We start from the raw sequence: 62,103 nt of genomic DNA on the forward strand, positions 1-62,103 counted from the left end.
ATGGGGCAAGTTTTTAGCTCTGCGCCATAGGGCGGGGCAGGGATGGATTTAGACTTTTTAGACTCACCTTGCCCCATCCCTCCCCATCCCCACCCCGCCCCACGTTGCTAAGGGTATAATTGTAAATTTTTCATACCCTAAACCCCTACTATTTTAACAAACATATCAATATTAGTTTATTTTATTCTATCCAATGTGGTTCTCTGCCTTTATTTTGTTATGTGTTATACTATGAGATTTATTATTTATTATTTATTATTTTTTTTATGATTGTCTTGTTAAACACTTGGATATATTATTCAATTTTTTTTCTAAAAATTGATTTGATTTGATGGGATGAATTTAGTTATAATTTCAAGTATATTTTTATTAATGAAATAGGTTTGATTAAAAAAATTGTACTAGTTGTAGGGCAAGTTAACAAAAAGTAGAGTTTTACAGATTGTGGTGGGGCTTTGTGGGGTCCCAAGGGACGGGGATGGTGTGAGAAAGTTTTTCCCATCAGGCAAGACGGGACGGGAATGAGATAAGACAAAACCATGCGGGACGGGGAAGAAGGCCCATCCTTTGGCCCTGCCCCACCCCATTGCCATCCCTAAGGGTATACGGTTGATTTAGATGATTTGGTATTGCTGCCATGTTTGGGGGATGAGTTGTCTCCGGTTGTATTTTATTTATATATTTTTATTTTATTGAATAAACAATTGTGTTGGAGATTGATGAAAAACAAAATCCCAAATATATTGGCCAAAAATACTAAAATAGTTGACGGTCCCAAAACCCACAAAACACTGGAAAACTGTTTTTGAGAATGTTTTCTCAAAACACAACAAAGTAAGTTTTGAAGCACATACCACAAGCCCAAAATCTATTCTTTTCACTTTCCCATGTTCAGTAGCTTTGGGGCAAGCTCCAGGCCCATTTATATATCTTCAGGAGAGGGTATAAAATAGGCTACGAAATCTCCAACCCAATAAAGAAAGGAGCGCTAGTTCGGTTGGGAATGGGAGGTGAGCACTCCCTCAGGTTTGACACGTGGTGGGATTGTCTTTTGCCGACAATAGAAAAAACAGATTTTCTTCAAAAGTATAAATAAATAAAAATAAAAATAAACTTTGCCCCCTTTGTTTCTTAAAATAAATAAAATAAAATAAAAAATTTCCTTTGCTGCCTTTTGCAAACAACAGAAAAAATAGTTTCCTTTTTAATATTGATTCATTGATTGCCAACTTTTTTTTTTCCTTAATTGTTGTATTTATATTTATTCTAGCAATATTTTGTTTCTTCTTATTTTGGTTTGTATACTGTTAACATGAATTTATTATTTAAATTACTAGAAATTAGTTTACTGTTTACTAGCTTTGTAATTTTATAACTATTATTTTACTCTAATTTTGTAATATTTAACAAACAAACCTCGAATTGAGACGATAGAAGAATGCCAATATTGATTAAGGAACAATGTAAGCAGTTCACACTTCTCAAATTTCATATATGGCTATGTAAATAAATTATGAACTTTAATCTTGAGTTTTCAATGAATAAAGTAAATTCTGCTTCTTTCCTTAATAAGTAAGCTTTCGATTTTGAACTATCAAAAGGGTGTTTTTTTCCCTCTTAAGGTAAACAGTATGTTTTATTTTAAAATAAATTTTAACAAGTACATTTAAATCAATTTGTTGTTGAATGAAGGAAGAAACTACTAAATCTGCCACATACTGAGCATGTCTAACTAGTTTATAAACTACAACACGTTTGCTTCTCTTCGAACAATAATGTCAATAAAAACCTCATGATACTCAAAAGTTTAAGATTTTACTTTAGGGAAATTAATATTGCTTACTTATAACGTAATTTATGTTTTGTTAGCATAGGCAAAGTCAAGAGGGGCAAACCTCCCTATATACTAATAGTGTTATATATATATATATATAATACTAATATATAACACTATTAGTATATATAATTATTATGTTAGTTTTGCCCCCATTGACAAATTGAAAAGTTTACCATTGAAAGTTTATGTTAAGACAATCAAGTTTTTTTTTTTTTTTTTTTTAATTAATTAATTAATTTTATTTTGCCGTCCAACAAAAATCTTAAATCCACCACCTACTCTAATCTATTAAGCTATACCAAATTTAGCTAAAAAAAACCAAAGAATAAGAATAAAATCCACATAATTTTTTTTTCTTGCATTTGGGGACACATCATTTTCTTTATTTCTTGTTAATTGTTCTCTCACTTTCTCCCTCTCGACTTTTTTATTATTATTTTATTTAAAAAGGGACAAGTTTATAAATATTGACTCAAATATTAGTATTATTATTACTTCCTAAATACTGTTGTTGTTCACAATTATATAATTATCGTGAAAATAATTTAAAACAATAAAAGAATATTAGCTTTTATTATTAATTCATTTATTTTTTACAAAGATGGCTATATACTTCCTTCATCCCATTTTTAGTCATGGTTAGAAAATCCAACTTTGTAAGGAAACTTAAAAGACTATGTTTTGACCTAACACGATTTCTCCTACTTGTACTATGTCCCTTTGTTGCTAAGAAAGTGAGCTTCCTCTCTTCTCTTAGGGAGTAGAAGTGTTTTGTCCCTTCCAACGAAGGAGAGTTTGTATCTCCAAGGTAACAAGTTTACCATTAGAGCTAGTGGGGTTTTGTTTTTCTTTGGGGTTTAGGGAAATTCGATCAGTGCATACTACCTATCATGGGTATGGAGGATTTAGCTAAAAAATGGAGTCATTTTTCTCTATTAGAGAGGGAGAACACAGGTTTTGTAGTTCAAAGAGACCAACAAATGGTAGAGTTCATTCTAGCAACACAGTTTCTGACGCCACGCTTCCTTAATATGGAAGCCATGGCAAGAACCTTCAAACAATTATGGAGGTCCACGAATGGTTTTAGGATACGCAATCAAAAGGAGCATTGAGTGCTATTTGTCTTTGATAATTTGGGTGATGTGGATCGGATACTGAAGAATCAACCCTGGAGTTTCGACAAACACCTAGTAATGCTACAAAGATACAATTCGGATATTCTAGTAAGAGATCTAGTTTTCAAGACAACACTGTTTTGGGTTCAAGTCCATGATATCCCGGTGTGTTTCATGATGAGGAAGGTAGCTGAAGAAATATGTGACACAATTGGTGAGGTACAGAAGTCCACGGGTGCAGTTGACGAGGTAGGTTGATCACAATGGAGAATGGAGGGAAAATCTAGATTAGTTTCAAATACGAACGACTATCGAAATTTTGTTTCTAGTGTGGACGTTTGAATCATAGTGACAAAAATTACGATTTGTGGATTGATCGTAAAGGAACTCTTACTCCAGATCAACAACAGTTTAACTCCACTCTAAGGGTAGCCCCTTATACATCAGCAAGGAAAGATGTTATTTTCTTTCCAGGCTATTATGAGCGTATGAAGCCCAAAGCTCATGCTGCGTTTCAAGGTGTTCAATCACAACTAAGCTCATCAGCATGGGGAGATGAAGTTTCCAGATCCAATTCCACATAGAATTATTAAAAGGGACATTAGCTTGTTGGCATAAAAACTTTACCGAATAAACACCATTATTTTGAGCCCAAATAAAGGAATTAGATAACTTAGTCAGCTGGGCCACAAGAATACCTTTAATAAGTTGTTTAAATTGCATCGATATGGGAATTTGAAGACCCTCTAACCTCCATATATGATTATCCCATAAGAAACTCACCAATCTCTGCTCCTTATTTGGCATAAGGAGATCTATAATACGACTTCTCAGAGAATTGCCAGGGATCCAATGATCCTCCCAAACCCAAATGGTTTGACCATCTCCTATTATCCATTTCATTCCTTTCTTAAGTCATTGCATGCCTAAATGTATAGCTTTCTAGATATGAGATGCTTTGGGACTAATGTTAGGACATATGTGATTCACTTGTTAGGAACATATGTCACTATTTTATGTAATTGACTAATCCTTTGACAAAATGCACTTTATTTGTATTTGGGTAGATCTAGGATGTGTTTAATACTTCAAGAAACCTTGTTTCAAGTTCAAGTGATAAAGTCATGCAAGTTTGTCCAAGAATCAAGTGAGAAAGTGCTGAGTTTTTAAAGCTCGATAGCTGCTCGACACCTCTCGATAGCTAGGCTATCTATTGAGCCTCTTAAGGTGTTTCTTATCGCAATCTCGGCACCTTCTCGATAGTTGGTTGATCGATCGAGAAAGTTCTTGTCCCCTCAATAGCTTCTCGACACCTGGTGGATTGATCGAGCCTCATTTCTTGTGTCTGATGTTTTAATTCTCGACACCTGGCTCGACACCTACTCGACACCTTATCTGTCAAGCTTTACGAATTTCAGATTTTCAGATCTGATTTCCAACCCATGATGACATGTATGTATAGGGTTTCTTTTCTCACAACCCTAAACCTATATAAGGCTTATTTTAGAGGCCGTCACATAAGAGAATACAAGGAGAATATATGCAAAAGGTGACCGATGTCTTAATCTCTCTGAAAGAAGCTACTGCGTTTTTACGCCTTAGGGTTTTGTAACCAAGTGCTTTTTGATCTTCATTGTTGATGAAGTGAAGAACTTTGCACCTAACAATCTTCTTCTAGTTGGTGATTGAAGTCACATACTGGGATCCACGCAATTGGTTAGTCTCGTACTGGGATTCATGTATCAAAAGAGTGGCGTTTATATATTGAAGAGTTCAAAAGTTCTGAAGCGGTAGAAGGTTTCTGCTATAAGTTCATCTACGAGGATTGTAGAGTCTAGGGACAAAGGTTTTGTACTAGATTTGAAACTTCTCTTTACTATAGTGAATTGCTTTTCGGGAAGGTTTCCCCCCAGGTTTTTTATTGTGAAACTAGTTTGTTTCATTGGTTTTCCTGGGTCATCATATCTTGTCTTATTTATTTTTCCGCTACATGATTTTGACATGATATTGATGTTTGTTTGTTTTAACAAGTTTTATTCATAATAAGTCTAATTAACAACTTGGATTTAAAACTTGTTAATTCTATCAACTGGGGTCTAAATTTCCCAACAAGTTGTATCAGAGTGGGTTCACTCTGATTGGATTAATTTCCTGAGTGCGATTTTTGAACCCTGTTGTCATGGATTGTGGAAAATCTCTTTTGATTCCTCCTTTATTTGATGGAACTAATTATGCGTACTGGAAAGTTCATATGAAAGTTTTTTTGCAGGCTCTAGGTGAACAGGTATGGCAAGCTGTTAAAGTTGGTTGAATTAAGCTAAAGGAAGCGCCGGTGGATTGGGATAATGCAACAATCATAGCGACAAATTTCAACAGTAGGACCTTAAATGCTATGTTTTATGGGGTGACCAATGAGGAATTCAAGAAAATATCATCCACGAAAGTTGCCAAGGATGCATGGACCATTCTTGAGACCACCTATGAAGGTACCAAGGCAGTAAAGACTGTGAAGCTTCAAAGACTCACTAGTAGTTTTGAAAAAATATGGATGGAAGAGGATGAGACCTTTGATGAGTTTTATGCTAAACTCAAGGATATTGTGAATTCTGCTTTCAATCTTGGAGAATCTATTGCGGAATCCAAAATTATTAGGAAAATCCTTAGGTCTTTACCTGAAAGATTCCATGCCAAGATCACTGTCATTGAAGAAGTGAAGAACATTGATCAACTTCTTTTGATTGAGCTTGTAGGGAACCTTCAAACCTATGAGATGGGATTAGGCTTAATTGGAAAAGGTGGAAAGAATAAAAACTTGGCTCTTAAAGGTATAGAGGAAGAGATTGAGGACTCTAAAGATGAAGATGAAAGTGAAGATGAAGATGAAGATGAAGATGAGGATGAGGATCTAACTTTCATAACTGATGAGATCATCAAGCTTCTTCAATTTAGGAAGAAGAATAAGGGTAAACCTCCTAGGAAATCTAAATCCTCAAGGAAGGGAAAGAATGAGAAACACCTCATCCAATGCCATGAGTGCAAAGGTTTTGGCCACATGAGGATAGAGTGCCCAAACTACCTCATGAAGGAAAAGACCAAGGAGTCAAAATATAAAGGGTTGGTTGCTACCTGGAGTGATACTGAGAATGACTCTTCTAATGAGTATGTGGGTGAATGTAGTCATGTTATGGCCTTTGCTACTTCAACCGATAAGGTGATTGTGGAGAATGCTAGTGACAGTGAGGATTCTTCTGATGATGAAGTACTCAAGAAGCTGACCCTTCAGGAAGCCTATGATAAGCTATGCACTGAATTCATAAAATCTGAAAAGACTTCTCATCTTTGTAGAAAATAGCTTAATGAGGTAAAAACTGAAAAGACTGATCTGTTAGTCAAACTAGAAGAGACTACAAGGTTAGTTGAGACTCTTGTTGTGGAGAACACCTCATTAGAAGAGAAGGTCAAGAATCTTGAAGTTGAGCTTAGTCAAGCTAGAACTCAAATAGAGAGGATGTCTAGTGCAAAGCTTGATGAGGTATGGAGTGCTCAAAAGCCTAGTTCTAATAAGACTGGCTTAGGATATGCTGTTTCCTCCGGCCCCTCCTCTTCCACGGCTTCTGGATCAAGGACTATCTTTGTGCCACAATCTGAGAAAGGTAATAAAGGTATGAAATCTATAACTGATTTGACTAATTCTAAATCCTTTGTTAGATCTCATGTTTGTCACAATTGTGGTGTTTCTGGACACATTTGTCCTAATTGCTTTAAGTTGTATCCTCATAAGCAATTGTCCAAACGGTCACAGGTTTCCTCTTAAGGATCTACACATTTGTTTGGAGAGTTATTAAAAGCTTTGAGCTTTTTAACTCAATTTCAGGAGAATCTTAATTTTTCTATGTCCTTTAGTAGGCATGCTAGGATACGTGCCTTTTCTTCTTCACTGCCAAAGACTCGTAATGTGTGGGTGAGAAAGGAGCCTAAGACTTAATTGTCTTTTTTGTTTGTCCTCTACTTTAATTCTTTCTATCTAAAGTAGGACTCTTTTTGCTTGATTTCTTATCTGTTTTTGGAATCATGCCTTCATGTATATGCATATTTCATTCATGCTTTCATGTTGTTTGTCTGTTTTTTGTCTGGTTGTTTAGTCTTTATTTTTTTTGTTTTTCAAAATAAAAAGAGAAAAATCATAAAAATACAAAAACAGTGTGTGTTTGTGTACATTGGTACTTGTGTACCTTGGATGGCCATTGAAACAAAATTTCTAAACTTTGTATCTTGTGTAGCTTAGATGAGCATCTCTATGCACAACTAAACAAGTGAGTTTTATGGCTCTTGTTAGTGATAAGTAAGATTAAGTTGTCTCTTGTGTTTAACACTCATATCACTCTTTTTGACAGAAATGACTAAAAAATCCTAAGAGAAAGGCATTAATAACTATCTCACCACTGTTGCCTGCCAATCATAATATGACACTTGTATGCTTCGGTATAGCAAAAGTGCAGTGTCAATAACATTTGTGTGCTTAGGCATAGCAAAATTGGAATGTCAAATATCATTGGGTATTTCTTTTCTCTCTCTAATATGCCCATGCATGATATGCTTAAAAAAAATATATGCAAAGAAAAATAAAAAGGAAAAAATCAAAATGCTTTATATATGATTGCTAGTGTGTATTCTAGGAGATGTGGGAGTTATAGGATGTACCTCGAAGGTGATAGTCCCCATCGAACAGTTATGATTGTGTGTGAGTTAAATTGATTTTCTCATATCTCAAATTATCATAACATGTATACACTTATGCAATCTTGCGATGTTTTTCACACACAACACGCAATATCCTTTGCTACTCTTGATACATGTGTAGGTACAATATGATTTTACCATCACAAGGTTTACATGTGTTAATGTATGCCTACTAAACTGTCTTGACTTGTTTTTGAACTATAAAATTGGTTAGACTTGTTTAGTGTGTGTGTGTGTTTTGGGATTTATGTGCATAACATTTTTCTTGTTGAGAGATTTGTTTTTCACATGTTTTGCATCCTTCTATTATCTTGCCATCCATATCATCTTATTTCATTACATTCATCCATTTTTATGGATTCTTTGTGCCCCCTTGATCATCCTTGATCATCTTTATGTTTCTCGAGTGAAACTTTATAGCTCCCTGTACACTTTGTCAATCATGACAAAAAGGGGGAGAAATTGTGAAAATATGTAATATGTGGTTTCTTTTTAAAGTTTCTACATGTTAGGGGGAGAAATACATGCCTTTGTAAAGGGGAGACGTGTTTCATCTTGTTAGGGGGAGTGCTTACCTCCTTCTTCTTGTACCTTGGGTCTTGTGACCATTGTTTACATACATTGTACTTATCTTTGATGATGCATGTTTCTTTCACCTACCTCTACATGTGTTGTTTCTTTTCTATCTTTATACAGATGTTTCTTATTACTTGTATGCAATCTATTATTTTTGTTTTACACAAAGATGTCTTGATGAGTTTTGTTTAAAGTGTTTCAGAAATACAAGTTGTCAAAATCTACTAGCCATAAACTCTCTTCTTGCAAAGTTTTTCAAGAGTTTATGTTAGGATAGATTTTATTGTATTCAACAAGTGAATATGAGTTGAGTGATTTATGACTTCTCTCATATGTTCATTTGTTTGTTGTGGTTTTGTCACGGATTGCTAAAGAGGGAGATTGTTAGGACATATGTGATTTACTTGTTAGGAACATATGTCACTATTTTATGTAATTGGCTAATCTTTTAACAAAACGCACTTTATTTGTATTTGGGTAGATCTAAGATGTGTTTAATACTTCAAGAAACCTTGTTTCAAGTTCAAGTGTTAAAACCATGCAAGTCTGTCTAAGAATCAAGTGAGAAAGTGCTGAGTTTTTAAAGCTCGATAGCTTCTCGATACCTCTCGACAGTTAGGCTATCTATCGAGCCTCTTAAGGTGTTTCTTATCGCAATCTTGACACCTTCTCGATAGCTGGTCGATCGATCGAGAAAGTTCATGTCCCCTTGATAGCTTCTCGACACCTAGTGGATCGATCGAGCCTCATCTCTTGTGTCTGATGTTTTAATCCTCGACACCTTATCTGTCGAGCTTTACGAATTTCAGATTTTCAGATCTGATTTTCAAAGCATGATGACATGTATGTATAGGGTTTCTTTTCTCACAACCCTAGACCTATATAAGGCTTATTTTAGAGGCCGTCACATAAGAGAATACAAGGAGAACAAATGCAAAAGGTGACTGATGCCTTATTCTCTCTAAAAGAAGCTACTGCGTCTTTGCGCCTTAGGATTTTGTAACCAAGTGCTTCTTGATTTTCATTGTTGATGAAGTAAAGAACTTTGCAGCCAACGACCTTTTTTTAGTTGGTGATTGAAGTTGCGTACTGGGATCCGCGCAATTGGTTAGTCACGTATTGGGATTTGTGTATCAAAAGGGTGGCGTTCATATATTGAAGAATTCAGAGGTTTTGAAGTGGTAGAAGGTTTCTACTGTAAGTTCATCTACGGGGATTGTAGAGTCTAGGGACAAAGGTTTTGTACTAGATCTGAAACTTCTCTTTACTATAGTGAATTACTTTTCGGGAAGGTTCCCCCCCAGGTTTTTTACTGTGAAACTAGTTTATTTCATTGGTTTTCCTAGGTTATCATATCTTGTCTTATTTATTTTTCCGCTGCATGATTTTGACATGATATTGATGTTTGTTTGTTTTAACAAGTTTTATTTATAATAAGTCTAATTAATAACTTGGATTTAAAACTTGTTAATTCTATCAACCGGGGTCTAAATTTCCCAACAACTAACAAGACTCTCAAAAAGGTTCGTGTGGGGAAAGTATTTGGTTTTCAAAGCTTGAGCCCATAGTGTGGTTGGCCGTTGCTGAAGCCTCCAGACTTGATTCATGAGCAAAGCCATATTCATATGAAGAGAAGATTTAATGCCCAAACCACCAGCATCTTTTGGAGTAGTTATGACTTCCCAAATAATCATGTGACAATGTCTGTGATGGGCAGTGTTTCCCCATAAAAACCGAAAATTTAGTGTATCCAAGTGTCGACTAATGTTTTTGCGATAGAAGGGTCGTTTGCATGGCATGGGTCCTCGTTTTTTTACTGGTTTTGGCCATGTTATCGAACTGGTTTAGGATCTAGTTCCCAATTGAACTGGCAGTCCGATCTGATTTTAAATCGCGGGACTTATGTCTCCAAGAACAAGGTAACTTCAATTTTCCATTATCATTTGAGCTTCAAAAACAATAATGCATATCTTCCCCTCTATATATACACACACACACAAAAGGACAGTACGATATTCAGAATACCTTATAGATTTACAAACCAGGAAAAGAAAAATCAAAGGGGATGAGAAAATGTAAGATGATATACTGAACACAACGAAATGGTTGAAGCACCTCACATGGAGAGAGTAACTACGAGAATAGGAGCTACAAGCAGGTGCCAGATGGGCAAAACCACACAATAGCCCTCAACAAGTTTTCTGGGCTGCAGAATCCAGAGCTTTGAGGCCATTAACAAAATCATCAGGAGCTTTATGATGCACTGAAGGATCTAGATACTGAATCAAAGAGTATAGGGGATATCAAAGAGAATAGCAGGCACATCAAATTGAAGGTTAAATATGTATCCTGACTTCACTTTGACCAACATAGAATTCACTCAATTAGTCCTGGGAGTATTTGAACAGAGAAAGCATGTACTTACGAATAAAGATATATTTTTTTTAATGAACTACTTATCAGCAAGGAAAAGAAAAATGAACAGTTCTAGTATCACACCACAGGTATCAATGCATTCTTCAGTCCTCATCATCCTCAGAACTTGCATATGCTACGCCTAGTAAACTTTTAACAGGGTTTTCCGTATTAGTATCTCCCTCTGCTTTATTCAATCTTGACAGAGGCCACTCTTTCTCCTCCCGGTCAGTCTCAGGCTGCTCTTTCTCCTGGTGAGACTCAGACTTAAGGCTTTTTAAAGCAGAATCATTTGAAGCAGGAGTTGACTGATTCCCATCAGATGGACTAGAAGTTCTCTTCCGTTTGGGTTTGATTTCCACGACCTTTTTCAATAAATATTGCTGTCTGCAATCCAGATAAAATACATATTTCAGAAACCCCCCCCAAAAAAAAACTAGACACTTTTTTTTTTTTTTAACTACAAAGTGCAAAGATCGTTCAAAATGCACACATTTTGTGTGTGCCTGTGTTGAGAGAGAGAGAGAGCCCTGATTCCACTCTTGGGCTTGGGCTCAACTCGAAGTGGCAAGGGGACTGATGCAGGTGAAGAATCTGCTAAACTTGCAGCTTTGTGTCCATTGGTTAAGGAAGAGAAAGAAAAACTAGAAACAACACTAGCATCAACATAGAACAAAATTTCAGCAGACCCCAAACAGTTCTCTCCATAGATGTTTTCAAAATTCAACTTAACAGCATTTCACAAGTTTGACAAGTAAAATATAGCGAGCACTAGAGAGTTCATTCAACACAAAGAGGCATAAACATACCATAATTTTCAATTTAAATAGAATTAGTAAGTTCACATAATGACCCGGCTTCTCATAAAGCATACAGTGGTCACAATGGTCAGAAGAATCTAACAATCAAGCATACATGTAAGGAAGCAATTAAGCCTGTGGTGACTATTTTTCCAAGCCATTTAAAACAACTCCCCTAGCTGCCATAAAAATTAAACTACACTATGAAGTTCGACATTTTTTAATGATCGCACTACACAGAAATAAGCAAGTCTTCTTCCTCTTTAACAGAATCATGGAACAACAGCCAAGTCAAGGGATAGCCTATAGCAAGATTAAGTATAATGTTGGTTACCAGTAAATCAAGGGAAAACCATGCATATGAGAACATTACAAAAGTTTCATTACGGACCAACAGTACTCTCCCTCTTTCAATAACATAAAAGGATATCTTAAATGCAGCAAATGCCCATTTCTCAGTTCAACGTAGGAGGCGTTCTGCATCCTCCTCAGCTTCCATTTGCTCCTTGAGATAGAGTAGATCATCACTGTCCAAGGCTGCATACTCAAATAAAATGAAGTTGAAGAAACAAAAGGTAAAAACAAAAAGAAAGGATAACACAGACAGAGACAAGGAAGGAAGATTGTTACCGCCTCGCCCATGAAGGTAGCCTCCATGCTCTCCTGCAACATCTTGCATCTGCTTGCATCAACCGCCCGGTAGAGGAAGCCAAGATCGCTGCCGGGGCGTGTTATCAGAAAACTCCCCTCAAGGTTTTGCACAAAAGAGCAAAAGAACCTAAACTATATCACACCGGTATAGTATGTTATTATTACTATTATTATTATCATAACGGCACGCAATGGGTCTCATAATATCCATCCCGTTACTAAGAGAGGAAGTACGATTTGAGGCATAGCTCATTGACTGTGACAGCATAATATCATGTTTAGGACTAAATTTGGGAGTTCAAAACATAACAGAATGGAATGAATCAAGAGAGACATTCCTTTTTGTAATGTGTTTGGGAGTTTACAAAAGAAAGAAAAGGAAATAAAATGTATACATATTTCGAAATTTTTAAGCCCATTTTATACATTTTTATTATGGAGCAGGATCATATAGTTTAGTTTTGGGAGAAATGTATATATGGAAATAATAAAGATGAAAGAGATCATGTAGTATCAACTATGATGAAGTCTAGAATAATGAGAGTGTAAAGGGAAGCAAATTGTTCACAGAGAAAGAGAAAGAGAAAGTGAGGCAATGCGCTAACCTTGGCATCCATGCGCTGGAAAGTGGTGTCTTCATCATCTATCTTCTCTTTCCTTTCCCCCATTTCTTATCTGTTCAATCAAATCCTTTTTTTTTTTTTTTTTTTCTTTTTCACTATACTAAATATTACAAAATGACTTTCAATGAAGATAGAAAGAAAGAAAGAAAGAAAGAAATCTTTAGGGTCGGTAAGATTGGTGTATTCACGGACCTCTCTTCCTGCCATCTTTCTTTTTTTAATACCCTTTGCTCTTCAATTACTTTCTATATCCCCTTTAGGCTGTGGATTAGGAGAAATTATAGAGTCCTCTAGTGGACCACGTTATTTGTCCACTATTCCACTAAAAGACTCCCACTTGTTTAAAATTGCTGAATCAGTAATCAATTTCTGTTTAAAAAAATTTTCTAACTCAGCAATTTTAAACAGGTGAAAGTTTTTTAGTGGAATAGTGGACCATATCACCTATCCACCATGAAGATCTTATAATTTCTCGTGGAGTAGCTAGTTATACGAAAAAATCAAATAAGTTTGAAAATTCGGATTGTGTTTTCTTTGGTTTCTCAATTTTATGAGTTTGTGTTTGTGTTTGAGGATTCTTCCACAAATCAGAATTTAGGGATTTTTTTTTTTTTTTTACAATTACTTCGCTATCCTTCTTCTCTTCTGTTCTACCCTAATTTTATTTTATGCTTTTTGTATTTATACTAGTTTGGGTGGCACGTGCTGCCCTTGCACGTGCTGCCCCCTCAGTAAGATTTTTTTTTTTTTTTTGGAGAAAAAAGTAAGAAATTTAATATAGAACTTCTATTTAAAAAATTGTGAAACCATGTACCATAAAATGTATATCATACAGTGCTAATCTCATTTATAAATGAATTTTGATTATACAAAAACTTAGAGAAGCTATTTAATATAAGAATATTTATTTTACTATAATAGTTTCTTAGAATCTATTTGCTAAAAGCAACATTCACTCACTAAAAAATTCTAAAAATGATAACAAATACCATCATCTTCCAACAATAAATAACTAAGTTTTGTTAAGACATTATCACAATAGTTAGATTTTCAAAATGAATGACTCCATGTGCAGCAATTGAAGCTCTTCATCAAACACACTGGCTTATAAGCTCTCATGAATCACCTCGCATTATTAGCACAAGACCAAAGGTTAATGTTAGTCCCCAACTTTCTAGAAAACCACATGAAAATAAGCTTTAACTAACCCCTTAAAAAGCTCTTAGTAAATAGAAGAAGATAAACTATATAATTTTCCCTAGTTATTGCAAGCAAAAAACCAAAAAAAAAAAAAAAAAAAAAATCTACAGCAATTTACTATATCTGAAACAATCATATCATTGGTTTTTTCTTTTCTTTTATTCTCTTTTCATTTTAACCCACTTAGACTAGCTTGACAACCAAAAGTAAAATATGTACATAAGGTATTCTCAAATTTGCAAAGTCAATTACAGTTTATGGAAGCAGATGTCTATCACCATAAGCAAAACTTGAAAAGGTAGACAAGAATGAGATCACACATGGATAGGAGACAAGATTATAGCAAAAACAAAATTGAAAAAGGTATAATCCTCCAAGAACTTGCCTAGATGTTGTAAGTATAGAATTAAGCTATATTTGTTTACAAAAGCTCTCAGTAATTTTCCCATTACTGGCAAAGCATATTAGTTTATGAAGACAATCTAATATTTATAAGAGCCAAAAAATGATTATGTAAAAATGAAATGAATGTTTATTACATTCACATGGGGTAGAAATGCACTATTTGGTATTTTCTATCATCTCTTTCCCTTTTATCAATCACGTGTGTTGCCATCCTCCTCTTGCCCCCTCTCTGTCTCTCTCACCATCTTTTTGCACAACCAGAGTTTTTCACCAAAATGGTGAGTCTCTGCCCAACACAATAAAACCTTGTTAAATGGTATTGTATTTTGTTAAGTTAATTGGTGCGTTTTCGCTCACCAAAATATGGGCAATCAAGCATCTTCTCATATACAATTTTAAACATAAAAAGAAACAAATAAAATTACACAACAAAGAACTATTCATGTCAAGCTAATTATTGCAGCAATCACCAAAGGTGATGCTCCAATCTTCAGCAACATCGGAGGAGGCAGAATTCAAGACCAGAGCTGCTCTAGCCCCTGCCTGCTGCTAAGTGTGAACGGGAACAACCTCTTCATTCCTTCCAACCAAGAAATTATAGATCGAGGCCAACTAGTACATCCTAAGCACCACACTTTGAGAAATTAGCGACAAGTAGCCCCTCTGTATTCTAATACCTTACTTCTTAGTTCTCATCCAATCATCAACAATAATAATGTAAACTCGACCTCAAGGTAAACAAAGAGACATAAATAACAAACTGAAACAATCTTTCGTTTTTCTCCTTTTTCTTTAAAGTATCTTCAAAGTTCTTAACCTAGAAAACTATAATAACACTCTTCACATTCACTACTATATGTGAAATCTGATGTCTTGTTGAAAGAGTTGCCTCTACATTCGGTCTAGTGGCGCGTGATAAGACCAAAATATATTTATATATATATATATATATATATATATATAATGTTAAAAATATACTGATATTACAATCAAAGATTGACTCATTAGAAGCATTAAAAAAAAAAAAAAAAAAAAAAACCTTGGAATAAGAATATACTCTCAAGCATGTGTTTGGATGAAGAAATGGTTAAATACAAAAATCAGTTAGTTAAAGAGTTTCCTTATCACATACCATTTTAAGCTTACATTCAAATAGCATATAGAACCAATAAAAGCAGCACATGTTATTTCATAAGTAATCAAGTAAGAGCTGCAACAGTAAAGAACAAAAAATAATGGAATTCCATTGAGTCGAACATGTAGCGTGTCTCATTAAAGTATAAAGGATGAAATAATATTAGAAGAGTTAATGAAGCAAAAATTATCACGTTGCATTCTTATATGAGCAAATGCCACTATATTTATTTATTTAATTTTATAGGTAAAAATAAATGATATGAGACTAGTGCATGAAAATAGACACAAAGAATTACAAATGGAAAAATGTGGATCGACTAAATACAAAAATGCAGTCATAAAGAGAAGAGAACTAATGAAAGATGCTTGGTTGGTTGCAACTAAGTGTTGGAAGTGCACAAATTTCTTTCCCTCCATATATATATATGTGTGTGTGTGTTTGTGTGTGTGCGCGCGTGTGTGTATACATAGTCCTTAACCATAAACATAAAGGACCTTGCTCAGCCACCCACATAATAATCATCTTAAGGCTGAATGTATCTAACTCCACAACTCAAATGCCACACAACATGACATGTGAGGTGAGTGATTTTCTTCTGTGACTAAATCACATAAATCACATATTATGCATCTCATGGACTATATGATAATGTCCAAATATTCATATTACCATTATTTTAGATAATAATAAAACAACTTTATTAATCACAACATTAAATCATACATAATGTCATACATAGCATCATACAATAGGAATTAAGGGCACTAATCCTAACAAAATCATCGGCAAAAAATACATGAGAAAAGCTCGGCCCACTTCTAGAAGCCCTAACCTTATCCCACCTTCTATCCTCACACATGCTAATGATTTGTGCTCCTAAAAATTCCATACACAACAGGAATAAATAGGGTGAAATAGGGTCACCCTATCTAATTCCTCTCGAGGGTTGAAAAGAGTCCAATTTACTTCCATTGAACAATAAACCTGTGGTTGAAGTAGACACACAACTCATGATCAGATTAATCATACTCTCCGGGAACTCGAAATGCTCAAGTACCATTTTGATAAACGACCATTCAAGGTGATCATAGGCCTTCTCAAGATCAATTTTCACAACCATGTACCTGGTCTTCCCCTTCCTTTTCCTAAGAGAGTAGATTAATTCTTGGGCAATTATGACATTATTCATGCCCCTTCTCCCTTCAAGGAAAGCTGTTTACATTGGGGATATTAAAGATGGCAATAGTGGATGAAGCCTCAAAACAATAATCTTCGAAATTATCTTGTATATCGTGTTGCATAGGCTTATAGGTCTATACTGCCTAAAAGACTCAGGGTCGGGTTTCTTGGGAATCAGAGCAATTAAGGTTTGATGGAGGTATTTAAGAATTTTTTGACTTGTAAACACCTCTTTGATCTCCCACTTCATCAATTCACCCACCACTAACCAATATCTCTGGAAAAATCCAGCGTGAAGTCCGTCAACACTCGGAGCTTTGTAGGGCTTCATTGATTTGAGGGCATTTTAGATTTCCCCATCCAAAGGGATGTGGGTCGTGCTTCTTGCTTCTTCTTGGCTAAGCTTAGCACACCAATTAGAACTCCATGGAGGGGCAATAGGACAAAAGACTTGTTCAGTCTTATACAGCTTCTTAAAACTTGAATTGAATATTCCCTTCACTTCCTCTATATTGTGGCACCATTCACCCTCACTGTTTTGAACACAAGAAATCCTATTCTTGCTTCTTCGGTTAAGAGTTGAAATATGAAAATAAGAGGTATTTCTCTCTCCCAAAATAATCCAATTGGTTCTGGATTTCATGACCAATAACTCCTCCTCCAATTGGAGTATTAGATTGTACTCTTCAGTCAACTGGTCTTGTAAATTAATTAAAAAGCTATTAGGACAGACAGCTAAAGCTCTTTGAGTACCTAACAACCTAGCCATAATTTGCTTCTTCCTTATGAAAACATTCCCAAAAACTTCTTTGTTCCATCTTTGGGCTTTGGTTGTGAAGTTTGAGATTGCCCCAGCTAAATCCCTTCCTTAGCAGCCCAAGCATCCCTCACAATAGCAGGGAATTCATTATGGCTTGACCAAATGGTCTGGAAATTGAAAGGCTTGTCAGAAGTAGAGCCCAAGAGGGGATTCAGGTTTAATAATAGGGGGCAAGGTCTGAATTGACCCTGGCTAAGTGGGTAACATTGGCTTCTGGGTAAAAATCTTTCCAACTCAGGTTTACCCAACATCTGTCTAGTCTACACTGAATTAAGTCCCCAATTTCCCTCTTGTTTGACCAAGTAAACTTTGGACCCGAGAAGCCTAGGTCCATCATATGGTAATCATCCATACACTCCTTGATTGCTCTAACCCTTCTCTGGCATATTGGATTCCCCCCATACTTTTCCTTATCTAAAAGTACTTCATTAAAGTCACCCATGAGAGCCCACGACAAGTCATGCATGTTTGCTAAAATCCTAAGATTTCCACAAAATGCACCATTTCGCAAATCTAGGACTAGCATATATTGCACTAATTAACTAGTTAAAAGTTTGAGATCTTACCCGGATTAAAGCATAAATTTCCTGTTTTGTATTAGTCAGGACATCCATTTGGACTAAATCTGATCGCCAGAGCATCTAGATTCCTCCTGCAAACCCAATTGTATCTGAAACCACAGCTCCATCAAAGGGTAGAGATTCAATAATCTCATTAGCCCTTGAACCACTCAGTCTGGTTTCCGTGATCACCATGAGAATCGGTGAATGCCATTCCACCAAATCCATTACTATCTTTTTGAATTGGGGTTTCATAGCACCCCTACAATTCCAAATCAAAATATTCATAATTTTATATGGGATAGAGGTAGCATTAAAATAAGATAGAGAGGAAGAGTCCTTAGTGTCCCTTAACCTCCATACTTCCATCATCTCCTTTCTCGACTCCCATGTCCCCCGGAATAGAGTCACCACATGCTTGATTATCCCCAAAGCATCTTGAGTTGCCTTGATTAGTATCGTGCCACTAATCGCGGGCTCGGCAAATTGAATCATTTTCACCTTGTGCAAATTGCCCATCATTGAACATTCCACCGAATTGGCTTGCAATATCTTCCTTATTGTGATCACCAACTCTGTCCACTCCGCCTCTGCCTCTGATAGAAAATTTTTCGAGCTTCGCGTGTCTGATCCTATTGCTAATGACCTTGAGTTTATCATCGATGACGCAGGCACCAGAGGTTTGTCTGTCAAGAACCTCCACCATGGATTCGGGGTTGTGATCCACACTTTGTCCTTCAATGGTAGATACCCAATCTGCTTGCTTGTCTCCGTCAATGGAAACATATTCTTCCATGCAATCATCAAGTCTAGTTCAAACCTTCCCCACACCTTTGTTAGGTCTTGCCTTATCCATCGAATGGTCTCGTCTCCCATTGGAATCACCCTCCCTTTGTAAAATATTCCCCACTTTTCCTTGCCTTCCATAGCAGCAGCTAGCAGGCGTAGAGATTACTTTCTTTTTCTCCGTTGAATTAGGGTTAGACTTTGGGTTTAAAGGGCTTGAGAAACAGAATGGGCTTTGGCCAACCCCATCCATCTTAACGGGCTCTACTTCTGACCCAAAAACAAATAGCCCACTTGCATTACTAGGGCCCATAACCACAGGTTGGAATCCAACTATATTTGTTGCTTTCTAGTTGGTTTTGGCACGAACACCCTTTCCCTTTGCACCCTTACCAAGTATTGGTTGGCTATGATTAGGCATTGCTGTCTTGTAGGTCTCTCTCTGTGACACTGATAGTTTTTAGACCCCTTAAACAATTTATTAAACCTAGGTAATTAGCCAAGTTGTTACTTAGTCCAATCAAACAAGTCTAGGTTATCACAATAATAAAGATCAAATCATGCAAAGCAGCGGAAAATAAATAACACACGATATGATCATCTAGGAAACCAAACCGGTAAAAACCTGGGAAGGATTTGACCTAGCTATCCTCAAAGTAAACTTGAATCCACTATCAGAATGAATCGAAGTTCATACAAAAGGACTTACAAGCACCCCCGCTCGACTTCCTAATGCTACCAACTAGTAGAACTTACTAACACGACCACGTGCAAGCTCCGAATCCACGGACTCCTTCTTTCTTTGGATTCCCACCAGCTACAAGCACCCCCGCTTGTGTATTCTTTAAGCTTTAATGACAGCAACTGTTTTGATCATCAAGGTGTAAAGAATATCTCCTCCTTGAAAACCCTAAGTTTGTGTAAAGAAAAGCTCCTCTAGATCTCATAAGCGATTTACACAAACCGCAATATGAGCAACACTAAAACGTGGTTAGGGTTTGCCTTTTATACTTAGGACAAATAAGAAACCCTAAAAACGTTTTAAAACAACTAGGGTTGAGTTGGAAAATTCTGCAGAAAAGCAATCTGCCCGACATTCGATCGGTCGAGCCTAAGCTTCGATCGATCGAGCTAGGCCGAAAGCCACACTGCTTTCTGCTTTACACTCGATTCCAACTTTACATTGACATACAACTTTGAGCTAGCTTTAAACACTTCTAAACACATTGTTTTGATCATGGTTTGCCAACAATACAAATTAGAGTTCTAAATACATAAAGTCCTACACTTTAGAACCTAACAAACTCCCCATTTGGTAATCCGTGACAAAACACAACATAGAAGCTCAAAGTTTACAAAATGAAAAGCCCTTTACAAAATAATGCTCATAAACAAAAATTCAATCCTAACTACTATCCATCAGTTGCAAGTGTAGACAGCAGCTCAATTGAATCAACTTGTATATTTCCTAAAACACTAAACAAAATGCATAACCGCATGTGTGGAAATAATACAAGTAAACAAAATAACTTCTTGATTTCAAACAACACACAAATAAAGAGATATATCAATGAATAACTCATAAATATAAATCAATAAGCAGTTTGAAACAAGAAACAAATAAAGTACCAAAAAAAATATAAAACTCCCCCTAACATGAATATCTCATCAAAAACAAGGTAAGAGCTAAAAATGTTAAACTCCACAAGCTCCAACCAAAATCAAAAAGTCTCCCCCTGAAAGCAAAAACTCTACAAGTACTCCCCCTTTTTGTGGCGGAATGCCAAAGGGCAAACAAGATATCCATCATCAAAAGGGAGGTGGTCGAAACTGCGCCAACTCCGCATGCAAGGCATGGATCTCATCAAGCACGTCCACCAAAATCTATCCTTGAGCCGCCTGAACGGTCAAGACATGATCCAACGTGCGACGAATGTCTGAATCATCCGTAGCAGTCGATGGAGGAACAGCAGCATCAGCATCAACAGCAGCACCTGAAGTCTCAGCAGCAGCTGTACCTGTGGAAGAGGGAGGAGGAGGAACACTACTAGATGACGCACCTCTAGGACGAGAAGGAGGGACCTTCAACTGAGCAGCCCTCTGACGAAGAAAGGTGGCACCTATAGGAGCTATCACATGAACATGCTCACTTGACGGAAAATCATCTAGACCCAAATAGAGCAGAATCCTATGAATGAAAATAGGATGAATCAGCGCATGCCTTACGGCAGAACTCCTATGAATCTCGTTTAAAGAACAAAGGAACAAGTGAGGAAAACTGATAGATGCTCCAGAAGCAAAGGCGTACAAAAACACACATTGCTCTAAAGGGATGGTGTGGAAGTGAGAGATAGGCCACAAGGAATGACACGCAATCCTAAAGAAGAGATAGGCAGTCTCGGTAAGCTCAGCGAACGTGATCCGAGGATTAGAACCCCACTGGATAGATGACCAAGTGATGTAAGGCTAGTCAGCATCCCGAACAACCGGCACCCCAAGAGCCTCAGCCACCACCCGAGGGGTAATGGTGAACTCTACACCTTGTATCCAACTCCTAACAAGGGTGTTAGAATCATAGACGTGGCAAGAGAGATTCGAGTAGAACTCTCTAATCAGGGTAGTCGGAGGTGGATGATCTATCGCTACGAGAGACAACCAACCCCTAGACTCAAAATTAGCCCTAATGGCCGAATCAAGCGCATCTAACACAACAGCTCGCTCAGACCAGATCTTACGCCTACAGTTCAAGGTGTCATAGGCTTCTCTACACTTATCATTCTTAAACAGCTCTACTCTAGGTGGAGACTCAGAGGAAGTGGAAGTGGTCCTATGAGCTCTAGTTTTCCTAGGCATGGTGCTAAGATAAGGATCAAAACACAGAGCGAAAGAACAAAAATCACAAAACCAAAACCAAAGGCAAACTGCAAGTTAGCACAAAAACAAAAAATAGAAACAAAATCTATATGATGCATGAACAAGTTTAAATGTCATGATGCATGTGCTAATGCAGTGAATTGAGTCAAAAGGATTCAAATTACAAAATTGGCTTGCACATAAAGATTTTTAACACAAAAACCCCAAAATATAGAAACCACTTGATCAATTTTTAAAAAATTGACGAATTGATCATTACACATGATGGAATAACAACAATAATGACCAATTACATCAATTGGAGAAGCCAATTTCATCAATTTAAGCCAATTTGACAAAATCCCCAATTCGGATCAAATTCAAAACCCTAGAATTTTCAATTTTTCAAAAACCACCAAATTGATCAAATTAAACTATAGGGAACATCAATATAACATCATGGCACAAAAACCCATTGATCAATTACACAAGAATTGGCTTGAATCATAAAAAACCCCAATAATTTTCAAGATGCCGAAAATAGCCATGAGAATGCATGAAAAATGCATGAAAACAAGAAAAAAAAACTTGAAAAAGAAGGGCAAAAGGGTCTTACCGGCTTCTAAGGACAAAACCTTGCAAAAATCTTGAAGGAAAACGAAAAAAATTTGATTGTGGAGCCAAGAGCCAACGCGGAGAGAGAGAAAAGCTTGAAAAAGTTTGAATAGTGACTTTGAAAAAGTCCTATTCTGCTTTTTAAAAAACCAGATACATGAGTTTCGATCGGTCGAAAATCAGTCTCGACAGGTCGAAACAGACAGAGGCTCCCTCTCTCAAAAAATTTTAAAATTTTAAGAATTTCGATCGATCGAAAAACAGGATGGACCGATCGAATCAGGTAGAGGCTCACCAAATTTTTCTGGAAAAACACAATTTTTGAAAAACAAAAAGGTTTAACTCAAAGCATTGAAATTTAAGAACAAAAATGCATGAGTACGAGATGATATGATTTTCCAAACAAGAATTTTAAGCCCAATATTCCTAAAAACAAAATTTTGCATTCCCCACAAATTTTCAGGTAACAAATTTAGTTTGCACATAATTCAAAGTGATTGCAAAAACTTGGTTGGTCAGACCATAAACACACACAATAACATGTACAATGTTTAGCAACGAGTAACTCGTGTAGTATATGCAACTAGCAAAGACATGAGATACATGTGAGGTGATATGTGAATAGCAATCAATCACAAAGTCTACAAAATTCATCACAAAGAATTAAAAAGAGACTATCACCTAAAGAGTTACATCATATAACTCCCACATCTCCTAGATCATAAGCTTGCAATCATGTAAGTTTCTTGTATTTATGCCTCATAATATACATTCCAATTTTAAGTTTATGTGAGTTTGGCATCAAGCCTAATAATACACACCAATTAGATTTTAAGAATTAAGCACTTTTACCGAGGCTTCACCTTATGTTCTTTTTGTGCATGTGCTACATTTTCTCGAGCACAAAATCTTATGATATGCACTAAGGTGTTCATGATTGGCTAGTGAACAGTGGTGAGATGGTTATTTATGCCTTTCTCTAAAAGTTCAAGTCCAACATTTAAAAACATGTGACTTCAAGATTAAGACATAGTAATTAAAAACCATACACATCTTTCCCACACAACATGCACTACAAATCTTCAACTAGTAGAGTGCAATAAATAAGCTCATCAAAGCTAAACAAGGTACAAAAGACATGTTATGTGAAAATAAATCGATCAACCTTGTCTTCAAAAACCAAGAAGAATAATGCAAAAACAAAATGTGCTTCCTTTTCCCCTCTTTTTTATTTTATTTTATTTTTATTTTAATAAAAATAAAAACACCTAGAATGAAATGCATGAATGTTATGCAATGCAAATCCTAGAGACAAAAAAAACAACCAAAGAACAATGGTCACAAAGGGTAGAGCAATGAAGCACAAGAACCATGTCAGAAAGACTCAGTTAGGACGAGTCTTTTGCATTCAAAACTTTTTAGATGCACCACGAGCATTGGAGTTCTTATTCATTTGAGAATGATTTCCAACTCCAGGATTAGAATAAAGGTTTAAAGCCTTTACCAAATCACCAATAAGCACCATAGGACCAAGTGCTTAAGGCACATGTACTTTTGGTTTGTTTGCTCTCTTTGCAGTTTGTAGCTTGTAGCAATTTGGACGTATGTGTCCAGTCTTTCCACAAAAATGACAAACCCATGCAGGTTTATCATGTGTCTTGTCCTTAGATAGGGTAGGCTTCTTAGGCTTAAATTCTTTCAGATCAACCTTAATCTTCCTAGATGATGAACCTTCTAAGGGTTTAGCAACCTCACTCACAGGGGGTTTGACAGTTTCACTCACTATCTCACTCGCAGAAGGTTCAGAAGAAGAAGATGAAGGAACAAACTTAGTGGAATGGGGAGCGGACACACAGATGCTATCAACATAACCTAAACCAGTTTTGTCAGAAGATGACTTTTGAACACTCAGCATTTGATCAAGTTTAGAACTAGCAGATCTAGCAACAGATAAATCAAGTTCTAAAGATTTAACTTTATCAAGCAAAAGCATGTTTTCAGTTTTCACATTGTTCAAAAGGTCATTAGCATCAAATAATTTAACAAGCAAATTTTTCTTTTCAAACTCAAGAGATTCAATTTTCTTTAGGCCAAGTTCAACATTCATAGCATCCTTTGCAGCAACTTTGCAAAGTTAGTTATAGGCCTCTTGAAGATCTGCATCTTCAGAGAGTTCCCCATCAGAAGGGTTCTCTTCAACAGATATGCTCTCATCAACTACAACAGTAGCAGTGAAAGCAATGAAGTTTCCATCCTCATCACAATCAGAATCATGATCAGAAACTTCACCATCACTAAGGGTTACAGCCATAGCCTTACCCATAGACTTCAAGTAGGTTGGACATTCAGATTTCAAGTGTCCATACCATTGAAATCCAAAACATTGAGAGCCTAAAGAATTATTGGAAGATTGACCTACTCTTTCTCTAGGTTTATCATTGTTATTAACCTTAGTGGGATCATACTTCCTAAAATTTCTAGGTTCAGCAGTGTTTGTGCCTCTTGCCTTTCTATTGTTATTCCTGAGAAAGTTTCTAAAGTTCTTGGCAAGATAGACAATCTCTATAGCAGAGAGCTCATCATCAAATCTACCATTATTAACATCATCAACTGACTTAAGAGTCATTGATTTGGATTTGGAAGTTTTGGTTAGATCCAACCCATAGGATTGAAGAGATCCTACAAGCTCATCAATAGGGATGGAGTCCACATCCTTGCTTTCAATAATGGCAGTCACCTTGGGTCTAAAGTCTTTAGTCAAAGATCTAAGAATCTTCCTAACAATTTTAGGTTGATCATAGATTTCACCCAAGTTAAAAGCAGAATTAACAATATCATTCAGTTTTGCATAGAATTCATCAAAAGATTCATCATTAGACATCCTAATGCATTCAAATTTAGAAGTCAATTGCTGCAGTTTATTTATTTTGATAGCCTTTGTGCCTTCATGCACAGTCTGGAGGATATTCTAAGCAGTATGAGCGATCTCAACATTCGAGATTCTCTTAAATTCCTCCATAGAAACAGCATTAAAAATCGCATTCATAACCTTGCTATTAAACGAAGCTGCTTCTTTCTGAGAAGTTTGCCACTCACTAACAGGAGTAGTGGGCTTCTCCCATTCGTATTCAATGGAATTCCACACCCTCTCATCAATGGATTTCAGGAAGGCTTTCATCCTTACTTTCCAGTAAGCATAATTATTCCCATCAAAGTGAAGAGGAACAACTAGAGAGTGTCCGTGTTCCATGACAACAGGGGTCAAGGATCAGCTCAGTGATCAAAGGATCAACAACAAAAAGAGCTACCTGCTCTGATACCACTTGACAGTTTTTAGACCCCTTAAACAATTGATTAAACCTAGGTAATTAGCCAAGTTGTTACTTAGTCCAATCAAACAAGTCTAGGTTATCACAATAATAAAGATCAAATCATGCAAAGCAGCGGAAAATAAATAACACACGATATGATCACCTAGGAAACCAAACCGGTAAAAACCTGGGGAGGATTTGACCTAGCTATCCTCAAGGTAAACTTGAATCCACTATCAGAAAGAATCGAAGTTCATACAAAAGGACTTACAAGCACCCCCGCTCGACTTCCTAATGCTACCAACCAGTAGAACTTACTGACACGACCACGTGCAAGCTCCGAATCCACGGACTCCTTCTTTCTTTGGATTCCCACCAGCTACAAGCACCCCCGCTTGTGTATTCTTTAAGCTTTAATGGCAGCAACCGTTTTGATCATCAAGGTGTAGAGAATATCTCCTCCTTGAAAACCCTAAGTTTGTGTAAAGGAAAGCTCCTCTAGATCTCACAAGCGATTTACACAAACCGCAATATGAGCAACACTAAAACGTGGCTAGGGTTTGCCTTTTATACTTAGGATAAATAAGAAACCCTAAAAACGTTTTAAAACAACTAGGGCTGAGTTGGAAAATTCTGCAGAAAAGCAATATGCCCGACATTCGATCGGTCGAGCCTAAGCTTCGATCGATCGAGCCAGACTGAAAGCCACACTGCTTTCTGCTTTACACTTGATTCCAACTTTACATTAACATGCAACTTTGAGCTAGCTTTAAACACTTCTAAACACATTGTTTTGATCATGGTTTGCCAACAATACAAATTAGAGTTCTAAATACATAAAGTTCTACACTTTAGAACCTAACAAACACGACAAGTTGTGTGTGCAGAGCTTTCCTCTTGCCATCTTTCCTGCTCTGCACCGCTACTCTAGGTTCGGCTATGGAAGTTTGCGTCGAGCTTGGTTCCATCGATTGACTCATCTCCAGCGAGTGTTGCTTATTCCTTGTTTTATTGTTAGTTTTCCTTCTGCTGACAACCATCCACTCTCCATAATCTTCTTGCATTTTCCCTGCCTCCCTTGTTCCGTCCACCCTTTGGGCATTTTGCGTATCTGTAGGCCTAGTATTATGTTCCACATTCTACTCCTTAGGGTGTTCTCTAATGGTATAAGGGCATGATTCTAACTTGTGGCCAATCCTACCACATGAGAAACAAAGTGTATTAATCCCTTCATATAGCACACTTTGAGCAAGTTTGCCAAGAAATATTGCATAGTTACCTAGTCCCCACTGAATTGTACTTCTATAGTTCTACTATTAAAGCAAATTAAAAGTATAATAATGATGTCTATTTTATATATACATAAAGCCAAAGTCTTTAAGGAAATTCAATTAGATTCTAAATTAAATTTCAATTGTGAGTTAATTTTGTGTCATGTGTCTACTAAAGTTTTTTTAATTTTTGTGTCAAGTGAGTTAATGAGTGCAAAATACTAAGAATCCAATATTAACAAAATATAAAAAAACCAATCATATATTTACTCAACAAAAATCACTGCACTTTCTATCTTATTAAAAATTAGAATTAGAATAAAAATGATTACGAGTAGTATTAAACTTAGACAGGAAGGAATTTTAATATGCATCTAATTAAATTTATTTTTTCTAATAATTCAATCAGTATTATGTATATTTTTATGACTAAAAAAAAAGGTTAAAATGCAAAACTCACCCTTTATGTTTCACCATAATTCATTTCAGTTCCTTAACTTTACTTTAGTTCATTTTGAAATTTCAATCCATTAACTTTCAAGTTTATTCATTTAAGACTTTTCCATCAACTTTTGTTATATGTTGTGGTTAATTTTCCCATTTTTTTAAATTTTTCTTCAAGTTTTTTAGATTAAAAAAATTCAATTAATGATTGAAGAATATTTTCCAGATTTTTTTTTTCAAAAATTTTTAACAAAATGTTGATGAAAAGTCATTAATTGAATAAATTTGAAACTTAGAAGATTGAAATGAACGAAAACAAAATTATAGAACTGAAATGTATTTTGGAGAAATTTAGATGGTGGGTTTTGCATTTTAGTTTTTTTAAAATGTGTTTATTTTATGTATCCATGCGTATACATGTGTTACATGCTAGTCTATATTTAAAGTAAAATTTAGAGAAAATTCAATTTGATTCCAAATTAGAATTCAATTGTGGGCTAATTTTGTGCCAGGTGTATAATTAAGTTTTTTAATCTTTGTGGCAAAATACTAAGAGTCTAATATTAATGAATTATATATATATATATATATATATAATTAATCACATTTACTCAATAAAAATCACCACACAACAAAGATCACTACATGTTCTATCTTATTATAAAAAAATGATTATAAGTTGTAGTATTAAATTTAAATAAGAATTTTAACATGTGCCTAATTATTTTTACTTGTTTAAAAAATAATTTAACTAATTATTTATATTTTTATTATAAAAATATATAATTTTAAATGCATCTATTAGTATGTATGAACGGTGGATTACGCGCCAGTAATATATAATTAAATTGAGCGAAAATTCACAACTGAGGGAATATGCAAGGAAAGTGGACAACAAAACAGAGAAGCACATTGAGAAACAAATGAAAACAAAAAAAATTAAAAAAAGAATGAGACGTAGTTTGTTAGGATTTTTAATTTTTTTTATTACTATTTACTAAAAGTTAAAACAGTGGAGATTCTAAAAAAAAAAAAAAAAAAATAATAATTTTAAACAGTGGTGGTATAATAAGAAATTAAGATTTAAGAATCCATTAACTCTTCTATAAAAAAAAGAAAAAGAAAAAAAGAATCCATTATTATATATCCAGAATGATATTTTAATGTTCCTAATACTAAAATATTCAACCAATTGAACTCCAATTATTGATTATTCAATGCCCAAATGCTAGAAGATTCCCATAATTTCACTCCACCACACCATCACGTTGTTTCGTGTCCCAAAGGATCGATATTCATATTAGTTTTACAACTCAGACACCGATTTTTCAAACTCTACCGTCTCCTTTACTTTTCTTGTTTTATTATTTCTCATCCTTATCACATTTCCCTGTATTCCCTCTTTCTCTTTCAATTTTCGACTTTCATGATCCATGGCTTCCCTCAGTTTTACTCAGATCAGGACCAACAACTCGGTGGCTGACTTCGCCAGGGCTCGTCCAAGGACAACCTGGGCTCGACCCACTAGAGTTGGGTTTAAGGTGTTTGCGTCTGAGACTCAGGCTGAGCCTGATCTTAGTGTCACTGTCAATGGGTTGCACATGCCCAACCCGTTTGTTATCGGCTCTGGTCCACCTGGGACCAACTACACCGTCATGAAGAGAGCCTTTGAGGAAGGCTGGGGTGCTGTGATTGCCAAAACTGTGAGACTTCTCTTTCTCTTTCATGAAAATTTACTACTTTTTACACGTGAAAACAAACACCGATTGGTTGTTGGGTGTAAACAGACTTTGAAAATCTGGGTCTTTTGTTTGTTAAGTTAACTGAACAAAATTTGAAGTGTTTAATGTTAATTGAATTGAACATGTTACCAGGTGTCACTGGATGCATCTAAAGTGATAAACGTGACACCTCGGTATGCGCGTTTAAGAGCAGGGGTCAATGGATCGGCAAAAGCCAAAGGACAAATTATTGGGTGGGAGAATATAGAACTCATAAGTGATCGGTCACTTGATATTATGTTGAATGAATTCAAGCAATTAAAGGAAGAGTTTCCAGATAGGATTCTCATTGCTTCAATTATGGAGGAATATAACAAAGCCGCTTGGGAGGAACTTATTGATAGAGTCGAGCAAACTGGAGTTGTAAGCAATTTTTTTGGCTTAATTTTGTATATTTTTGCTTTTGATGTGTACTTTTTTTTTTTTTTGGGGGTTATCTGAAATTGGTGACATTGTTTATTAGGATGCCTTAGAAATCAACTTCTCATGTCCCCATGGTATGCCAGAGCGCAAAATGGGTGCTGCAGTTGGGCAAGATTGTGCCCTTCTAGAAGAGGTTTGTGGATGGGTAAATGCCAAAGCTACAGTTCCTGTTTGGGCCAAGATGACTCCTAACATCACTGATATATCACAGGTTCGTTTGCTTTTTTCTCTTGTTCCTTTAGTTATCTCTTATAGTTTATGTGTGAAGAAGGTAGGCGCCGCATGTGTGATGCATTTGTGGCTTACATCTTTGTTCTGTATATCTCTTTCTTGACCATTTCTCATTAGTATTGTGTCTGATCCATACATTAAGAGGCAAATGTGTCTGGCAGACATTGAATTATATATTGAATTGCTTTGATGTTGGATCATGGATGACTGATGGCTCCTATACTAAAAATTACCAGCAACTAGTTATATGGACCACATCAAGTCAATATCAATGATGCATCAGCTGGATCAATTGACTTGAATTTGGTACCTTTTTTATGCAGTGGGTGGCAGATAATTATTTTTTCTTTGTCAAAGTGCTAGCCTGCTTACTATTTTATATATTAAATCAACTCATATAAGATTTTGAATGACCCATTCTCTAAAAGCTCTTACAATATAAAAACTGGAGGTCTGGAGGAGTGGGATTTCTGTGTACAGATAAAAATTTTGACTGAGGACAAATAAATTTGTGCAAAAAATCCTGCATGGTGTTACTAATGCATGATTTTGTTGCTGGAATGGGGAAAAAAGTCAGAGCTGAAATCTTTATGATCGATAAAGTTGATGAATCAGTGACAAAGAAGAATTAACTATTCAATACCTCCCCCCCCCCCCCCCCCCCTCTCTTTTTAGTTATGCCATAAGACAATGATTTATGAATAATTAGAGAAATAATTTCCTTGTTGAATTGGTGTTTCAAACCACAATTACATTATCAAAGAAAAAAACTGACCTCCCCTGATTGTAGGAGATTCTATAATTATAAAACAATTGCCTAGTTGAATTGATGATTTTTCCTTTTTTCCCTATGAATAAGAAAAGAGAATGGGGGATCAAGTGTCATTCTTAACATGTTACAGTATTCAAGAACGATGAAGCACCCTTCTTCACATGTTACCCCATTCTTTTCTTGAGAATATATCATAATAAATGAGTTAAAAAAATGTACTTCCGAAGTTTTTTTTTTTTCCCATTTATATTTTCTCTCTCTTTCCTTCTAGATGCATGTCACAAAATGTGTCTTTACTTTCATGTACAGCAATGTTATAATTGGATTTTTACTGGTAGTGATATCAAACTTACTTTCTTATATATAGCCAGCAAGGGTGGCTCTAAGATCAGGATGCGAGGGCATAGCTGCTATTAACACTATAATGAGCGTAATGGGAATAAATCTTGACACCTTACGTCCAGAGCCTTGTGTTGAGGGGTTTGCAATCTCAACTTGAGCAATATGGCACTTTTGCATTGATTAACATTCAGCGAATGAAGGTTCATGTGCTTAAATTTTGTTTACAGATACTCTACTCCTGGGGGCTACTCTTCAAAGGCCGTTCATCCTATTGCTCTGGCAAAAGTTATGAGTATTGCAAAAATGATGAAGTCAGAGTTTGGGGATAAGGACTTCTCACTGTCTGGTATTGGAGGTGTTGAGACGGGTGGTGATGCTGCCGAATTTATTCTTCTTGGTGCAAATACTGTTCAGGTAAAAGGAAATAACTTCCATAGTCTCTTTATATACACAATATCATTGCATCCAATAACCAGATTGGAAATTAGAATTAACACCAGACTTTGGACAAGGAACTTTCTCAAGTATATATGTATTAGAGCTCTATCAATTTGACTTGATGCTCATAGTCTAATTTACTCTGACAATGCATTATGGTACCGGTTTTAACATATTATAGGCATAATGATTCCTTTAAAAAAAATATCTTTATGCCAAACAGTTGGAATTTGAAAACCGTTGTTAGTGTTCAAAATTTGGGTTCTTCTCAGGTCTGTAGTATTCACGACCTTCATAGCAGCTGTATTTTGAAAGGGCATTTGGAATGACATTGTTCTTGATCAATGTCTAAGCATACTGATGATGTTGAGACTTGATAACAATAATGAATAAACAAAGACTTTTTACCACTAAGACGAACTTAAATGCTACAAGTGGAAGAACTGGTTTAAATGTATCAAAGTGCATAGTCTAGGGGCAATATATGAAAAACTCGGGAAAAGTACAGAAGTTTCTTGTTCTCTCACGATGGTTGTTATTTTAGAAGCCTGTTTAACAAGTAAGTTTTGTAAGATATCCTTGATTGTCACCATGCATAAACTAGTTCATGCAATATGATCTGCCGCACTTCCAAGTGCTGATGCTACTGGTGGCAGCAATCTTTGGTCTCCAAAAGTCTCTATTTCAAAAGTTATTTTATGCTATTATTTTTAATTCTCTATATCAGATAATGCAAAGCACATTGCATAAGAAAATCCTATACGTTATTGCATGTGTATTCATCAATTTTTGTTTGTAGGTCTGTACTGGGGTTATGATGCATGGGTATGGCCTCGTAAATCAACTATGTGCTGAGCTGAAGGATTTTATGAAAGCACACAATTTCTCATCAATAGAAGATTTCAGGGGGTATGCACATTATTTGAGAATCCATTTTTATGAACTGCAACTGTAACTGTAATAAAACAATTTTTGGGATAAGGAATTTTACTCTTTTTTATCTTTCTTTATGTGTTGGTTTTCCAGGGTTTCTCTTCAGTATTTTACTACTCACATGGATTTGGTACGAAGGCAACAAGAAGCAATTCAACAGAGGAAAGCTATAAGGAAAGGCTTACAGTCGGACAAAGATTGGACCGGAGATGGCTTCGTAAAAGAGACTGAGAGCATGTTGTCTAACTGAATAACTGAATTGTTGTACAAAAGCAGAAAGCCTTCTCTCTTTTATCATAAAGAATAAATGGCGCGTTCCTCTTGTGTCTGGTTGATATTTGAGCCTTCTTTTCTATAGATTGTGAAAGGAGCTGCAATATGATGAACAATTTCACTTGCTAATGTAAGAACTTTTCTCAGATGTATTTATGATTCAAAATTAAATGATGAATGAAAATTGGTGCAAGTTGCAAGAAAGGTAAATGGCATATGTAAGAAGCAATTCTATGCTTAAGAAAAAACCAAAAAAAAAAAAAAAAAACTGTTGAAGAATTAAATAAGAACATTTTATATATAATAATAATAAATAAATAAATAAATAAAATGTTCCATGTTGTAATGCAACGGTTTTTGAAGTCATTGACCTGCATTACTATTTGGGTGTCTCCTATATGTGACTAGCCATAATTGATTTGTTGAGGATCCATAGTTGACATCTAAATTTTGGGAATTAAGACTTTTATTGTTGTTGAAGTATGTGCAAGAAAGAAACAATATATGCAAAGAAAGGGGCATATCCTAGAGAACAAAGGCTCGCAAGAGGGCAAAATTTGCCAAATAGTATGTTTTTAGAAAAATTTTAGGAAAGCAGTACACAAAAGAAGTTATTTAGTTAGTTAAACTATTTTTGGAAGTTGAGTTTAGCAAACTCGAGTTTGGGCTGGAAGTTGAGTTTGACAAACTCGACTTCCAAGCAGGACCAAGTAGGATGCATCAATATTGCTTGGAAGTCAAGTTTGTCAAACTCAATTTCCAACCTAAACTCGAGTTTGTCAAACTTAACTTCCAAAAACAGTCTAACTAACTAAAAAACTTCAAACATATACTATTCACCCAATTTTTTTCTAAAAAAGTACTATTAAGCAAATTTTGTCCAAAGAAGAGTCTACATCAACTAGAAGATTTGTTTTCTTTGATGACTTAAAACTCCAAAAGAGTACTAAGTCTATCTAATTAAAAATAATAATAATATGATTCTCAAAAAAAAAAAAATAATAATAATAATATTAATGACAATATACATATACATTTATATCCCACTATAACCTTAATTTTTTTTTTCTTCTTGTTTACTTTTCTGTCCTACTTACCAAACAAGGTCTTAGTGTTGCGTTCTTTTTTCATGAGTCATGACCACGTGTTGTTTGGCCAATCAAAACATTTCAATTGGTTGCGTCTTTAGTTGAATAATGTAGACTTTTTAGCATGGTTTACTGTATAATATGACTGAATATTATAGCCGAAAAATACACTTATTATAAAAGTCAAAAAAAAAAAAAAAAAAAACTCCTGACCAGAACAGATGAATATTAATTTGTATGGAATCTTTTTGTTTTTGGCAGTAATTCGGGGACGGCCCCCCTGACTCTTTCACCACATTTAAAATTAAAAAAAAAAAAAAAAAAAGTAAAAAAGAGAGAAATGTTTGGCCCTTTTGAATATTTAATATTTTGGATTACTACTTTATAATATATATAAATATATTTTAAATTTTATTTTAGATTCTTCTGAAAAAATTTTCAAACAAACAAAAAAAAGATTCTTCGTAAAAAAAAAAAAAGATCCTTTTCAAAACTAATAATTTATAATTTATTTATTTATTTTAGATTATAGATATAATTATAAATTCACATTATATGAAATAATAATGTGAATTTTTGGCCCTTTTGAATATTTAATATTTTGGATGACTACTTTATAATATATAAATATATTTCAAATTTTATTTTAGATTCTTCTGAAAAAATTTTCAAACAAAAAAACAAAGATTCTTCTTAAAAAAAACAAAGATCCTTTTCAAAACAAATAATTAATAATTTATTTATTTATTTTAGATTATAAATTTGTGTTATATGAAATAAGTTCAACTTACACTTTTTTTTTTAAATTTTTAGAGAGAGTTTCAACCTATAACGTACGCTCCTGATGATACTCTTTATCATCAAACTAAGACACCAATCGATTTTTGGTGTAGGTGGGGATTGAATCTCAGATCTTTTATTCAACCATCAGAGACTTTACTAGTTGAGCTAATTGGAACTCCAAATCTTTTATAATGGTTAAAATAACACTACTGGCCATGTCAACATTGCATATTTATTGCTTGCCAAATCAACTAATCTATTTAATTCTATCACTTATTTTTCTCTCTATCATTATTAATTACAAATACTCAAAGTGTTGTGAGAGAGATACTAGGAAGCATGGGTGTGGCTCCAGGGCCCCCACACCCGCACTCAACTCGTGTCGACGCACCGATTCGCGGTCAACATGTCGATTCGCCACTTTTTTTTCGTTCTCTAATTCGCGTCGATTCGGGTCGATTCGGGTCGATATGGGTCGGAACTGGCTGAAACACATGTTAAATTATATAAATAAATAAAAACTTGAGTTGATTTTTTATTTAGTTATTAACATATTATATATTTGTCAAATTATTTGTAGGTTAAATAATTTAAATTGAAATTACTGAATTATTTGTAGTGATTATTGCTCTTAAATTGGTATATGTTTACCATTATATGAAAATATATTTAATAATTTGTAAATAAAAATATATTTAATAAATTATTAATAAACGTATCTCGCCGCACCTGCATCGTACTTTTTCAAAAATTGTCGAGTCGTTGCACTGCACCTGCACCCGAATCCGCACCCGTGCTTCCTAGGAGAGATATTTCTTTGCCATGGATGCATAGAAGAGACCTCTTCCTAATGAACTTTGATGGGGGCTCAAGTATACAAGATTTTTCCATAGTGGTCGTCCAGACAATCAAACCATGTTCATAGCCTGATTGCGTCTGGAAAAGCTTAAGAGAGAAGCCCAACAATGGCATCATGTATATGACCAATACTTGTCCATTAATAACAAGACCATTCAATCTCATGATGGTCGTCTAGGACTGACACAAGAGCATGGACGACCAGAAGATATTAAGTGAATTCTACAAGAAAACTTCTCATAAGGTTCCATGTAATCAGACCATGATGCATTACTCCTAAAACGTGGAGAGAATTCCCCATAAGCCGCTCCACGTTTCCCATTTCCTCCATTAACCACCCACATCACCCATGATTATGGTGGATCCGAACAAGTAAACCCATTTCTAACTCTCTATAAAAGGAACAAGTCCTATTCACCCAAGGTAAGTTCTACTATTCATAATTTCTCATTCTTGTGTTCTAGAGAAAAAACTGACTTAACCGTTGGAGGGTCCTTGACCGGGTTACATTGGTCACCCTTGACAATTTTTTCTTTTCTTTTTAGGACTTACAACCATTACCATAGCCTGAAGTATTTCAGCCTACTGATTTTCGTGCATCATTAAACTTAATATCAAAGCATAATCGAAGGTAAAAGTTTTTTCAAAATAGAGAAATAAACAATAGAGCACTCAATCAAATAGAAGAAAGCTAGTATCTATATGACTATTGGAGTATTTCCAGTAGATCATTCAAATCCCTTTTTTCATTTTTTTTTTTAATAATCTGATGGTCCTAAAGAAATTAAGAGAATATTCTAGAGAATACTTCAATAAATTGCATAAAATGGTTGAATGAATTACATAATAAGAGTCTATTTATGATTATATACACATAGATGAGAGAGAGAGAGAGAGAGAGAGAGAGAGAGAGAGAGAGAGAGAGAGAGAGAGAGAGAGAGAGAGAGAGAGAGAGAGGCCTAACATAACAAAATTAGTTATAACTGATTTAACAGCTAAACACACGTGCCTAATAGTAAATTAAAAGCTAACTAACTGTCTAATACTCCAAAAGCTGCGTTTCACATTTTCTTTAAGTGATACGGTGTGTTTTGTGGTTGATCTCTTAACTTTGAGGATTGAACTCAAAACGACACCGCCGTTGCACTATCTTCCTTCATTAGTCATCAGTGGCAGCTGCATCATCGTGCAGCACTTGCTGCTGCATCTATTGTTGCATTTACTACTCTACATCCCCCTCAAATGCATGGGGAAACGCCACATGAGTTTGGATACAAGCCAATGGAATCGAGGAGAAGGAAGTCCCTTTGTGAGAATATCAGCCAATTGATCTTGAGAAGCCACAAACTGAACCTAAAGATCATGTCTAAGAACTTGTTCTCTAACAAAATGATAATCCACCTCAATGTGCTTTGTACGAGCATGGAAGACAGGATTAGATGCGATGGCAAGAGCAGACACATTATCACACCATAAAATTGGAGGAGCAGGAAGAAAAACACCAAAATCCTTAGGAAGCATCCTGATCCAACAAAGCTCAGTAGCTGAAGAAGCCAGAGCTCTATACTTTGCCTTAGTGGACGAGCAAGAGACAGTTGGCTGCTTCTTAGTAGACCAAGTAATAGGGGAATTACCAAGAAATCCAAAATTACAGAAATAGATTTTATATCCATAGGTTCTTCAGCACAATTAGCATCACTATATGCAAACAAAGTGAGAGGACCAAGAGTAAATGCCAAACCTTGATGAAGTGAACCTTGAAGATATCTTAGTATGCGTTTAGCAGCTTAAAGATGATTAGCAGTAGGGGGGCTTATGAATTGACAGGCTTGTTGAACAGCAAATGATAAATCAGGTCGAGTAAATGTAAGATATTGCAAAGCCCCGACCATGCTTCTATAGAGTGCATGATCAACCAAAAGTGGACTATCATTAGTAACAAGATGAGCAACAAGAGAGCATGGGGTCTTGCAAGGTTTACAATCAGACCTAGAGAACCTGTGAAGTAGATCCAAAGTATATTTAGTCTGATGGACAAACAAGCTTGAAGGAGTGTAGTCAATCTGAAGCCCCAAAAAATAATGCAACCTCCCCAAGTCTTTAAGATCAAAGTCCTGACTTAAGGCATCAATAAGTGTGGCAATAAAAGAAGAATGATTCCTTGTAACAATAATGTCATCCACATAGAGTAATAGGAACTCAATATGGGAATCATGATTATATATAAACAGATTTCCATCAGCTCTAGAAGCCACAAACCCAATGTGCAGTAGCTGAGTGTTGAACCTCTCAAACCAAGCCATAGGAGCTTGCTTCAGGCCATAGAGAGCCTTATGCAAAAGGCAGACATGATTAGGGTAAGACTTATCAATATAGCCTTGAGGTTGTGTCATATACACCTTTTCCTTGAGCACACTATGTAGGAAAGTGAAAGTTCAATTAGTATGTACAACACTAATGAATGTTTAGACCCCCAATTTCAACAATACCAACACAAGCTTATACACAAACAATATATGTGTGGAATGATGAATATAAGCTACATCCAAATTGGTAAAACACTCTAAACCATAATAAATCACAAACACAACAGCAATTAAAAGGTAAAGAATAAGAGAAGAAAGATGCAAACACAAAGATAACACTGACACGTGTTATCGAAGAGGAAACCGAAGAACTCGACAAAAAACCTCTTCGCCGCCCTCCAAGTGGTCAAATGATCCACTAAAGAATAAAGTTGGGATACATGAATAGCAGAAGACCTTCTAAGCCTAATCAACCCAATACACCTAAGCCCTCCAAGTTTCTTGCTCCAACAGGGTTAAGCCTAACCATGTCTTCTTTAGCTTCCGGGATCCCGCAATAAGCACATTGCATCAACTAAGTAAATTGGTCATCTCCAAATTGCTTTCCAAGCACCAAAATACCTCCTCACTAATATGCGTATGGTGAGATGAGGATTTAGCAAATGTACCTCTCAAAGATATGTCAATGGAGAGGAAAAGAGTAGAGGAATTTGGAGAATCAAATGACAAAGATTGTGGATGAGTCAATCTTATTTTTCTCTAGGGTTTCTCTCTCAAAATTCTCTAGGGTTTCTCTCTAAAAACTCTCCACATTTCGTAGGTATAAGGGTATTTATAGTAGTGTATGTAAGGAATGCGAAAGGTTAGTTTTCATCCAAACAAGGCATTTTGGCGACTCAGTCTCGCGAGTGGAACAAGTTGCGAGATTGAGTCGCGAGCTAACTGCCTGGCCAGACTATATATTTTTTCCTGTAGTACTCCAGCTGTCATGACCCTTCAGTTCCCTGCATGCTTCACACGTATGCCACTTTGGCAACTTGCCAGTCACGAGTCAGTTGTGAGGCTCCTTTGTATGCACACATCTTGAGTTTTCTTCACATTCTCTCACACAAAACCCTTACATAATTCCCACCTAAATACAGGATCTCTAATTGCTAAAATACAAGCAAATTTGGCACGGAATAAAACCAACACATGATTGAATAAATTCAACCTTACAGAAAGCATTGCTCACATCTAATTGCTTCAAAGACCAGACATAAGTCACTGCATGAGCCAAAAGTAACCTCATTGTAGCTGGCTTAACCACAGGACTAAAGGTTTCTTCATAGTCCAAACCATATTGCTGAAGAAACCCCCTAGCCACTAGCCATGCCTTATACCTAGCTATTGGCCATGCCTTATACCTAGCTATAGTGCCATCATTGTTCCTTTTCAGCTTATAAACCCATTTGCAAGTAACAACATTCTCATCAGTAGGTGGAGGTACAAGTGACCAAGTTTGCTGCTTGAGAAGTAAGTGAAACTCAAAATCCATAGTAGCAACCCATTGAGGATATCTTGCAGCCACAGCAAAAGAAGGAGGCTCCTGATATGTATAGTAAGTGGTAACCTGAAGAACTTTAGGCTTGTGGAAACCAAGTTTAGACTTAGTGAGCATGGGATGTGTATTTACAGGAATAGAGACATCAAGTGAAGAAGAAGAAGAAGGTAAATTAGGATTAATAGTAGGACTGTACAGCAAGGAAGGGGAAGCAGAAGAGGAAGGGGACTCTGAAGGTAGATCAAGAACACAAGAAATTGGAGTAGAGGAAGTAGGAGTAGATGAAGATGAAGTAGGAGTAGATGAAGATGAAGATGAAGTAGGAGTAGATGAAGATGAAGTAGGGATAAAAGAGTTTGGAAACCAGTTTGAATTAAGAACAATAGTGGAGAAAGGAACATGAGAAGTGATGAGATTAAACTTATGGGCAAAAGGAAACACATCCTCATTAAACAAAGCATAGTAGATTGTGTAAATAGTGTTAGTAGTAGTGTCCAAGCATAAATACCCTTTGGACAAAGGATGGTAGCCTAGAAAGACACACTCCACAAACCTAGGCGGTAGTTTATGCTTATTATAAGGCCTAAGGTATGAGTAGCAGGCATATCCAAAGGTCCTAAGGGCAGTAAAAGGAGGTGACATGTGATTGACCTTTTCCCAAGGGGATATCAGACCTAAAACAGAAGATGGTAGCCTATTAATCAGAAATGAGGCAGTGGAAAAGGCATAAGACTAGTAATTGAGAGGTAAGTGAGACTGATATAACAAGGTCAGACCAGTTTCTACAATATGCCTATGTTTTCTCTCTGAAATACCATTCTGTTGAGGGGTATGTGGACAAGAAGTTTGATGGAGTATGCCATGTTCAGAACAAAAGACTTAAATTGAGAATTAATATATTCTCCACCATTATCAAACCTTAAAATCTTGATTCTCAACTAGATTCTTAAAGTGTTTAAACATATCAAGCAACTCACTCTTTTGCTTAAGAAGAAAGAACCAGGTGAATCTAGTAAAATCATCAATGAACACAACATAGTAATTGTATCCAAACAAAGAAGTAATAGGTGCTGGACCCTAAACATGAAAATGAACAATTTGTAACATGGAAGTAGATTGAATTTCGTGTTTGTTCAAAGGAAATTTGTGCATCTTAGCACTAATACAGAATTTACAAGAGGAACAACACTCATCAACTTTATTGAAAGAAAAATCATGATTTACAGACTGAAGAGCAGAATGTAAAAACTTTGCACTTGGATGTCCAAGTCTTTTATGCCACAATGAAATCTAAGCAAACTTGACAGAAGTGAAAATAAAAACTGGTGCAATTTGATCAAGTGGAGAGGAAGATGAGGATGAGTCCAAAGAGGATGATGTAGGAATAGGATATATACCATCTTTACTCAATCCTTCGTAAATGATTTTCCCTGTAGGTAAATCCTGAACAGAAAATCTATAAGCATCAAAATAGTAGAAGGCATTGTTTTGCAAACAAAGCTTATGAACAGTTAACAGATTGGATGCAAGATCAGGATCTTTAAGTATACCATCAAGCCTTAAATTATGAGAGGTAGTACACAACTCACCACTGCCAATATGAGTAACATGTAATTTTTGACCATTACCAACAGTCACTATCTCAGATCCTAAAGTAGGTTGTTGTTGCAGTGAGAGATTAGCCAAATTAAGGGTCACATGATCTGAACAACCAGTGTTAGTAAGCCAACCATTTGCAACATGAACTCGAGAGGAATTGGCTACCATGGCAACAAGTTTTGATGGAGGATGCTTGCCTTGAAAGGCAAAATCCATCTTGTGGTAGCAATCCAAAGCCATATGTCCATTATTTCCACAAATCTGATATTATGGTCGTTGAGTCTGACCTTGAAACCTTGAAGATCTGGATTGGCCACTCTGATTAGGTTGAGACAGATTGCTATTGAAACCTCCATTTGGATTAGAATTGTAACCTCCAGTACCAGCAGTGGAATTTCCTTTACCTCCATATCCTTCACGACCTCTCTAATTGTTATTTCTGCCTCTTTCTCTACCAAAACCATGATATTGGTAATTAGTAGCCATTGCCATGGATGTACCATCAACTACACTAGATATTTTCTTAATTACTCTTTCTTTAGCATTGAGAAGAGTATTAAGTTCTTCAACAAAAAGAACATCACTACGAGTCCTTATAGCAGAACTGAAAGAATCATACTCTGAAGGTAGACCATCAAGAGCAACATGAAGCAATTCTTCATCATCAAGAATCACTGAAACATAATCCAACTTATCTCTAATTTGTTTGATCTTCTGAAAGTACACATCAATAGAATCTGTACCCTTCTTCACTGCATTCAACTCATTTCTGACACTTATCACACTAGATCTAGAACCTAAAGCAAAACGCTTCTCTAAAACCTTCCATACACCTCTACCAGATTTCCGTCCTACAGTAAGAGCAAGAACAGATGAAGAAAACGTAGAATTGAGGAAGGTGAAAAGTGCTTGTTCACGATTCTTCCAATTGAGAAAAGCAGGATTAACCTCAGTGGTAACATTACCAGAGGAATCCTTTAAGAATTGATCTAGTGCCATAGCAGATTCATCAATGGCATCGATCATAAATAGATCTCCAAAATTGCCTCAATTTCGTGCTTCCCAACGATGTAATTGGAGTAATCAAGCTTCACAATCATCATAGAGGACATATTTGAGAGTAGCAATAGTAAGGGATTGATGTGTGCAATGGAATTAACCATTGTAGGCACAGTAGTTGAGGTTGAAGAAGAATTTGGATTCGCAGAAGCCATGGAAGCATGGCTCTGATACCATGAAGAAATTGAGAGAATATTCTAGAGAATACTTCAATATATTGCATAAAATGGTTGAATGAATTACATAAAAAGAGTCTATTTATGATTATATACAAATAGATGAGAGAGAGAGAGAGAGAAAGAGAGAGAGAGAGAGAATACTGTCTAATACTCCAAATGTTGCGCTTCACATTTTCTTTAAGTGATATGGTGCGTTGTGTGGCTGATCTCTTAACTCTGAGGACTGAACTCAAAACGACATTGTTGCATTATCTTCCTTCATCAATCATTAGTGGCAGCTACATCATCGTGTTGCATTATTGCTCAACAGGTCCAAATATTCAATGCTGACATGGCCAATAGTGTTATAGTATTAAATAGATTAAATGATTTAGCAAGCATTAAATATTTGATGCTGACATGGTCAATAGTGTTATTTTGACCATTAGATCTATTAAAAATTTATAGTTTAAAAAATGTGTAACTCTATATTTTGTAAAGTTATACCAGGTGTAATTTGAGCCCATTTCTTATATTATTATATGTGTCATGAAACTTCACAATCTATAGAGGTAGAATATCTTCTAAAATTTTTTATAGATGTAGAACCATTTAATTATAACACTATAGTTATAAACATTGTATGATTTTTTTTTGAGTAATAGTTTCAACATATGGCGTTCACTTTTGATGAATGCTAATTAGTCTTTATCATTAGACTAAGACACCAATTGGATTTTGATGTAAGCAGGGTTTGAACCATAGATCTTTTACATAGGATATGCATACCTTTTACAACTCCTTTTTTTACCTCTACCATTATTTTTTAATTTTTAATTTAAAAGAAACTACATATATCAATAAATGAGAGATTGGGGTTTCCTAAGAACTTGTGAATAAATATCATAACAGTGAAGTCATTAAAAAAAAAAAAAATTTATAGCAATGGTATTTATATTTTATGTAATCGCTGGTTTCATATTTGTGCGATATCTATCTATCTATCTATATAAATATAAATAGATTTTATGGTAAATTACATACTTGATCCCTATTTTTTACACCATATTTTAATTTGATCCATAATTTTTCAAATATGTTAATTTGGTCCTTAACATTTCAGTGTTGTGTCAATTTAGTTTTTGCCGTTATTTCTTCAATGGAAATTGCTGACGTGGCTAACAGTCAAAATAAAAAATTAATTTCTGTTGATATGAAAATAAACTAATTTTTTATTTTGACCGTTTGCCGTGTCAGCAATTTCCAACCAAGAGATAGCGGCAATGACTAAATTGACACGGCAGTAAAGGTTATGGACCAAATTAAAAAATGTTGTAAATGATAGAAACCAAATACGTAGTTTACCCTAGATTTTATGAACCTGTGCCTCTTTTTTATTTTATTTTATTTATGGTCCATGATCACACCCTCTACTTAGCACTTGCAAACAACTGAGTTAAGCTCATTGGCCAATCTGTGATTTTTATTGAATTATAAATATAACGGAAAATTTCCAAATTATATATTATTATTTAGATAAGTTCTTAATTCTAAAATTTTTCATATTATTATATAATCTTGGCCTGAAAAATTTTCTGGCTTTGTGACCGAATGGAATGTGATAAACAAAAGTTCTTTCTCATTATTTTGACGGCATATGTGCGTATGATTCATTTGATAATGTTAACAATATAAAGTGAGAGAGAGACCGAATAGTCTGTATATTGATGTGTATAATAATGTACAATAGAGAGCCTTATATAGGCTAGGTAAGTGTGCAGTACAAGTAAAAGGAGTAAACTACAAGTACAGTGTACTGGGCCAAGCCTAATGGGCTAAAGCAGTCTAAGCTATACACTAACATCCACCCTCAAACTCGAGGTGGCAAGGAGGAAGCCAACTGGAGTTTGGATATAAGATCTCGAAGATGACCAGGCGGGTGAGTCTTGGTAAAGATATCAGCAGGCTGGTCAGCAGAGGAGATGGAGAACAACTTGAGATTTCCTTTCTTGAGATGCTGGCGAGTGATGTGGCAGTCGATCTCAATATGCTTGGTGCGTTCGTGGAAGACATCATTATGAGCAATGTAGATAGCACTACGATTGTCACAATAAAGAGGAGCGGTAGTGGGCTGTGGAGCATCCATGTTAGCCAAGAGCCAGCAAAGCCAAACAAGCTCGCAAGTGGTGTCGGTAAGGGCATGATACTCAGCCTCAGTATTGGAACGGGAAATCACATCCTGCTTCTTGCTGCACCACGAGACAAGAGAAGTACCTAACAGGAAACAGAAACCTGTGATAGAGCATCTATTAGTCGGATCACCTGCCCAGTCAGCATTTGAATAAGCATGAAGCTCGAGAGAAGATCGAGAGGAGTAATGCAGACCATGATAAAGTGTGTCTTTGACATATCGGAGAATCCGAAGAATAGCAGCATAGTGGACAGAACGAGGTGCATCCATGAACTTACTAACCATACCCACGGCATGTGAAATATCCGGACGAGTAACAGTGAGATAGATCAAACTGCCAACCAACTAACGATAGCGAGTTGCATCGGATATAGGTTCACCATCCAAGGGTGTGAGCTTTGCATTATATTCTAGAGGAGTGGAAACAGTCTTGTTGTCGGTGATACCAGCTTTGGAGAGAAGATCAGAAGCATATTTACCCTGGGAAAGATAGTATCCATCAAAGGATGAGGTAACCTCAAGCTCAAGAAAATAGCTGAGAGTGCCCAGATCTTTCATCTCAAAATGCTGACTAAGGAAGTGCTGAAGAGAGCGGATACCTGCAGAATCATCTCCAGTAATAATCATATCATCAACATAAAGAAGAATAAGAGTGATACCAGCAGAGGATCTTGGGACAAACACAGCAGTGTCATGAGGACTCGAAGTGAAACCCTGCTGAGCAACAACTGAGCTAAACTTTTCAAACTAAGCTCGAGGAGCTTCCTTGAGGCCATAAAGAGCACAGCAAAGGCGGCAAACTTGATTGCTCGAGTGTGGATAGCTAGAGAGTGGTTGCATGTACATTTCTTCATGGAGGTCTCCATTAAGGAAAGCATTCTTTACATCCATTTGATAAAGAGACCAACGGTGAACAGCAGCCACAGCAATGAGACATCTAACAGATGTAAGACGAGCAACAGGAGCAAATGTTTCCTCATAGTCAATACCATACTCCTGAGTAAAGCCTTTGGCAACTAGGCGAGCCTTGTATCGTTCAACAGATCCATCAGCCTTGGTCTTGATCTTGTAAACCCACCTACAACCTACTACAGACTGACCAGGAGGCAAATCAACCATATCCAAAGTGTGATTCTTATGAAGGGCATCTAGTTCTTCGTTCATATCTTGCTGCCAAAGAGGATCAGTATGGGCCTCACGATAGGTGTGAGGTTCATAGAGGGTGGCAAGAGCAAAAGAGCAGTGATAATCAGTGAGATAAGGGAGAGGAATGCTTACCCGAGTGGAACGACAAAGTTTAGGACCAACAGGAGACTCAGGAGAGGGTGGTGCCACAGGATCCAAGACAGGCGGGTCATATGCCGAAGACAGAACTGGAGATGAGTCGTCTGGAGAGGCAGCCGATGTTGAAGAATCCTCCACAAGTTCAGGATAGAGAGGGAGAAAAAGATCAGTAAAAATGGGAGACTCTGAGGAAGAAGATGCAGGAAATTGTTGAAGACTCGTGAAAGGACGATGTTCCCAAAACTCAACATGATGGGAGACACGAAGGCGACGAGAAATGGGATCATAGCAGCGAAACCCCTTTTGAGACACACCATAACCAAGGAAACAACAGAGACGAGTACGAGGCTGGAGCTTTGTTCGTTCATGAGGAGGAAAAGAGACAAAGCAAGCACAACCAAAAACCCAAAGAGAGGAGTAGTTAGGAGTTTGACCATAGAGAAGCTCAAATGGTGATTTGTTGTGTGTAGTTGGTAAAAGAATACGATTAACGGTGTACACAGCAGTGAGTGCGGCCTCACCCCAAAAGCGCTCAAGAAGAGAGGCAGAAATGAGAAGGGTGCGGATAACATCAAGAATGTGACGATGTTTTCGTTCTGCACGACCATTTTGTTGAGAGGTGTAAGGACAAGACCGCTGAGGAAGAGTACCATGACTATCTAAAAAGGATAAGAAAGATTTATCATTATATTCTTGAGCATTATCTGATCGAAAGACTTTGACGGTGCGATTAAACTGTGTTTCAATCATTTTATGAAATGTTTGGTAAATAAACACAAGTTCAGACCTATGATGAAGCAGATAAATCCAAGTATATCGAGAAAAATCATCCACAAATATGGCAAAATATTTAGATCCCCCCTCAGTGGAAACAGGTGCAGGACCCCAAATATCAGAATGTATAAGATCAAAAGGAGCAGAAGAAAATGAGTCACTTTTATTAAAGGGCAATTTTTTTTGTTTGCCAAAATGATAGGAAGTACAATCAAATTTTTGAAACTGAACTGAACCTAAATGACCTTGAGAAGCTAACAACTGAAGACGAGATAAGGATGGATGACCAAGACGAGCATGCCATAGATCAAGTGAGAAGGTGGCAGTGGTAGCAGCAGCGGAAACAACTTGTGAAGGAATCTTCAAGTCATGAACCTCAAACATGCGACCAACCTTACAGCCTGTCCCAAACACTTGACCCGTCCGGGGATCCTGCACATCCACACCATGATTAGTAAATAGAAGATCTACGCCTAATTCACAAAGTTGACCAACAGAAAGTAAATTGAGGAATAACTTTGGAATATGAAAAGTGTCACTAAGGGATAAACAAGGAGAAGAGATTGTTCCTTTATGACTAATAAGCATAGGAGTTCCATCAGCAGTATAAATGGTGAGTGGATGTTCTAAGGGTGCCTTATCAGAAAATTGGGATTCATCAGGAGTCATATGGTTACAACATGCAGTATCAAAAAACCAAGATTGTTTACCTGAGGTGATAGAAAGGGCAGTGGAAGTACGGGATAAAACCTGTTGAACAACTGCTTCAATATCAGCCGTAGTAAGTGAGGAAGCCAAAGATGGACCTGTAGGAACCGATGAATCTGAAGGACATACAGTAGCCGCCCGAGGAAGAGAAGCTTTATTATGCTCTTGCACAAATTTCTGCAGTTTGTGACAAACAGAGATGTCATGGCCTTTGGTACGGCAAAACTTGTAGCGAGTACCTTTGGAAGACTGAGAGTTGGGACGCCTAGAGTTTATTCGTGGAGGAGCAGTGAATGCAGCAATGGGAGGCTGTGGAGAGGGTGTAGCCAATACATGATCAGATGATGACATGTGATAAGTAGGCCGATGGTTCTCCTAAAAAATGAGCTCTTTGACTGCAGCATCAAGAGAAGGAGTAGGAGACCGGCTAAGCAGAGAAGCCCTAGTAGGCTCAAAATCCTCGCGTAAACCCATCATGAAGTGCATAAATTTACGACGATCCCGATATTTGACAAAGAGCTCAATGTCCTTAGAACACACCAGTGGAGGATCTGCAGCAGAGAGTTGTTCCCACATAGTAGAAGTCTGAGAATAAAAATCAGAAATAGACTGACCTGTCTCCTGGCGCATTTGATAGAGTTTTGATTCAATGTGGAACTCTAAGCTTGAATCATTAGTGCAATTATAGTGATCGGCCAAAAATTTCCAAGCAGCCTCAGCAGTTTCAAGACGAGGAAGAAGATTATGAATGGAAGGAATAGAGGTATTGATAAACCAAGACAAGATCTTACTCTGAATACTCTCCCATTCCTCTAGACGTTCTTCATAATCATCTGTTGTAACAGCAGTCTTGGAAGACTCTTCAGCAGCTGTGACTTTGGACTTAGGGTTTGGTACTGGTTTAGGAATTGAACCAGTCACATATCTCCACAGTTTACGACCCTTGAGAAAGACAATCATATTCTGAAACCACGCATGATAACTAGTAGGACCATCCAACATAATAGTGATAGGACGTATGATATCTCGTTCATTTTGTTGAACTATAATGAAGAAAATGACCAAAAAGTGAGATTTAGAGACCTTAAATGCAGAAACGGAGCTCAAAATCGGAATCTACGCGAAAAACTGAGCAAGACAGGTCCTGTTGAAAAATTTTGACTTTGGTCAAAGTCAACAGTCAACGGCTGACGTGTGCTGATGTGGCAGTGTGACATCACCCTAGGGCTGACGTGGCAGTACGTGAAACGGAATAGGCGCGTGGGAGCGCGCGTGGCGCGTGGGGCTGGTGCGTAAGAGACACTGATGGCGCGTGGCGGCGTGTAGAGCTCGTGCTCATGAGGCAAAAACTTCAACCGACGCGTGTGATGTAGTTTCTGGCCGTTCTTGGTTGGGTTTTGCTCGGGATTGGCTGTTCTGTCACTCTATGCCTTTGCTTTGGCAGTTGGAGGAGAAGAACGATGATATCCGAGAGTTGCAGGGATTGTGGGCGTGACGACGGTGACTCGCTTTTGACAGTGACTACTGGATGAAGGCGAGGGCAGTAGAAAAACGCCGGAGATGTCCACAGGAACCAGAAAGTCAGAGGAATGGCTCTAATACCATGTTAACAATATAAAGTGAGAGAGAGACTGAATAGTTTGTATATTGATGTGTATAATAATGTACAATAGAGAGCCTTATATAGGCTAGGTATGTGTGCAGTACAAGTAAAAGGAGTAAACTACAAGTACAGTGTACTGGGCCAAGCCTAATGGGCTAAAGTAGTCTAAGCTATACACTAACAGATAATAACTTTTTTTAGCTAGGTTATTTGAAACCTTGATGTTGAGAATATAGCGGGTATTTTCAGTGCAGAAAGGATGCCATCTAGGTCTAGATGGTCCATACTTTTGACAAGGATCTCGCCTTGTGAATTTTAGGTAAGGCTCGTGTCTTGTTTTCTTGTAGTTTTAATTTTTTATAACTAGAACATCCATGATCCATATGGTTAACAAAAGAGTAAGATTTATTGTTGCTCTCTTTCTTATTATAGTTATAGGCTCTACGCTCTACGCAACCTATAAGGCTATAACTATAAGAAAGAGAGTAACAATCAGTCTTCACTTTAAAAAAAAAAAAGTGACAATCAATCTTGCTACAAACTAACTATAACTAACCGGTAAATTTTTTTAAAATACTCCAAGCTCATTCCATTTGCATCTAGGTGTAAGACACGTAAAACTTAAAAAATTCATGTACCCCATAATAAATCAGAGAAGTGTTTCAAACCTGACTAAAAATTGGAAGGAATTAGAGGATTTAAATGGGTAGAGATCTTAACCCATTAAGAAATAATTAGGAAATGATTCAAAATTTTGTACCTACAAATCATCATTCCATTTGGGCTTAAAAAAAAAATGAAAAAGAAATAGCTGTTGTTGAAACCGAAAGTGATAAGGCCAATGAGATGCTGAAATATATGCAATCCCATACAACGTGCAAGTAGTCATGAAAACAAAGACATCTCAAGGAAAATGTATAGCTCTAGCTAGTGATATTGCATAATCTTCTGCTCTAATGTGAACGTCTCAGCAGTAATAATTGAAATAAAATTGCCACACTGTCATATTGATGCTAATTCTTGTCTCAGATACAAGTTAATTAGTTAAGCATCTAAAGTAACCAAAGAAAGTAGCATTGCACACTAGTTCATTCACCAGAAGTGGTGTCATGTTCAGCAGGTACCGGATGCATGCTTGTGAGCTCCTCAAGTTGTGAATGCATGTTTTTTATGAAAGCCATTGATTTTTGTTGAGGTTCCTCCATTGCTTCTTTCAGCTTTGTTAATGCCATGCAATATGCTTCCTGTCCATTTCAACCAAAATTAAAAGTATACTAATCAGTAAACCACGTATATAAAAAAAAGAAAATCAAAAGAACTATAGTAGAATCGTCTCTTCTATTGCTTGTTCCAATTGGTATGAGTCCTCATCTAATTACTTTTTATCAGTTGGTTAGTTACAACTACTTTACACAGACAATAGTATGATTGTACACATACAAACCAGCTCCTAAAAACATTCAAATGAAATATTCAGATGATCTGATAGTTTCATGTTAGTGTAGAGAAAAAATTTCAAATGAAATTTTATAATTGATAGTATGTATTATAAGGTGAGATGCACTGGTCCATATCCAGCACATATCATCTAAATTAGTGAAAATTTGGTTGATGTAATTAATTTTTTAGATTTTATTTGGGTTAATGAAATATTATGTGTCTCCACAATTATCTTTAGCTTTATGATAATCACAAAACCACATATATAAAACAAAGAAAATGAAAAGAACTATAGTAGAATCGTGTGCTTGTTCCAGTTCGTATGAGTCCTCATCTAATTATTTTTTTATCAGTTGGTTAGTTACCACTACCTTACACAGACAATAGTACGATTGAACACATACAAACCTGCTCCTAAAAACATTCCAATGAAATATTTAGACGATCTGATAGTTTCAAGTTACTGTAGTGAAAATTTGGTTGATGTAATTAATTTTTTATACTTTATTAGGGTTTATGATGTTCAGAATATAAAGATAGAGAGTGAGGCAGAAAATAGTCTGTATATTGATATATATTTTTTATGTATAACACTGTATAAACGAAAACCTTACATAGGCATACTATGTGCGCAGTATAAGCAATTTGAGTGTAGGGCAAATACATAGTATAATGGGCTTAAGCCCAATAGGCTAACTACCATATATATCCCCCCTCAAACTCGAGGTGGCATGGAAGATGCCAACTAGAGTTTGAATATAAAATCTCGAAGACGATTGGGTGGGTGAGGCTTGGTGAAGATATTAGCAAGTTGATTAGCCGAGAAGATGGAGTACAATTGGAGATTTCCATTCTTGGGATGATGACAAGTGATGTGGTAGTCGTTTTAATGTGCTTCATGAAAGATATCGTTGTGAGTAATGTGAATAGCACTATAGTTGTCACAATAAAAAAGGAGTTTTAGTGGTTTGTGGAGCATCCAAGTCAGCCAAGAGCTATTGAAGTCATATGAGCTTAGCAATGGTGTTAGAAAGGGTACAAGACTCACCTTTGTGCTAGAGTGAGAAATAACATCCTGTTTCTTGCTATGCTAGGAGACAAGAGAAGTAGCCAACAAAAGGCAAAAACCTATATGTAGCAATGGTCTGTGGGACAAAGCTCGAGAGATGATTGAGAGTAAAAGTGAAGACCATGAAAGAGTGTGTCCTTGACATATTAGAGAATCCAAAGAATGGCAGCATAGTGAACAGAGTGAGGGGCATCCATAAACTTACTAACAAGGCTCATGTCATGGGCAATATCGAGGCGAGTGATTGTGAGGTAGATCAAACTACCAACAATTAACGATAGCGAGTGACATCCGATAGAGTTTTACCGTCCAAGGGAGTGAGTTTGGCATTGATTTCCAAGGGAGTGGAAACACTTTTGTTATTTGTGAGATCGGCCTTGGATAGAAGATCTGAAGTATATTTGACTTAGGAAAGATAGTATCCATCAGAGGAGGAAGTAACCTCAAGCCCAAGGAAATAGCTAAGAGTGCCTAGATCCCACATCTCAAAATGTTGACTAAGATATTTCTGAGCAAAAATACTTGCAAGGTCATTTTCAGTAATAATCATGTTATCAACATAAAGGAGGATAAGAGTGATACCAACAGAGGATTTACAAAAACATCTGTGTCATATGGACTCGAAATGAAACCCTAATGAGAAACCATTAAGCTAAACATTTCAAACCAAGCTCAAGAAGCTTGCTTAAGGCCATAAAGTGCACAACGAAGGAAGCAAACTTGTTTTGGACCTTAAAGATACACCTAACCTTACGGCCTATCCCAAGTAGCTGGCTTATCCGAGGATCTTACACATCCACACCATGATTAGTAAATAGAAGATCTACTCACAGTTAACAAATTTGGTCAATAGAAAGCAAGTTGATGAACTAATTTTGAATGAGATAGGTGTCACTAAGGGATAAAATAGGTGAAGAAATTGTTCCTTTATGACTAATAGGCACAAGAGTACCATCAACTGTATAAATGGAAGTGGGACATACATTGTCAAAAAACCAAGAATGAATACCTAAGGTGACAAAAAGGGCAATGAAGATACGAGATAAAACATGTTGAACTACTACCTCAATGTTAGTTGTAGTGAGTGAGGAGGTCGAAGATGGATATGAAGGATAGTAGTTGCCTGAGGAAGGTGACCTTTGTTCTGCTTTTGCAGGAATTTCTGAAGTTTACAGCAGACAGAGATATCATGTCCCTTGGCGCAACAAAACTTGCAGTGAAAGCCCTTTGATGGCTAAGAGGGTAGAGCTATATGACTTATTCCGTGGAAGAGCAAGGCTAAAAGCAGTAGTAGTCTGTGGAGGAGTAGAAGGTATGGCCAATACATAGAGGATGACAAGTAATGAGTAGGCCGAAGGTTCTCCTTAGATATGAGATCTTTAACTACAATTTCAAGTGAAGGAGTTAGAGAGCGATTAAGCAGGTTGCCCTGGTGGTTTCAAAGTTATCTTGAAGAATCATTATAAAATGCATAAACTTGGCAAACAAGTCAATGTTCTTAGCACACTTGAGAGATGGAGCTACAACGAACATTGTTCCCATATAATAGAAGTTTGAGAGTGATACTTAGAAATTGGCTTACCTAATTATTCGAACATCTGATAAATTTTGAACTCAAGTTGGAACTCAAAAGCAGAGTCATTAGTGTATTTGTAACGATTGGCTAAGAAATCCTAAGTAGCTTTAGTTGTGTCAATACTAGGGCGAACAATGTTGATGAAAGGAACAAAATTGTTGACAAACCATGACAATATCTTCTTTTGAGCACCCTCTCATTCTTCAAGTTGGGCATCAAACTCATCCTCAATTTCAGAATCATAATCCATAAGTGGTTTGGGCTTGAGAAGTTTGTTGGTAACATATTTCCACATTTTTCTCCCTTTGAGGTAGACTGACATGTTTTGGGACCAAGCATGATAAGTAGTGAGACCATCCAACACAAGAGTGATGGGGTGAGAGGCTTTGTGGTGCTAAGCCATGGAAGCTAGGAACTTGTAGGTGTCTTTTGTTTGTTTGTTGTTATTGTTGTTGTTGTTGTTGTTGTTTTTTTAATAATGAAAAATGAAGCTCAAATGAAAATAGGGAATGCAAAAATGAAATCAGAATGTGAAAATTAGCTAGGAAAGACATGACGAGAAAAAATCAATTCTGGCAGAAAAGTCAATAGCAACACAGATCAAAGTCAAAGTGACAAGTCAACTGTCAAAGTCAACAATGTATGGTTAATAGTCAAAGCTAATGGGTAAATGGCCAACCCAGTGACACTGATATGTGGATGGGGTGGCCTAGGGTTAACATGGTAGGGTATGAAGTGAAGTGCATGTGTGGTATGTGGTGGTAGCTGGTTGGTGCATGGGATCTGTTGGTGGTGCATATGGCACATCAGGGCTCAAAATTCCTTTGTTCTTAAGCGTGTCGACCGATCTGAGTGTAAGGAACTGATATGTGGGGCCAATTTCGAATAACTTAGGCTTGGTGATGGAAGGCATGAAAGAGAACTTCTTGGTTGTCACTAGTGGTTCTTTGTCATCATCGGTGGTGTACGGAAGCATGTGGTTGTGGATCTAACTATGGAGGGCCACAAGAATGTGACTCTAATACCATGTTAAGAATAAAGAGAGAGAGAGAGAGTGGTTTGTATATTTGATGTATATTTTGTATGTATAACATTGTTCTAGTGAAACTCTTATATAGGCATACTATGTGTATAGTACAAATAGTATGAGTATAATGAAAATACAAAATATAGTAAGATTATGAAAACACATGTACTAACAAATAAATATTATATATCTCCACAACTATCTTTAGCTTTATGGTTTAACTTTGAATCTAAATGGCATCTTTGTACTTTATATTAACCATATATGGACTCAAATATAATTAATTCATACCACTCAATAAAATTCCTATAACATAAAAAATAGAGAATAAGAAAAGAAAAGAAAAGAAAAAGAAATGGCACATATGGTGTCTTGCAAGTCTCTCCTTACCTACATAGTTTATGATGGGGGATAATTTAACTTTTTGAGCCTATGCATAACTTTTTTGAGTTCGCTAGCTCTAGCTCTTTATTGTAAAAAATTGTAAGGCACCCATGAAGAAAGCTGGTGAGATTGACAATGATTTCGTATCATGTCTTGAAGATTGGGATATCACCAATAACCCAATCACTTCCTGGCTTCACAACAATTCCGGTCCCTCAATCAACATGAAGTTTGTCATTTATGAAACAATTAAGAAAGTATGGAAAATGTTTACCTCTCATTATGCCGGCTCTAAGGTCAGCTCAAGAAACAATAGTGCCAAGCTATGTCAGCTTAAGGTCACTTTCTATAGATCCAAACACATGTCAAGGGAGCTTATCCCTGAATTTCATTCCCGTATGTACTTTCTTTGCAATCAACTTGCCCTATCTAAGCCATCATTCACATAACTTTTTGAGACCATACAATTTCAAGAGTATCGATAGCAACAATGATTTCATCAATCTCTAACGGGTTTCCTTGATGATTTTGAGCCTATTTGCAGCCAGTTGCTTTACTGTTCTCACTTGTCTAAAGTTGATCAAGATATTGATGAACTTTTTTGGGAAAAAATTTCTTAAAACCTCATTGTTCACCAAAAAAAAAATCCACATTTTCCATGCCACAACATCTCCAATTACTACCATTCAACCTGGTGACTCATCTAGTTTTCGACCTAGATGATCTTACTCAAAGAATGATCGCTTCTATTGCGCCATTTTATCATATTAATGGGCATTCAATTGTCAATTGCTACATTATGGATTAATAGAATAAAAACACTAAAAACACACTTAACGGTAAAGTTGTTATTTTGACTCATTACTAGAATTTTTTAACTCATTGCTACAGGGGGCTGCCAGTTATTTGCTGCACACAATATTTTATTAGTCTCCCACAGGAAAGAATATTTAAAATGAAAAGTGAGATATTCGGCCCTTTATCCCAAGCAAAAGGCAGTGGTGGTATTTAATTGTTGCATATATCCCTTGTTGACTGCTGTCGTTGAAAAGGGATGGTGTTTATCTCTTTGATCTACCGTTCATAGGAATTATTCTTCACTTTAATGTTGGGTGGTTGTGAGTAGGTGACAATGTAGAGGCCATAGTTTGCTTATCCTAAACGCTATCCTAGCCCTAGGACTGAACGAAGGAGATCCGTGGGGCATTCAACTCGATCATCATCCCAATTCGGATGGGAAGATTGAGCCCACCTTGCACAGGGTTCCTGGGGATGACCCATCTATAGCCAACTTATTCTACAATTTAGTGGCTATCTTAAGCCGCCAAGGGCCCATGGGCTTGTCTGTCCTAGCCACTTTGTAAGGAAATAGGCTCATCTACCTACGAATATACTAGAATTGCTAATCTATAGTATTATTTTCCAATTAGTAGTTTATATAAGCTGAATCTATAGTGTTATTTTACAATTAATTGTTTATATAAGGTTTCTATCAAAAAAAAGAAAAAAGAAAAAAGAAAAAAGAAAAAAAAGGTGTTAATTGGCTGCCTCGTGAAAGCCTATTGCGGATCAACACCAGTAAAATAGTAGGTTTTTGGGTAATTCTCTAAGGTAATCTATACTATTATCAAGGGAATAAAAATCTTAATTTGTTGTCCACTTTTTGTGCTTTCAAGAAACCCTATTAGTTAATTAAAATTTATTTAACAATAAGACAGATTAATTAAGGACAAGTATAAATTGAAAATTTTAAAACTATCCATCATTCTACCTCTACTAACATTTCTACACACTACACTGTGGGTTAAAACTCTCTAAAAAAAAAAAAAAATGTATTTCTACACACTTATTTAACTACTTGCTGTTACAAATAGTTTCAAGAAGTGTTTATTTTATTTTATCATTCCTTTTCTTTTTTAGGTGAGAAATCAATTCCTAACCCTATGAACACACAAAGTGCGTGTAAAAGAGCTAATGTAAGGTTATGTATAAGGCCGGAGTCAAGGGGATTAAGGGGGCCGGGAGGGCAATTGCGCCCCTTGTGCTGCGCACCCCCACCACCCCCCCCCCCCCCCCCCCCCCCACAACAACCCAACACAAAAAAAAAAAAAAAAAAAAAAAAAAAAACTAAATACTATATACTAATACCTTCAATTGACTCATTCCTTCCTCGAAATATAATATTATTTGATTTTTTTTTTCTTTAGTAAATGCTTTCATGCATTTCATGTTGATATTGCTAACAAATTATTCATTTAGCCAAAAATAATAATAATAATAAATAAAAAGAACCAAAAAAAAAAAGGAAAAGAAAAAAAGAAAAGAAAACAATGATAAAAAATAAAAAAATAAAAAAAAGGAAGCAAAAGTTTAAATCAAAGAGATGAGAAAACAAAAGAACATAAGTGTTAGGTTATGTTTGGTAATAGTTTTTATTTTCTATTTTCAAAAACTTGTTTTTGAGAATATAAGAAAAAACAATTTTCTTGTATTTTTGAAATAAAAAACATGTTTGGTTAGTTAAAATTAAAAAAATATTTTTTTTTTGAAGAAAAAAATAGAAAATACTAAAATATGTTATTACTAGGATTTGAACTCTAATGCTAACTCATTAAATGAGATAGATTCATTAAATCAAATGCGTGTTTTCATTGAATTTTAAAATCTAAAAATTGAAAACAGTCTTTTGTATGTTTTCAGTTTCCTTCACAAATTGAGTTTTGAGAACAGTTTTTGTTTTATTTCTATTTTGGGTTGCCAAACATATTTTTTAGTTTCAAAAATAGAAAATTATTTTTGGAAACAGAAAATAAGGGGAAAAAACAATTACCAAACATACCCTTATACCCTTACAAAAGTAATATAAAATAATGATTGTCACATCTCAAATTCTTTAGTAATAATTCATTCTCATTTAGATATGATATAGACTTTTGTGTATAAGCAATCAATATAAGGACAATTACCTAATAAGCTCTAAATATTATTTTTCAAGTTAAACTATGAAGATTCAAATACATAAATGTTGATGAGTGTATGACCTAATTTGTTTAAAGAATAATTTTGTAAAAGTTCAAATATATTTAGAAAAAAGTGGCAATAAATATAAGGATAATTGCATAATAAGCTCTAAATATTATCTTTCAAGTTAAATAAACTATATATGAAGATTCAAGTACATAAATGTTTGATGAGTGTATTTGGATAAGTTTATTTTCATTGACCAAATTTTTTAAAGAATAATTGTTTGAAAGTACAAATGTATATAGAAAAAAAGTGATGCTTTTAAAAAATTGTATATTAGTTAGAGATAAAAATAAACTGGCATGTTAAGCTAAATAAAGTTGTGGATTCAAAAATTAGTCCATATAATACTTTCTAATATGTAGAAATTGTGATAATGTGGTCAAGTAATGGCACACCTTACTGTATGCTAGTAGTACCCATGAGCTTACCAAAAAACCCAAGTAACAATATACCATGAAATGTGAGATGGTGATTACATATGTCACCCCCTAATTTTTCTTTATTAAAAAAAATACACCCCTTATACTTTTACCAAAATAATTGAACTTTATGTCTATCAAACCAATAAAAACATTTTCATTTGTGAGTAGAATTACTTTGAAAAAAATTAAATTAAAAAATGGATTATTTTTATGTAAAAAATCTAATAAATAAATATAATATGATGAATACATTATTTATTGTGATTTTTTTTTTTTTTTTTTTTTTTTTGCGTATTCAAAAATCTCTTAGCATTCACATGAATGACATGTTCTTTTTGGCTTTGCCACTGGCTTTGTGTGAAAAATAAAAAAATAAAATAAAAAAATTGCGTATAAGAGATACTTATAGTTTGTGATGAAATTAACTAATCCAATACAGTTTACTTGTGTACGTGTCTATAGTGTTGCTTATCTGGTAAAGAACTAGATTAGGCAGTTCAAGGAAATTAAAACACCCTAACTTTAACTCTAACTCCTCAGGAACAGATGTGTATGGTTAATAGATTTACGTTCATTAAGGTTTCTTGTATATCAAAATAATGAATAAAAAGTAATTCAAAATTTTTTTAGAAAGAAAAGCACTTCAAATTTAATGGTTGAAATTTGTTTTATATATATAATTGCTTTTCATATTTTCCTTTCAACTCATGCATTTGCAAATCTTTTTAAGTAAATTAAGGTGTGAAGTATTAAATATGGGTAATCCAATAATTCAATGTAGTTTTTTTGTTTGTAATGCATTTTGCAGACATGTTTTTCTACTAAATAATAAAGTAAATATATTTTGATAGTCTCTCTCTCTCTCTCTCTCTCTCACACACACACACATATATATATATATATATTCAATGTGTATGGGACTAATGAAGGATAGGCATGGGAAACGGCATATTATATTATTATGGACTTGTAGTCTACTAAGAACTGACTACAACGCATTTATTCCTAGGTCTTGTGTCATTTCCGAAGAAATATTGCTTTAATTTCATCAAAAAGAGAATTGAATAAAGCAAATGGTGAAAGATATCATGTTAGGTTTGACTCAAACATGTATTAGACCATATGAGAACTTTACTCCAATCTACGTCAAGGCATCTAGGTCCACACCTTCTAAATTAAAGGCTCAGCTCAACGAATTACTTTATGTCGTAGTGTAACTGTGTACGAGAGAGAGAGAGAGATATTTTGGTTAATAATTATGAGTAACTGGGATTTTACCATGAATTGATCTAGCTCAGATCGATTAGCCATGCCAAAGCTGACATTGTTTTCTGGTTGCTTCTGTTCTCTGCTATGATTTATGTACAATTCCCCTATGTCACCAACCTACAGAGGTAAAAAGGACGTAAATAATGACTGAAAATAGTGATTTATACATCATCATGATTCATGAATAGTGAATACTCAAATCCTATATCAAAAGTTCCCCCACCCCCAAAAAAAAAAAAGAAAAAAAAAAACCCTACACTAAACCAAGGCAATCTGACAATAATGCTTATTGTTGGGTATTCAAATAAAGTAGAAAACCTAATTTGACATCCATATTATTATGGATCGCTTCAAAGATAGCAATATCAGCCACAAATTGGTTCTTGGCAACATGAACCAAAGAATTCATGTACAATTTATTCCCTTAAACCGTAAAAAGAGAAGTGGTCAAGGAAAACAAAGAGTCAAAGAACATATTTTGAAGGAAATGTTGATTGTAGAGTATCCAAAAGTCGGTACCCCTGAATAAAATATAAATTATGAAAAAAATAGTTATATGTCCCCAAATCACTCCCTCCCTCTCTTCTCAATAAAAAGAAAAAAGAAAAAGTTAAATAAAGCAATTAATAATTTTTTTTAAGGGAGCAAAGAAAGATCATGAAGTTTCTGGCTGACCCACTACTTCAAAATTTCAAACTTATAGACAGGTTTATTTCAACAGAAATTGTTAGTAGGATCCTCCAGTGCCATTTTCTCATAGAAAAAGCAGAAATCAAATTTGTAATAAATATGAAGGCAGTTTTTTGATATGCACACAGAGAGAGAGAGAGAGAGAGAGAGAGGACCTTCAAACAGCCCAAGTGAGCCTCAACCAAGAGGCCATACAAAGGATGGCTAGAGATTCTTCTCTTGAGGATCTCATGGTCTCCTACCATTACTTCATCATCATCTTCTTCTTCTACTTTCTCTACTTTCTCCCAGCATTTACTCTTGGCCTCCATTTTTCCGACAGACCAAATTAACTTGTATTGTTATATGTTAACCTTTCCATATGTGCTCATATATAAAAGAGAACAACTGTACGAACCATGAGGTAAGACAGACGCTCCCATTTTGGAAGTGACCAACGGATTGACCCATGCATGCAAATTGTATCAGTCAAAACACTAATTGGAGGTTGGCATGGCCTTTATTTGCTTCCACTCTTTTCTGTCTTTTTACATACCCGAAAGCAACACGTCGAGGGGTTTCTCGATCAATGGGGAGCTTTGTTAGTACAACACCCTCTATTTATTCAGTCCCTTCTTGTCTTTAACTTTCCCATTTTACTAGTCATTCTCTGATCTCTCACTTTCTTTTCAGGCAAAAGATCCAAATCCGTTACTGTTCATAATGGATACTTTTTATTCTGTAATTTTATTTTAATTTTTTTTTTTTTTACTGGTTCGGTTAACATGGATTCGGTTAATGTATGTCCTTAAAGTATATATTAATAATCTATTTTTAATAACATTTTATGATGAAATGAAAAAACTGAAAAATAAATAAATAATTTTTTAAATCTCTTAAAAAAATTTTTTTAAAATAATTTACTAATGTATACAGTACACGTTAATAAAACCAGCATTAAAGGAGAGAATGTTTGTACTACTGTTCATTCTCATACAAAAATGACTCTTCAACGCGAATATGGGTTTATGTGTACGTGGCCCTCCATCCAATGCTGGATGAGTGGCAAAGCTTTGGAACTTAGCGAACTGAGTTGTACAGTGATTTTAATTAGACAAACATGTTTACATAAGAGTTTGTGCTTGATGGATCTATGTTACTATTGGACTGATTTGTTGTGTAATAACCTTAGATTGGAACCAGTGATAGTAAAAACAAATAAATCAGAAAACAAACATAGAGAATATAACACTTTATACTGAGTGCCTCCTCCAAAAGAAAGGTCAAATCCATAACTGGAGAATATGATTATTATAAATCAACCTCTCTAACAAAATCAAATGACTCTTTTTCTTGAGGGTATTTTTTTTACTGAGGTTTGTTACTTAAAAAAGTTGTCAAAATAATAAATTTAAGATTTAGTATCAAATACCATGGGTAAAAACGAGTAATGACTACAAATTTCATATACCATTTTTTGTGTATCATTTTATATTCTACAAATCACAACTTACTATGTGTATGATTTTTTTCCATTTTCAACTCCAGTTATTTTATATTGAAAGTAAAATCAATACATGAAAAGTTGTTATTGGTAGAACATAGAGTGGTACACAAAAAATTGTAAAAAGAATTTTTATTCCCATTGAATCTCACCACACTCAAGTTGAATCACAGTCAACTCAATATAATTGGAGCTTTACTGAAATAATTTTAAGTGGGACCTTTATATTTAAATTTCAATTAAAATAAATTTTATTTAATATTAACTGAACCATGATTATTTTGATGAGTTTAAAAAGTATTATAAAGACAGTTTTATTAATACTAATAACATTACACACACTACTCTTCACTATTTCACTCTTTGCTTTTTTTTATTTCCTTGCACTTATTTTCTATCTCACTTGTTGGTTTGGAAGAACAACCTATGCTATACTATATACTAAAGAGAAAGCATTAAAAACCTATCAACCTACAAGTTGAAAAGCTTGAATGAATGATAAAGAAAAGTCAAGAATAGAAACTTCTCTTCATCTTGACGTTGCACATGCCTTCCTTGCTTTCTTCACATCTTGTTTTTCTCACATAAAAAATTCTCTAACTAAAGTATCATATTGTCTCTGTTACTTTCTAGCCAACCTAAGGACATGCAAAGATGTATCATACTAACACGTACATGCACAAATGTAAAATACTTGAACAAACAATTACTGGCCTATGCAAGTCGATCGGTGATGACTCTTACATTTTTATCTTCCCATATGGAAAGATCCTTAAGCCAATTTACATTCCTTTACTAACACACATGCACATATGTTAAATACTTGAACAAACAATCACTTGCCTTCAAGGCATGAAGCATACCTCACTTACTAAGCAAGAAGGACTCACCTTCAAGCATGAGTCACCATTTATTTGCTTTTTGTTTGACACCTCACCCTCATGGCCAGCCACTCCCACACTAATTTTCTGTAATCCACACTTTTACTCTTACTCTTTCACTCTTTTTCAAGAACAAAGAACAAAAACTATATATTTGAAGAGGTAAGACACAAAATCTGAATATTTGCATGCTTTCCTTATCTCTCAACTTCATGTTTAATGTTTTGATGTTTGCATGTTTAGATTTTAGGCTAGGGAACGATGTTCGGAAATATTTGATTCACTTGGTTAATAGGTTTTAATGCCATGTTGCTTGAGTACAAAAGCATGTTGATATTCAAGGATCACT

The 62,103-nt window shown here is 35.6% G+C and overlaps 2 protein-coding genes and 1 long non-coding RNA gene across 3 annotated transcripts; 1 reads left to right on the forward strand and 2 right to left on the reverse strand.

The window, feature by feature from the left end:
• Positions 1–10,188: 10,188 nt before the first annotated feature.
• On the reverse strand, positions 10,189–11,103 carry LOC126703303 (uncharacterized). Its single transcript, XR_007648008.1, has 2 exons — positions 10,768–11,103; positions 10,189–10,658 (listed from the first exon to the last, which is right to left on the reverse strand). It is a non-coding gene; the product is annotated as an uncharacterized LOC126703303 (long non-coding RNA).
• Positions 11,104–28,539: 17,436 nt separating this feature from the next.
• LOC126701668 (dihydropyrimidine dehydrogenase (NADP(+)), chloroplastic) lies at positions 28,540–32,736 on the forward strand. The gene is made up of 7 exons (XM_050399972.1): positions 28,540–29,042; positions 29,214–29,483; positions 29,584–29,754; positions 30,914–31,026; positions 31,116–31,302; positions 32,126–32,235; positions 32,353–32,736. Exons 1-7 carry the CDS (start codon positions 28,773–28,775, stop codon positions 32,507–32,509), a joined length of 1,278 nt encoding a protein of 425 aa, XP_050255929.1. The 5' UTR covers positions 28,540–28,772; the 3' UTR covers positions 32,510–32,736.
• A 16,562-nt stretch (positions 32,737–49,298) lies between these two features.
• LOC126703412 (homeobox protein knotted-1-like 1) lies at positions 49,299–59,792 on the reverse strand. Its single transcript, XM_050402375.1, has 3 exons — positions 59,546–59,792; positions 58,710–58,817; positions 49,299–49,730 (listed from the first exon to the last, which is right to left on the reverse strand). The coding sequence occupies exons 1-3, from the start codon at positions 59,699–59,701 to the stop codon at positions 49,575–49,577; spliced, it is 420 nt and encodes a 139-aa protein (XP_050258332.1). The 5' UTR covers positions 59,702–59,792; the 3' UTR covers positions 49,299–49,574.
• Between the last annotated feature and the right edge of the window lie 2,311 nt (positions 59,793–62,103).

The sequence above is a fragment of the Quercus robur genome, chromosome 10, assembly GCF_932294415.1.
Source record: "Quercus robur chromosome 10, dhQueRobu3.1, whole genome shotgun sequence".
In the NCBI taxonomy this organism is placed as follows: domain Eukaryota; kingdom Viridiplantae; phylum Streptophyta; class Magnoliopsida; order Fagales; family Fagaceae; genus Quercus; species Quercus robur.

What these genes read in the sequence shown, in the direction of transcription:
- LOC126701668 (XM_050399972.1), top strand. Translation starts at nt 28,773, where the DNA reads ATGGCTTCCCTCAGTTTTACTCAGATCAGGACCAACAACTCGGTGGCT. An exon ending in GTGCTGTGATTGCCAAAACT is followed by an intron (nt 29,043 to 29,213) that starts GTGAGACTTCTC and finishes ACATGTTACCAG; the next exon opens with GTGTCACTGGATGCATCTAA. An exon ending in TCAATAGAAGATTTCAGGGG is followed by an intron (nt 32,236 to 32,352) that starts GTATGCACATTA and finishes TTGGTTTTCCAG; the next exon opens with GGTTTCTCTTCAGTATTTTA.
- LOC126703412 (XM_050402375.1), bottom strand. Translation starts at nt 59,701, where the DNA reads ATGGAGGCCAAGAGTAAATGCTGGGAGAAAGTAGAGAAAGTAGAAGAA. An exon ending in CTCACTTGGGCTGTTTGAAG is followed by an intron (nt 58,818 to 59,545) that starts GTCCTCTCTCTC and finishes TTACCTCTGTAG; the next exon opens with GTTGGTGACATAGGGGAATT. An exon ending in CTGAGCTAGATCAATTCATG is followed by an intron (nt 49,731 to 58,709) that starts GTAAAATCCCAG and finishes TGAAATGGACAG; the next exon opens with GAAGCATATTGCATGGCATT.